The sequence below is a fragment of the Silene latifolia genome, chromosome Y (assembly GCF_048544455.1).
Source record: "Silene latifolia isolate original U9 population chromosome Y, ASM4854445v1, whole genome shotgun sequence".
Classification (NCBI taxonomy): domain Eukaryota; kingdom Viridiplantae; phylum Streptophyta; class Magnoliopsida; order Caryophyllales; family Caryophyllaceae; genus Silene; species Silene latifolia.
In genome coordinates, this window is record NC_133538.1 from 253,630,835 (window position 1) to 253,702,923 (window position 72,089).

Sequence of the window (72,089 nt, forward strand, 5' to 3'; positions counted from 1 at the left end):
GAGGACTTTCCTGTGCAAATAGGAAAGTTCTTTTTCCCTATTGACTTCGTTGTACTAGATATGCCCGAGGATGCCCACATTCCTATCATATTGGGTAGACCATTTCTGCACACTGCTAGTGCAGTTATAGATGTTGGTTCAGGGACTCTGGCCTTCAAAGTAGGGAAGCATTCTATTGTCTTTGCCCAGACAGCTAAGAAGAAAGAACCCATGTGGCCCGTCACTTGTAATACGGTTTCTGAAAGGAAATCTTATTTTGTGCTTGCTGATATGCCTGTCTCTATGCCTGTTTCTGCTATAACACCTCCGCCCCAGATTGGGAGCAAATTGGAGGAAGACTCTTCTGTTTTGGATATTGCAGGAGCTAGTTTGGGGAAGGAAGAGCCGCATGTTGCTCCAGCTGTGAGGGAGCCAATCATTCAAAGAGGCGGCCTAGGATGTCCTAGCTATGGCACTGATGAGGAGCCAGTCAAAGTGACGGAGTCCGACTTAGACTTTGATGAGCCAGAAGAGGTCATTGATTGGGGAGATGCTGAAGCTGTTGATCCATTGAGTTCTGCGGATGTTGGAGTTGAGAAGAGTGCAGCTGAGTACTGTAGAGGCTACTTCTTGTAGCCAGAAGCCGAGCAAGTGGGCCATTCCGTGGCCGTTTTTGATCAACTATTAGTTGATTAAGGCTTTTTCAAACAACATTTTATTGCTTTTTAAGACTATTTATCGTTTTTTGTGTGCGCGAGACTTCGAGATTTTAATAAGTTTGCTTAGGTTTTATACACTTTAGACTGTTACTTTGGGTTTTGCGCAATTTTGGGCGCATTATTGTGTGCATTTGCAGGTTTATCGACCTTGATAGCTCAATTTATTGAGCTAATTGAAGAAATCGAAAGTTCAAGGGTTTTTCGATCGATCGGCGCGTATGGTCGATCGACCGAGCTGCGACTTACAGGAGCTTCTATTCCTGTTCACCCTGGTCGATCGACTGGGTGATGTGGTCGATCGACCGCCCTACACTGCTGTACCTGTTTTCGATCATTCCCCTGCTGTGTTTGGTCGATTGGCGGAGTTGAGGGAGTCTTTTCTCCACTTTATTCTCCGACTCATTTCTGTTTTCTTCCGTTTCTTTATTTTACACATAATGTTGCGTTTAATAAATTGTTTTCTCAGAATCACGCGCGGTATTTTCTGTCTTTTCAGGTACCTATGGTAGCACTGTTGGCTACTGAAACCTCCTAGCTCACGCTGGTTTGGGGAGGTTTTCTTTTGCTGCGCTTAAAGTCTTTTGAGTTTCCGAGTCCTTACCTCATGTTTTGTTTAGATAATTTAACGCAAGTTCCCGTTTTCCTTTTATTTAATTACATGATTTTGCACAATGGGGACATTGTGTGATTTGGTTTGGGGAAGGGTTTTGCGTTGCATTTCATCTGCTTGCATTCACGTTTACATTTTTATCTTGCATTATTGTTTATTTTCTCTTATATATACAAAAAATTCAAAAAATTGAAAAATTTCAAAAATTGCACGTTTATTTTAGCATATAGGTTGAATTGGAACGGTAGGATTTCAATGATGACATTGCATTTTCAGCTTTTTTATGCCTAAGTCGTGCTTAATTGACATGTTATTAGTAGAATCATATGCATAGTCTATGAGTTTTCGTTAATTACTTGCTGGACTTGAGACTTGACTTTGATTTTTGGCAAACTACTTTCATTTTCTGAGATTTAGAGCCTATAACAGGTGTCATTCATGACCGGTTTATCTAAGATTGTGAGTTGTACTCCTTATGAGGCATGTTACATTAATGGGCATAAATATGAACTTAATCTGCTTAATACCTGTATGCGTTCGGTTTGTAGTTTGTTGACACATGTGGAAGAGGTTTCCTTTATTCATTTTGCCCATAAGCTTCACACTGCCAAAAATAGCCTTTTTGTCCCGTTAACTACATCCTACATTTAGCCTGCCCTTGTCAAGCTAGTAGTTTATGTTCTTGGGATTGTTACTTCATTTTGTGGTTGCATATGCTCTTTTGAGATGTTGATGGAAGGAAAGAAAAAAAAAAAAGAAGGAAAGAAAGAAAAAAAAAATAGAATTGAAAAAGCAAAAAAAAAGAAAAAATGCGTGTTGTACTGTATAATCCGGTCGGTCCACTGCCCATCTTGGTCGATCGACTAAAGCCCGAGAAAATAAAAGAAAAACCAAAATCACATAGTTGGAGTTTTGATCAGTTGGTGATTTTATTCCCATGCTTTATTATCATCATTTGGGGAATTATAATTTCATTGGAGATTGTGAGAATTGTGCTTGCTATTAGCACCGCTTTGATTGAAATAAGTTGGATGTTGTTATAATTTGGTTCCCTTAGTTACTAGCTTGGTTTTTAACTCTGTTTTTATCCAAATTTATCTTAGCCTCTTCTTACCCATTACCTCACATTTCCATATTTACCTCGGCATGTGTCATGGTCATCTGTTTGGTTAGAATGCATATGTACGGTTGTAGTGATTATTTTCATATTAGATTGGAGGCATGTTCTTATAGGTCGTAGTTAGGTGAGAGTCATTACAATATTACTTCTTTCTATCTTTTACATATACTCACCCGTATTCATTGAGTGATTCGAGCGACCCGTGAGACTTCATAATGATAAGTCTCTACAGTTGACGGTTCAGCAGTTTTTAACGACTTCATAACTCGTTTGCATGATTCATATTGCTAGTTGATTGTTAGTTGTTACATTAAATTGGTTTAGGCTATTCGGTTGGTATTTCGCTCTGAGATTGAACTCGTTCCACTAGGTATTAGGATCGAGTCTTGTTCTTGCTTGGGGACAAGCAAGGGTTTGGTTTGGGGAAGTTTGATGCGTGTCTTTTATATGATGTTTTACACCCTATTTTACACGCATTTCAGAGCTCAATTATGTAGTTTATGCTACTATTTGCCCCATTTCGTCTACTTTTGTATTTTTATGTAGTATTGCATATTTATGCGGAAATGAGCAGAAATCAAGCTAAATCCGTCCTCGAGTACTTTGCATTGCATTTGACGTGAAGTATTTACTCAAGAAACGAACTTGGTGCGCATTTCGAGGCCTGAAAGATAATTTTATGAAGAATTAGAAGCCAACTACCAGCTACTCTGGTCGATCGACTAACCTCTATAGTCGATCGACCAGAGCACGAAGATCAGAGGCTACTGTTCAGCACAGACCAGTCGATCGACTGCCTTGCATGGTCGATTGACCATCATACGAGCTGATACGCAAATTAAAGAAATAGAAAGAGAATTACAAAGCCCATTGTATGTTAGGTTTAGGAATAAGTGTTACGTTATATTCCTATTTAACGTAACTTGATGTTTTCATAAGAGGCATCGAGTTTCATTCAGTTTTTAGTTTATCATTAATAATTAGGGTTCTTAAGATTATAGTTCTTTCATTAATAAAGTTCTTTTTGCAATTGGTTTTGATCTCTCCTTTACAATTCCTTTATACGGTACTCTTTTGTTCCTATATTCAGTTTCATTCCTTTAATTCGCTGATAGTTTAGGATTGCTAGGTTAGATCTCCCGAAGCTAAATTATTGTTTTATGTTAATTGTTCATTTAATTAATTTAAGTATGAATTCGAATATTTTAATTGTTAAGTTTATTGTTATTATTATTTCCAGTATGAGTAGCTAAAGCCCTTGTGCTAGGATGTAGGGAATCTGTAGTATAGGCGGCAATAGAATAGGGAGACCTGAAATCGCGCCATGGTCGATCGACTGGGTTCCCTGATCGATCGACTGGCCACGTGAGATTAGCTTCATTTTAATTAATTTAATTGCTATGTTTGACGAATCGAGTGCACGCGACCAGTTGAATGTTTAGGAATTAACCGACCCGTTAAGATCGAAAGATAGGGAAGGGAGATAGCCTACCTAATTAAGACGACTAGATTAGTAAGATCGAAAGATGAGTTAGTTTAGACCTTTTAAATCACTTTTCAGGACGAAAGTTAGTATTAGTGACATTAGGGACCTGTAGCGAGATCGAAAGATGATACCTGTAAGAAAGGACCGCGAGGACTTCTTATTTTCCCGTCTCACGTGTTTGGTTTAGACCTACCTAGTATACTGCCGCCGAAACTATAGTGAACCGACCATCTTAGCACCCTTTTAATTTTTGTTTTCATCCGTTTATTTAGTTTACTTTCTTTTATTGCCTTTAGTTATAGACCAAATCAAATCAAACCCCCACTCACTTGTTACTTTAGAGACTAAAATCAGACAACTATTAATTGCATCGCCTCCTTGTGCTTCGACCCTGACTGCCACTAGCTATAGTAGTAGTTTGGATTATAAATATTATTTTTGGTGCATACAACAATGGGCATCACTAAGTACATGTCAAGATACAGCTCACCCATGATAGAGGCACATGTGAGTCTCCCACATTGGAAAAAGAGTATAGAGTTGTCTATCATATAAACCAAGGAGTTACTACACCCATTGCCAATTGGTTTTGGGATGGAACCTCCTTGGACTTATAAGTGGGACTCTCTCTCGCCTCCATGCGAGTGCGGCCCAGGCCCGATAACGGAACTTATCAGTATGAGCAGAACTCTGCAAAAGAATAAAAATTTAAATGTACACTTGCCGGATGACTTCAATAAAAATTAGCAGCAACCCCTTGCTATTTTAAGCCTTCGTCATTTTTAATACACACTAGTCGTTGTGCCGCGCCCTCTCGGGTGCGGAACCGCAATTTGATTAACCGCTGACATGTTATTGATTGGATTCCTGTTTAGTTAATGTGCGCCTGGCATTAGAATAGCATGCTAATTACTTTCCGAAGTTGGCCCCTACCATTTAGCAGACACATCGAAAACCTTACGCTGCTATCTTGGGCAGGCAAAATCCTATAGTATAGCCTTGGGGCCAGAACGTACAAGTTAACAGCTGGGTCAGTAATCGGGGAGTCTCCGAACTCATTATGGGACATCGAAATAGAATTGAAAAACGCGTCTCACCTGGCTAGAAACATCTATAACCATAGTGGTTAATGTACAATAAGATGGACGCGTAAAACAGACATTAGTATAGTAATTCCTATAGTCGATGTCTACGCCACGCTTTGTCATGCTTAGTCTCATACACACAAACGACCACAGAATTAAAAAGAAAGGCTATACACCTATCACATACGGCGTAGTATTTATTAGAACATATATTAACGGCTATCTCACACAAAAGAAGGGTTATTTCTAAAACTATCACAAGTAATTTGAACTTGATCGACAAAAGTAGTTGAATGCGCACAAACTTCTATCATCATCGGCTCATCGCTATCATCATCATCACCAACATAAGAGATATCCATCATCATTAGCACCTGCAACAACATAATCGTGTGAGATGTAATGGGCATTCGATGTATCTGTTGTTTTCACATAAGTTTCTTGTACAGTACAAAGAAACCAAACTTGAAACCTTTAAATTAAACAACACGTGATTATTGACCGGGCGATTGGTCGAAAAATAAGTCACCCAAATTAACAGGATAAGAAAGAAAAGACATACCCGAACAAAAAATGGTCGTGATTATTGCTCGGATGCGAAAATGGTAGAGGAAAGTTGCAACAAATCACAAATAAACAGGATATCGTGGGACGGTATACGAAGCTCAGATCTCTATTTCCTCTCTTTTTTGTTTCGGACGATCATGGGTGGGTATACAAGTCTAGGGTTCTTTTTTCTCTTTTTTTTTCCAAATAATCATCCATGTGTAAAATGCACCAAATATTGATCATATACTTCACCTTTAACAAATATTGATCATACTTCATTTGGCAAGCTATAATAATAATAACTTCACTATTCCCAAATTAAAATGCACCAAATAAAGCGGAGGGTTAAATCTCCGTCTCTAATCACCCTACAATGCATGATCAAACCTACTGTGACTTTAAATCCACTGCAAATCAAATGAAAGGCAAAAAACAAATAAATTATGAATATGAAGATGTTAAGAGATGAAGATGGAGCTGCAATGTTTTACATGTCATTGCCATTACTGATTATAAAAGCTCCTACCCACCATCAACGTTTAACAAGCCTAACAAGCCAGTGTTGAACTCAACTCCTCTCAAATCAAGCACTTCCGAAAAGCGGAATCAAGCTTCCAACATTTAATGTTGGACAATAAGACTTGATATAAAATGCTCTTAATTTACAAGGTTCTTTCACAAGAATATCCAAAGAAGGATATTTACGTTTATTTCGCCATCAAAATAAAAACGAAAATTGTCTTTCACCTCGATAGAAATCGAGTAGAACATGGTAATTATTATACTACATGTAAGAGAAGCGCATAAAAGAAAGATATTTACGTAAGATATTTTAAACACGACATTAGAATAAACATAAATCGAAAACCCATGCCCAACAAGGGAGACCTGTTTTCAGAGAAAACTAAAGTACACGGTGCGAACAGGAATAGAAGACAAGATAGCAATGCAAAAGCCAGACTACAACATGAGACGTTTTAAAAGTTACTCCTTGAGTGTCTTCAAAATAGTTTGAGTACAGGGCGCATAAGGAGATTAGGACAACAATGTATGCGCATACAACCATGTGCATTAGTAAGCATTTGGCCTTCATGTCTGGCTTCATTGGGAACCCGAGATTAGTTTGTAGCCGAGTTGAAGGACTCGGAAACAAGTCGAGTTAATATTTGTTGACACACTTACCGGTAGAAGAAATACCGATAAGAGCATAGACAGATCAAAACTAAAAGAAAACTATTATAGCAATCAATTGATATAGCATTCTAATTATGGCATCAAATAAACCAAGTCCGGACTCCGGAGTACTCACCAAGCATATCATTTGTTGCCTCGTTAAGGTTAAATAACCAGATTACTGATGTCCCAATCTTGTGCATTACGAATTGGGTCTTCCAGTCCTACATATTTCTGTCATTCACCTTCGACAAAACCTCCTAAATTTTAATCTATTTTGCCTCCAGACTCCAGTTTCTTTGATATTTTTTTAGGATTATTTAAATAATAGTGGGGGTTTCAAAACAATCATCCCAGATAAAATAGGAAGATAAGGGCCATTTATTGTATCTACCTCTAAGATCATACTAACCATTAAAGGTCCAATAACAACTTGACTTACTAAAGAAAATAACACAACAAAACCAATGCTCATGCAAAATATAGAAATATGGTGTGTATACTAACTACTAAGCACTCACTTGTGTAAAACCTGTCAGCAGGGGCGGATGCAGCCCGTATTTCCTAGGGCTATAGCCTAGATAAAATGTCAAATAAAAATAAGTGAACTAAGTTCACATAGCTACAATGTAAGCACAGTTCATTGATGTATTGTCTACCAGCCAAACGATTGGGGTTCAATCCCTACTGGAAGCATTTTGTTTTTCTAATTGCTTATTTAATTTTCTTTTTTTTTGTAAAGCATGCTTTTTTTTCCTAATCTTTACAAGATTGTCTTATCATGCTATATTTTAATGGTATTAATCATATATGATTAATTAAAATAGTAAATATCGGTCGACGTCTCAATAGAAAGGTATGTCACGAGTTGATTTTTTTTTTAACCAAAACGTTTTAGTAGTCTATGATATTAGCCCTAGATACATTTCATTCCTCACTCCGCCCCTGCCTATCAGGCAAGTACTCTAGCAGCCTTGAAACCTCAAATAGAACATTGAGGTTTGATACTCTTTCGTGGGCTGAACCGTGAACATAGGATGCAGAGACCAACAATAACCTTTCTTAACATTACACATGTTCCATAAACAACTTATCGGCATTATGCAAGATTACAAGGTATGAAGACATTTCTCATAGTAATGACTATATGCACTCGAAGTGCATATTTTCAAATAAGGCGTACCTGGTTAGCAGTGCACACAAGCACTTCCTGCACAACCCATGAAAACTAAGTATTAATTGCTGCGCTAAGTGATATCGTAAAACACTACTAAGTGCTAACTGAAAAGCTAAAGGTGGGTAAGAAGGGAGGGAGGGATAGCGCAATTTAGTTTCTGGTTATTTAAGATCTCAAAAAAAATTAAGACGCTCAAGAGTAACTTTAGTTTGTGCACTTTTAAGGTTGAACAAACAGTTCTTCAAACCCACACAAAAATGGGGTATTTAAAATTAATTCCTTTAAAAGCTTGATACTATTTGAACACATAGGTGTTTGAGCACATAATCTATAGTGAAGGCAACAAAAAACTCACCAGATGACCTACTTCCAATTTGAACATCTTTATTCCTAATGCACCATGAAGAATAAGAATTTAACTAAAATAATGCTAGAAGAGAATCCATAAGATAAACTTAAGAGTGAAGCAAATAGAATATATAACTCTTACTAAAGACTCACTGACAGGGTGCTTCTTGCATTGTAAATATTGAAAGAGGCCCATATAATTTCCAACTTAATTTATCTTCAAATCACAAATGTGTTTCACCCTCCACAATTTCGTCAAAAAAAAGGTGCAATCCAATTTATACAAGAAATCATCCACAATGCAACAAGGATGCCCATACAAGAACATTATGTAAATTAAAGAGGATATTGTAAGTGAAAATTAGAAAGTGAGGCGACCTCAGCTCGAGGCCACCACCGGCTTTTGTTCATGGGTCGCTGGATATAGAAGTTGAGCCGAGAAACGGCTCCAGACCACAAACGAGGGACCCAAATCAAGTAAGTCGTATCCTACAACGCTAAAACTTTAAGCACGTCCTAATATATTTATCCTCATAAATTGTGGGTGTGCTACAACTGTTAACCCGTGCAAAGTAATGGACCAACTCAAAATGAGCGTTTAAAAAAGCTAGAGCATCCCTTTCCTGTACGTCATGGCAATCAACAAGCACGATCGGGAAAACGAGTAGTAATTACTTAAAAAAGGGACGACAACCAATTGGGTATTATTCCAACCACGGTCTTAATAATTTAATCTGATCTGAAAGATGAAAAAGAACGACAGGCGGTCGAGAACAAATCTCAATGGTTAACAAGAAACTATCTTTCGCACACTAAAACATGTTTCAAGGAAAGAATGTTGGGACCCCTATATAATTCAAGTATCCATCAATATTGTCATTACAATCAAGACCTATTATTCCCTCACTCTATTCCATTTAGTATCGTCTTCTCGCCGATGAACATAACCATTTCCTTGAGAACAACAAGCTAATTCAGAAGCTGCTGCATTACCTGACTGGCGGTTTATTGGTCTAATTGTTATGGGCCCTTGAGATTCAACCCAAATATTTTTAAACAAACATCAATAATACAAGGACCTAGAAACTTGTATGTGACAATCTTATATGTAAGACCAATCAATTAACCCAATAACTATCATATTTCAGGGGTAGATTAGGCCACAAGGGCGATTGAAGCTTTCAAGCGAGGTCCAGAACATCACTTGATAACTTAGCTAACATTCCATTAAGCTTTCATTTCATTTAATACACACCAGTATTCCAATTTTCATCTTTCAAGTGTCAAAATATTCAGCAGCATAAAATATGTAGTGCTCAGCACCATAAATTCCAAACCAAAAGGAGATTCGAAATGTCAGAGGTCGGCAAAAATAAACCCTAGCAATATGCACCGTAAGCAAAGAAAGTGTCAAAAATAATACCCCTCATTAACGACACTCTGCGCCACGTGACCCCATATACACATTATAATGTCAGGGAAAGAGAAGCAAGACGGTTTTAAAAAAATTCAGACACAATCAGTACCCAACAAATAAACCAGTGGAGAGCTCACCGTCAACTGCCGAACAAACACCGTCTGCCGAACAAACTCATTAATGTTGTATCATTATAACCTGCCTGCACCCCACTCCTGCAATTTATGGTACAATCGGAAGTTAGAGAGCTGTACTACAACAAAGAAATTTAAAGGTAGCTAAAAAGGCAAACGAAAGCTGCCGAACAGCCGAAGAATGCATCACATATGTGACACCCTCAATTATTGCGGAAAAGTAAACACGTAATTCTACAGAAAAACTGACAGGATATGTTTGTAATAGGTTCAATTGGGTAAAAACCTGTAATTTTTAAAACATGAACCTGTTATAAAGATATCCAAAAGGGAAGGTGTCAAACACGCAAGGTCCAAAATAAATCTCATGAATGAAACATCGCTAAAGTCGCGAAACAAAGTTATACAAACCAAATATGAGAAAGGGAGACATATGTCCCTAAAATGTATGTGACATAAAAAGGGTTTAAGGGTCACAATGAAATAAAACCAGTCTAGGTCCCAAGGTTACTTTGCTCGCTAGCTCGTCCATGTACCCCATATATGCATCACCTACCTGTCATTCGCATTTTATACAAATACGAAAGCCACAGTCAGTGGGGAGTAACTCCGAGTTCTCCCAGCCACGAAATGTCATAATTAATATAACATGTAAACATAAGAATATGAATATGAATGACACATAGCCTTAGCATATAGATGCTAGACAATCGTGCTTATCATGTGAACAACAATATAACAACACATAGTCCTAGCATGTGAATACTAGACCGACTCATACTACACTATCATGTGAATCACATAACATCCAGGAATCCAAACTCTATCAACCATAGCCGGCTTGCATCTCACCTTCTATGATTCATAGAATCACCATACAAGAAAGGGCAATATATCAAAGACATGCATAAGTTCTTAGCACCGTCAATAGTCACTTTGTAACTCGAGTCTATACCACGAGGTAGGGAAGGTAATCGAACCGGTATCTTGGCTCAGCGGTTAATATTAATAAAACATGGCCAAGACACAACACAACCCTAGCCTAAAATCTCTTGAGACCTAGACATGCGGATACACACCACCGCACCCAAGACCCACAATTTTTCTAAAACAAAGTGAGTACCCTAAGGAGTCCACCAAAGGGTTGGCTAGTACTTAAGTTGACCACTTACTATCAAAATAAGTAACGAGGTCATGCCCCAACTTGGATATAAATCCACTAGTCGGGAACACAAAGGCTATCAAGCAGTGAACATATACTCGTCAAAGACTATAAAGACCTATCTATGATGAAGGCCGAAATACTCACCTAGGACCTAGTCCCAGCTAGTCCCAGCTTGAATACTTTAGCCCACACCACACAAGACAAGTAAGACACCCACTTAACCATAAGAGGACAAAAAGTCCAACTTACCAACCTAAATGCTAACATTCTATCATGTGAAAGGCTATATAAATGTCTATTCAGCAAACAATCCAACAATATCCTCAATAAGTATTCAATACTAATTTCCAATTCTAACAATATTAACCATGATAAAGGCTTCAGGGAATCTAGGGCCGTTTCTACAATATAAGAAGCTACTTAAATTAACTAACTACACATGTGAAATAAAAATATAATAAATGGCCTAAAACAAGAAAAAGGCCGATTATCCAATTCATATAAAATTTCATCCAAAGCATCCAACAACCAACATGTGAAATGATAATTACAAATATCAAGGCATAACATAAAACATCCAATCTCACCCCAAAGACAAACCCTCGACCCGAGTCCCGCGACGGGTCATCGGTCAAATCGAGGTCGATGGTTTAAACCTAGGTTGACCAAACTCGTTCGGTCAATCGGCCCACTCAGTCTTGGCCTACTTTGGCCCAAATTACAAAATTTATCGCAATATTATTCTCCTGCTATTTCCAATTTTTATCATGTGAAAAACGAAAGTAAAACATTATCAATCACCTAAACACTTACCAAACAACAAGCACAACATTAACTACTAATGTGACATTAATTCGTCGAGTAACTCGGAATAGTTACCTTACGCTAGCAAAGAGACAAGTAATAACTTGAGAAAGCTTCTAAAACCCAAAATTACTCTTCCTCTTCAACCACATATGAGCCACCTAAAATAATTATGTGAAAGGACGATATTAACGAATTATCGTTATATAAAATATGAGACGGAAATTAATTATTTAAATAAATTAATTTAGCGCCAAACATTGCATAGCCATGACTAGCCCTATTAAAATGCCATACCACACCTATATGGCCCAATAATATATAATATGGCCCAATTTGACACGTTACTAAATAATGATACGAGTACATGAGCGTATTTGAGACGGTTCATTTAAATAATTAAATAATGGGATTTAATAAGTATAAACCATAGAGGGAAAGTATTTAAATGAACGAGTTTAACGAATTGCGTTTTATAAAGACACGAGACGGAAATTAAACATATAACTAATCTTAGACTATTATCTTGAATTTTAGAGACTTGTAGTATTGATGGATTTTACGTGAGATTTTAATATGGTAAAATCCAGGCTTCAAATGAGACTAAACTCTTACAAGAAACAAACGCCACATTAACCTTAATCTCACTCATATATTTCCCAGTTAGTGAGTCAATTCAGACCCTTCACACAAACTACTTTTATCAGCAATACCCGACTAGGCGCCAAAAGAAGCTATGACCACAACTCAAGGAGCCACTTGGGCAGCCCCTTTCACGACCCCAAACAACTAGCCATGACCAAGGCCGCGACTGGCCAGCCATGGTCCCGTGCCCAGCCAGCCCCTGCCGAGGTCAGGCAGGCCCTTGCAAAACAGGTCGCCACTGACCGACCGGCCTGCAACATGACTCCAAAACAATTCCAAAACAGTCCCAATATGATCTGAAAGTGATCGAACTAAGCTATCTAAAACAGTCCCAAAACAATCCTAGAAAGGCATACAACCTGTCTCCCAAAACTGTCCTAAAGTACCTGCACACAGTGACTCAAAACAGTCCCAAAATGTTGTATACAACCGTCCCCAAAGTAGTCCCATTTCCGTCTTAAACCAGCTCAATATCGGCACTCAAATCCTCCATGAAACCCATCTCATTATCAAAGTAGCATTACACCATGAAACTTTAATTACCTCTTTACAACCAACCAAAAAAAACCATTGTGAAGACTATTAGATGTTAATATCACTAATTACTTGATTTGCAATCTTTATACGCACCAAACTCACGGCTAACTAAAAGCATTATATACGCTGATTTGAACCAAGGATTATTAAATTGATAGAAAACCCCATCTCACAAAATAGACTTTTACAGTATTAGTAATATACATATAATATAATACCAAAGTTCATAAATTTCGTCAAACATCTCGACAAACACGAAAAGAAACTAGCACATAAGCAAACAACCTCGAACGATAGTAATAATATTAGGATCGGTAGAATCGTGTTACCTTAAACGCCCCTTATTCTTCGAATAAATGGTCCACAAGGCACGAGCCTCACCCCGGGTCTTCGAATCCTTCATAAAAGGGCAAGAAAACGGAATAAAGAAGCTAAAAGACGACACTTTTATAAGACGGCGAAAGACGAAACCACTACAAAAAGGAGACTTTCTTACCTTAAAAGGAGGAGGAAGGAAAGGGGAAGAGAATGGTACAAAAATTATCGAATTTGGTTGAAAAACGAAGGCGGGATCTCGGTTTTAAGGTCGGGATAAAAATGAGGATTGGTCCATTGTTGTTGCTGCTTTGCTGCGTGTGAAAGCAAAGAAAGGGAAGTGAAAAAGGGGGGGTGGGGACGTAGATAATAATAATAATTAATAATGATAATAATAATAATAATAATATTAATATTAATAATATTAATAATAAGAATATAAGAATTATTTAAAAGGGTAGAGTGTAAGAGGGTAGGTGAGTGTGTTGTCGATATACGATAGGTCGAGAAAGGATTAGTCCCACAAGTAGAAATGTGACGGTCTATAGCTAGACGGAAGTTAAGACGGAAATTATTATTATTATTGTCACTATTATTACCGTTCGACTAAAATACGTATTTTTATACAAATCACGTTTTAAAATATTCTTTTCATAAAATTCATGCTTAAAATGAATTAATTAAATTAAATAATTTAAAAATATAAAATAAGGTAATTGATCGGTTAAATAAATTATAAATGTCAAAATGAGAATTTTGCGGGTGTTACAATCACCCCACCTTTTAAAAAGTTTCGTCCTCGAAACTTGAAAATAGAATGAAAAGTTATAAAAGATAAAACTGGAATTCTGGAATCGGTAACCAAAACATTTAAAAGGTTACCAGTTGTAAGAATTACAATTCTTTCAAAAGTTTCAAATGAAATTTTCCGACAGAACCAGATCGAAAGGTAAATCATTGGTAAAAAAAAAAATACTTTCAAAAGCATTAACGAAGAGTTTTCAAAAGTATAAGTCTCATTCATGGAACGAAATTGCTCTTGTCGTGCACACAAGAACGCTAACTTTCCAAGTCAAAGACAGATTTAAAACAAAAATCATTCGCCGACAAGCGTAGAACAAGTTATCAAACGTTTCCAATAACTAGTTCTAACATCCGATCAACGTTAAAATCAAAATAAGAGAAAGGTAATCTACTCAAATTTTCTTTTGCAAAAAGCCAAAATAGAAATAAAGGTTTCACTTTTAAACCAAAATGGGAGTTAAATTCCGGAAATATAATATTAAACTTTGACAAAGAAGTCATAAATAGATCAAGGTTAATAGAAATTGGATAAAATTTAAAGAAATTTCGGGTCTAGTAATTAAAATTACGATAAATGAGTTTATATTCAAGGAAGGAATAGGGAACTTAATCAAATTTTCATTTTCAAGTCTTCAAAAATAGGTTAGGTTTGCAGAAGTGACATAAACTTTTAAGAATGAATCGAAACTGGTAGCTTGAAAGTTTAGAAGTTGTACAAAAAGGAAAGTAACTTAGATAGCATAAAAACAAAGTATGTTAAGAGAGCTCAAACTTAAGCCACAAGAGAGCTATAATGACTTTCATAGGGTAAAAATTGAAGTCAAAATTACAAGGATGTCAAAGATAGAGTTTCACAAGATACGAGTGTCAAACTTAAAGGAGGAGCAAGATGAAGCGAGGAAATGAGGTATGAACGGTAAAGCTTATGATCAAGGAGAAAGGAAATTTAGACCACAAGGAAACGCCAGATACTCAAATCTCAAACAACAATGTCATCACTCCACTAAGGAAACAAAGGGTAATAACCAGGTCAGGAAATGATAGGAAATTTAAAAAGGGATATATGAACATGTCAAGATGTGAGACTAAAAGAGTCGAATTTTCCAACCAAGGTCAACATTCCTCACAAGAAAAAGTACTATCAAATGGCGTTAAGGGAGGATAAGCAAGGAACAAAAGACAAGTTAGGAGTACAAGCGTAGCTTTTAAAGTAAAACAGAAGGGAGTTTAGAAGGAGGATAAGCACCAAGAGATTAAGAATAAGGCGAGATACAAAAAGAACGAGAAATATCTTCAAGGAAGTAGAAGCATTCTTCAAAGGTTGAACAAATCTTCAATCCTCAGCAATAGGCACTAAATCTTGATCGTTTTAAAATATAAGTGTCCTTTCAATGGAACGGAGATACTCTTGGCGATCACTCAAGAACATCAATATTCCAATTCAAAGACATAAAAATACATTTTTACACCAACAAATGATAAAACTAATTATCAGACGTCTCCAATAACAAGCTTTAACACTAATTGACGTTAAAAACCAGTGAAAAACATTAAAATATTTTCAAAACCTTTAGTTGAAATTTTTTTTTATAATAAGGGTAATAACTCCATTAGCTATAAATACTCACGGTCATTGATCCAAGAACGCAACAATTATTAAATGACAATCCACAAACAGGTTAGTACCTAACAAAGAGCAAACACAAAGAGACTACAACATAAGATCCTAAATCTACCCATCTTACCCATCTCTCAAGTTTATTATTTTAAGGTCAAGTTATTTATATAGGGGTGCACAAACGTGCGTCGGGAGCAAATATGCTCTGATACCAACTGTGACACCCTCAATTATTGCGGAAAAGTAAACACGTAATTCTACAGAAAAACTGACAGGATATGTTTGTAATAGGTTCAATTGGGTAAAAACCTGTAATTTTTAAAACCTGAACCTGTTATAAAGATATCCAAAAGGGAAGGTGTCAAACACGCAAGGTCCAAAATAAATCTCATGAATGAAACATCGCTAAAGTCGCGAAACAAAGTTATACAAACCAAATATGAGAAAGGGAGGCATATGTCCCTAAAATGTATGTGACATAAAAAGGGTTTAAGGGTCACAATGAAATAAAACCAGTCTAGGTCCCAAGGTTACTTTGCTCGCTAGCTCGTCCATGTACCCCATATATGCATCACCTATTGTCATTCACATTTTATACAAATACGAAAGCCACGATCGTGGTGGGGAGTAACTCCGAGTTCTCCCAGCCACGAAATGTCATAATTAATATAACATGTAAACATAAGAATATGAATATGAATGACACATAGCCTTAGCATATAGATGCTAGACAATCGTGCTTATCATGTGAACAACAATATAACAACACATAGTCCTAGCATGTGAATACTAGACCGACTCATACTACACTATCATGTGAATCACATAACATCCAGGAATCCAAACTCTATCAACCATAGCCGGCTTGCATCTCACCTTCTATGATTCATAGAATCACCATACAAGAAAGGGCAATATATCAAAGACAGGCATAAGTTCTTAGCACCGTCAATAGTCACTTTGTAACTCGAGTCTATACCACGAGGTAGGGAAGGTAATCGAACCGGTATCTTGGCTCAGCGGTTAATATTAATAAAACATGGCCAAGACACAACACAACCCTAGCCTAAAAAATCTGCAGACCTAGACATGCGGATACACACCACCGCACCCAAGACCCACAATTTTTCTAAAACAAAGTGAGTACCCTAAGGAGTCCACCAAAGGGTTGGCTAGTACTTAAGCTGACCACTTACTATCAAAATAAGTAACGAGGTCATGCCCCAACTTGGATATAAATCCACTAGTCAGGAGCACAAAGGCTATCAAGCAGTGAACATATACTCGTCAAAGACTATAAAGACCTATCTATGATGAAGGCCGAAATACTCACCTAGGAGCTAGTCCCAGCTAGTCCCAGCTTGAATACTTTAGCCCACACCACACAAGACAAGTAAGACACCCACTTAACCATAAGAGGACAAAAAGTCCAACTTACCAACCTAAATGCTAACATTCTATCATGTGAAAGGCTATATAAATGTCTATTCAGCAAACAATCCAACAATATCCTCAATAAGTATTCAATACTAATTTCCAATTCTAACAATATTAACCATGTTAAAGGCTTCAGGGAATCTAGGGCCGTTTCTACAATATAAGAAGCTACTTAAATTAAATAACTACACATGTGAAATAAAAATATAATAAATGGCCTAAAACAAGAAAAAGGCCGATTATCCAATTCATATAAAATTTCATCCAAAGCATCCAACAACCAACATGTGAAATGATAATTACAAATATCAAGGCATAACATAAAACATCCAATCTCACCTCAAAGACAAACCCTCGACCCGAGTCCCGCGACGGGTCATCGGTCAAATCGAGGCTGACTGGTTTAAACCTAGCTTGACCAAACTCGTTCGGTCAATCTGGCCCAGCTCAGAGTCTTGGCCTACTTTGGCCCAAATTACAAAATTTATCGCAATATTATTCTCCTGCTATTTCCAATTTTTATCATGTGAAAAACGAAAGTAAAACATTATCAATCACCTAAACACTTACCAAACAACAAGCACAACATTAACTACTAATGTGACATTAATTCGTCGAGTAACTCGGAATAGTTACCTTACGCTAGCAAAGAGACAAGTAATAACTTGAGAAAGCTTCTAAAACCCAAAATTACTCTTCCTCTTCAACCACATATGAGCCACCTAAAATAATTATGTGAAAGGACGATATTAACGAATTATCGTTATATAAAATATGAGACGGAAATTAATTATTTAAATAAATTAATTTAGCGCCAAACATTGCATAGCCATGACTAGCCCTATTAAAATGCCATACCACACCTATATGGCCCAATAATATATAATATGGCCCAATTTGACACGTTACTAAATAATGATACGAGTACATGAGCGTATTTGAGACGGTTCATTTAAATAATTAAATAATGGGATTTAATAAGTATAAACCATAGAGGGAAAGTATTTAAATGAACGAGTTTAACGAATTGCGTTTTATAAAGACACGAGACGGAAATTAAACATATAACTAATCTTAGACTATTATCTTGAATTTTAGAGACTTGTAGTATAGATGGATTTTACGTGAGATTTTAATATGGTAAAATCCAGGCTTCAAATGAGACTAAACTCTTACAAGAAACAAACGCCACATTAACCTTAATCTCACTCATATATTTCCCAGTTAGTGAGTCAATTCAGACCCTTCACACAAACTACTTTTATCAGCAATACCCGACTAGGCGCCAAAAGAAGCTATGACCACAACTCAAGGAGCCACTTGGGCAGCCCCTTTCACGACCCCAAACAACTAGCCATGACCAAGGCCGCGACTGGCCAGCCATGGTCTCGTGCCCAGCCAGCCCCTGCCGAGGTCAGGCAGGCCCTTGCAAAACAGGTCGCCACTGACCGACCGGCCTGCAACATGACTCCAAAACAATTCCAAAACAGTCCCAATATGATCTGAAAGTGATCGAACTAAGCTATCTAAAACAGTCCCAAAACAATCCTAGAAAGGCATACAACCCGTCCCCCAAAACTGTCCTAAAGTACCTGCACACAGTGACTCAAAACAGTCCCAAAATGTTGTATACAACCGTCCCCAAAGTAGTCCCATTTCCGTCTTAAACCAGCTCAATATCGGCACTCAAATCCTCCATGAAACCCATCTCATTATCAAAGTAGCATTACACCATGAAACTTTAATTACCTCTTTACAACCAACCAAAAAAAACCATTGTGAAGACTATTAGATGTTAATATCACTAATTACTTGATTGCAATCTTTATACTCACCAAACTCACGGCTAACTAAAAGCATTATTGATGTGACCATAATTGGCGCATATTTAGCCCCCGAATTACCATTATTTCCATGCTTTTTAGTGCCTATTTGGGTCATTTCTTATCTTTAGTTCATTGTTTTGCATATTCTTTGAGATTTTGATCCCTTGGTAGGAAAGGTGTAAGAATCTTGCATTTTCATGGCAAAACGAGGCTAAATTTATTGTATTCAATGACCAAGCATCAAGAAGAGACAAGACTAGAAGGCCTTTGTACATATCATAGTAGAAGAGCAATGTTGAGAAAGGATCCTTGCGTCCCCAAGGAAATCCCCAAGGAATTTATGAAGAAAAGGGAAGAAAAAGAAGAAGAATTGACGCTGACCAACAATCCGAACGGATTGCAGACAATCCGTCCGTCCAACCTCAACAATCCGAGCGTCCCTCCTTGGAATCCGCTCGGATTCCCCCTCAACAATCCGAGCGTCCCTCTCCTGAATCCGCTCGGATTGCCCAGCCCAAATCCGGCCGTCCCGACTCTAATCCGCACGGATTTCAGTACAGCACGGATTTCATTCTTCAAGCTACGAAAAGAGAAGCCCTTCTCTCAGAAAATACCGGGTCCTCCTTGCTCAACTTAAAAAGTGTAATTACTAGTTTAGCCCTTAGTTAACCCTAATGCATCCTCCCTAATTTTCACTATAAATACCCCATTAACCTAATTAGAGGAGTATGTTCTTCTTATCAATAATTAGTGTAGTTAATATCAATCAAATCTCTCTTCAATATTGTAATCAAGTATTAATCAAGTTTTAATCCAAGTTTTAGTTCTTTAATCTCTCTCTTGTTCTTCCTTTATTTTGGGTAATTGAAGATTATTTGGGTTATTATTGGGAGATTGACAACCTCTCAATCTAGGATTCAAGTACTTCTATTATTCTTGCTTTATTATTGGAATCATTAGTAGGTATAATCTCTTAATCCCTTTTTAATTATTGTTAATTACTTTCATTTATTCATCATGTTTCATATTGTTGGTATGATTGACAACCTTGCTAGCATGATCAACATGATAATGAGTGAGTAGTCTCTTAGCTAGGGTTTAATGGGTGATTAGGGGAAACCAACATGGGGAATGATTCATGCTTAAATCAATATGCTTTCATATCTTATTTGCTTGCTTGTTTTGATCTTAATACATGCACATGTTATATTTGATGAAATGCAAAGCCTATGAATCCTTGCATTTACTATCATCTTCTATCTTTTCAATGAGACTTGTAAGACATAACCCAACTCGAGTCTTGTTAGACCATGCATGTGTTGAGTAGGAAAGATTAAGTCGACTTGTAGGTGTTGTACAATCTAATCGATTCGGCTCCGGGACCCAAACTTTCCTAGGATTGTAAGATATAACCCAACTCAATCCATCACAACAATAACTGCTTGCTTATAATTTGAGAACATGTTTGTATGATCATATCCCATGATTTCCCTATGAACTCATGACACCCTAGTGCTTTTAATCAATTGTTTACACCCCTTATTTTATCTTGCTAGTTTATTTTCATTGCTATTTTAGCTTAGTGACCTTCTACATCAACCCAATTTGTGACACCCCCTAGACACTACTAGTTACAATAGAATTCTCATTTCAATACCCGTCCCTTGGGATCCGACCTTTACTTGCCTCTTTACTAATTGTAGAGTTGTTTGTGAAGTATAAATTGTGTTTTGTATCGACCATTGACCAACGACCACATATACTTAATTGTGAACACGAAATGGCCTCGACCAAAAATGGCGCCGTTGCCGGGGACGGTGTTTAATTGATTTAAGATTTCTTTTATTGTTATTAGTTGTGTCTCTTTCACCTTGGGGAAGTAAAACTCCTCAAGGTTTGCTCTAATTGTTTTCAAGTTGTTTGATATTTTGCGAGAATGGATTTCATAGATTGTTTTGTAGAGGACCACTTGAGTATCCCTTACTTCAAGGATCCCATGCAAGCATTAGAGGCCTTAGAAGCAAGTAAGGCTAAGAGCATGTATTGGGAGTTGGAGGTGGATCTCTTTGAGGCCGCTCTAGCTAACAAGGAACTCACCCATGCACAATCCGAGTTAGTGCATAATATTCTAGTGGAAGCATGTCAACCCATAGAGGATGAGCAATCCATCCTAGAGGATATTCTACAAACTCAAGAGCAAGAGGAACCCATCATAGAATTCGAATATGATGAGGTTCATGAAAGTGAAGATGAGTATGTCATGAGAATGGAATGTTTAATGGAGATGGAGTAAATTCTCAATGAAACTCCAAAGGAGGAAAGTGAGGTACAAACTCCTACTTTAAAACCCCTTCCCCCAAATTTGAAATATGCTTATCTTGATGAATCAAAGACCAAACCCGTGATTGTTAATGATAGACTTGATGATGACCAATTGGGAAAATTACTTAATGTGTTGAAACAACATGAGAAGGCTATAGGTTATAGTCTAGATGACCTTAAGGGGATAAGTCCCAACTTTTGCATGCATAGGATTCATCTAGAGGACGACCATAGACCTACCATTCAACCCCAAAGAAGATTAAACCCCCACATGCAAGAAGTTGTCAAAGGAGAAGTCATGAAATTACTTGATGCGGGAATCATATATCCCATATCGGATTCTTTGTGGGTTAGCCTCGTCCAAGTGGTACCTAAGAAAGGAGGTACTACGGTAGTGACAAATGAAAAGAATGAATTAATACCCACAAGGATGATCACCGGTTGGCGTATGTGCATTGACTACCGTAAATTAAACTCCGCAACAAGGAAAGATCACTTCCCCTTACCATTCATTGACCAAATGCTTGAGAGGTTAGCCTCTAACAAATTCTTTTGTTACCTTGACGGGTATTCAGGATTCTTCCAAATCCCTATACACCCGGATGACCAACATAAAACCACCTTCACATGCCCTTATGGCACTTTTGCATATAGGAGGATGCCTTTTGGATTATGTAATGCCGCCGCTACTTTCCAAAGATGCATGATGAGTGTCTTCTCCGATTATCTAGAGACCATAATGGAAGTTTTTATGGATGATTTTAGTGTTTATGGAAAGGACTTTGACTCATGTTTGCATAATCTTTCCCTTGTATTGCAAAAATGTGAAGATGTTAGTCTTGTTTTAAATTGGGAAAAGTGTCATTTCATGGTCAATGAAGGAATTGTTTTGGGTCACTTGATTTCGGAAAAGGGTATCGAGGTCGATAAAGCTAAAGTTGAGGTGATAGAGAAACTCCCACCTCCCGTGAATGTTAGAGGGGTGAGAAGTTTTCTCGGTCACGCGGGTATTTATCGTCGTTTCATAAAAGATTTTTCGAAAATAGCAAAACCCCTCACTCAACTTTTGCTTAAAGATGCCCAATTCCAATTCTCGACGAGTGTGTTGAAGCTTTTAATAGAATCAAAGAAGCATTAATCTCGGCACAATCATCCAACCCCCAAATTGGGAGTTACCTTTCGAGATTATGTGTGACGCTAGCAACTACGCCGTTGGAGCGGTTCTTGGCCAACGGGTAGGGAGAGCTCTTCATGCCATCTATTACATAAGCAAAACCCTCGACCCTTCTCAAGTAAATTACGATACAACCGAAAAGGAGCTTCTTGCCATTGTTTATGCTTTGGATAAATTCCGTTCCTACTTGCTTGGATCCAAGGTGATTGTATTTTCGGATCACCGTGCTCTCCGACATCTCTTGATAAAGAAGGAGGCAAAACCAAGATTGTTGAGATGGATTTTGCTTCTTCAAGAATTTGACTTGGAGATAAGAGACAAGAAAGGAGCCGAGAATGTAGTAGCGGATCACTTGTCAAGAATCCGGTTTCATGATGAAAATGGAGAAACCCCAATCAATGACTCATTCCCCGACGATATTTTGATGGCTATTCAAACTCAACTTGAAAGGCACATCACCCCATGGTTTGCCGATTATGCCAATTATATTGTTGGAAAGGTGCTCCCTCCAAACTTGAACCACAACCAAAGGAAGAGATTCCTATTCGAAGTGAAGAGGTACTTTTCGGATGACCCAAACCTCTACAAGGAGTGTAGCGATGGGCTCTACCGGAGATGCATCCCTCAATGGGAAATCCAAGGAATCTTGGAAGGATGTCATTCATCACCCTACGGTGGGAACCATGGAGCAAGAAGAACCGTTGCAAAAATTCTCCAATCAGGCTTCTATTGGCCCACAATGTTTCAAGATACAAGAGAATTCATCATTCATTGTGATGCTTGTCAAAGAACGGGAAATATATCTTGGAGAAACGAAATGCCACAAAGGGGCATTCTAGAGGTGGAGATTTTCGATGTTTGGGGAATTGACTACCAAGGACCCTTTGTGACATCCAATGGGAACAAGTACATCCTTGTGGCCGTAGATTATGTTTCAAAGTGCGTAGAGGCAATTGCCACCCCAAATGATGATGCGAAAACGGTGACCAAGCTTTTCAAGAAGATAATTTTCCCACGATTTGGAGTTCCTAGAGCTATCATTAGTGATGGAGGAACCCATTTCCATGAGAAAAAGCTTGCATCCCTTTTGACCAAATATGGTGTTCAACATCGAACCGGCTTGGGATATCATCCTCAAACAAGCGGTCAAGTGGAAATTTCAAATAGAGAGATCAAACAAATTCTTGAAAAAGTTGTGAATAAGACTCGAAAAGATTGGAGCACAAAGCTTGATGATGCTCTTTGGGCTTATAGGACGGCCTATAAGACTCCCATTGGTGCCTCCCCCTACAAGCTTGTATATGGAAAGGCATGTCATTTGCCAATCGAATTGGAATACAAAGCCTATTGGGCAATCCGAGCACTCAATCTTGATCTCAAATTAAGCGGTCAAAAGAGGATGATCCAAATCCAAGAGTTGGAGGAATTCCGACTACAATCTTATGAGAATGCAAAGATTTACAAAGAAAAAACCAAATTGCTTCATGATAAGAGAATTCGACAAAAGGCCTTGCACAAGGGAGACAAAGTCCTTCTATTCAACTCCCGCTACCGACTCTTTCCGGGAAAATTGAACTCTAGATGGATGGGTCCCTATGTGATAACCGAAGTTGGAAAATATGGAGATTTCGAACTCAAGGCAGAAGATGGAAGCCAGTTCAAGGTAAATGGTCAAAGGTTGAAGCCATACTATGAAGGAGCATTTGTTGGAGAGGTCGAGGCTACCTACCTCGAGCCTCCTCCCCCTTGAAAGGACCATCTAAGGGAGAGTTTGGTGGAGTCCTCCCTAAACCACCATTTGTAAATATACTAACCCTCTAACTTGTATTTATTAATTGCTTTTATTTTAATAAATGTCATAAACTCTTTTCATGAGCGTAAGTGAGGGAGGGTTACTAACAAGTTTTTGAATAAAGGAAGGAGCAAATTCCTAAGTGTGGGGATGCATTGAAAGAAAGAAGAAAAAGTCAAAGCTCGCAGCCAGAATCCGAGCGGATTCCCTGGAATCCGGCCGTCTTGGCCGAATCCGGACGTCTAGGAGAAAAACCGCACGTCCGGTGTGTCGAAAAATTGAAGGTTTTCGGGTTTTGTTTGAAAATCCGAGCGTCCTATGAAGAAGACGCCGTCTGGTTGAATCCGCCGGATTTGTGGAAAGACGCTCGTCTCTTCACCTGTGCATTTCAAGAAAAATCTCTGTACTGAAATCCGCCCGTTTTCTGAAAGAGACGCCCGTCCCACCATGAAAGAATCCGAGCGTCTTATTCTCGGGACGCCCGTCTTGTGGCAACAAAAATTTTGGAATTTCACTATGTGGCAGAATCCGGGCGTATTGCCCAGAATCCGCCCGTCTCGTGAAGGAGGAATCCGAGCGTCTTCCCTCCGAATCCGCTCGTCTCTCCCCACTATTTCTCGACCCGACTTTTTCCAATTAAAACGCACCCCACCACCCATATAATGCCACATCACTACTCCTTCCACTTACCCTATAAAACTCACCTCCTTATGACTCCCATACATATCCAAATCACTCTCTTCACCCACAAAATTAAAAATCCCCAATTTTCTAGGGTTTCCAATTCTCAATCAACAAGGAACATCCTTAGCAAATCTTCAAATCAAAAGAACCCAACAAAAGAAGCAAGAATGGCACCAAGGAGATCCTCCTTTAGAAGTGCAAGAAGACCAAGGATGGTGGGAAGTTCCTCTACCTCACATCTCAACACCATTAGAAGGGAACATGTAGAGATTGTAGACCTCACAAGGCTCGACGATTTCTCGAATGTGGAATTCCTTGATGATGTGCAGCGATTGGTCTTCCATCGACTCTTAAGTAAGAATATTCTTCCCACTAAATTTCTTTGTCATGATACCTTAAGAAAGCTTGGAATCTTTCACCAAGTAGAAGCACTCTTTGAGGTTTTTGGTCTTTCGACTCTCTTTCGCATGTATGAACCAACCTATCGGTCCCTTGTGCTAGAATTCTTAAGCTTTTTGAGAATCACAACCTTGAACAAGACTATTTGCATAGAGTTTAGGTTGGAGAATGTCTCTCGAATGATGACCCTTGTCGAGTTTGCCAATGTGTTCGGACTTGATGTTTCGCCTACCCGAACATCAAAGCCCAAAAAGTATAATGTTGCACCATTGTGGAGGGCCATGACGGGCCGGGATTTCATTCTTACCAAAGAGTGTCTTGCTTTTCACATCCAAAACCCAATCTTGAGGCTTACATATAGATTTCTTTCGGGTACTCTTTTCGCCCGCCGTGATCCGGCCATTGTCAACCAATTGGACCTTGTATTTATGGAATCGTACCTCAACATTCAAGGGAGAGATGGGTATCAATTCAATGCACCTCTAGTTATGCTAGAGAAATGGGCAAAGTTTCGAAATGGGAATGATGATGGAATGAAGCACATAGTGAATGGTGGACTCATAACTAGACTTGCAAAGCACTTTAACCCAAGGTTCAATGAAAACAATGAGTACACTCCACTTGCATGGGAACACGAGAATTAATGAAGATCTCCTTATCGTCCAACACCATTGGATAACCCTTGAGGGGGTTGATAAGAGGATAAAGTGGTTGACAAAAGGAAGCGATCCACTCTATCTCCCAATGCATGATCTACCACGGGTCTCCCCAAGAAGAGGAAGCTTGTCCCCAATGCCCTCCTACCTCATCCCAAGTCAAAAAGGGCAAACTCCACCTCCACAAAATCCACCACCACAACAAGAACAACAAACTCAAAATGAGAAGATAAAAGTGCCTCCTTACCCCTTTCCCTACCAACCATATAACCATCCAAATCCCTTCATCCTCCCCCGTGACGACTTTGTCACGGAAATTTTGCAAGATTTACACTACCGTCAATATGAGACCTCCGTGGACACTTATTATGCTCTTTACCCCCAATACTATGAGATGGCTCAAAAGGACGGATTAGTGAGGAAGGAGCTTTCCCCTCATGGGCTCAAATGGAATTGCTCTTTCCTAACTCGGAGAAGGCTAATGAAGGGGCGAACGGTCGCAAAGGGGAAGAGAGTGGGGATTCTTGTGGAGGTGATACGGTGAAGCTTGAGAGTGAAGATGAATTCATGGATCCAAGTTTAAGTGATGCTTCATAGGATATTTGGGATACCGATATTGAAGGAGATGATGCCGATATCTAGGAGACTACTTCATAGCTAGGTGGAGCGGGCAAGAGGCACCCACCTTAGTTCAAGTGAAGTTTTCTCATCTCTCCTCTTTATCTTTATTTTTCATGAAAAGAGCTTTGTATCTTGTTTCTTTATACTTTATTTCATCTTGATCATTTGTTGGTTTAGTCCTAGCAACATCAAAGGACTCACACCTCGGTACCATTGAGGTGTTCTTTATTGTTCCCATTTGTAAAATCCAAAATGACAATCTAGTTTCATGCATAGCATAGTGTGTGCATGAACTATACCCATCCTTGACATTAGCAATAGTGTCTTATTTGGTTTAGGGAAGTTAATGCATACACAAAGGGAGGTAATCTAAATTATCCTCTCCGTCATAACAAAAACCATGCATCATGTAGTATAGCTTAGTGTAGAATTGCATTTAGTATAGAAATCATGCATCATCTTTGCATAATTTCCATCATTTTGGCCATTGAGGACAATGCCCATATTAGTGTGGGGATGGGAATTCTAACACTTAACTTTTATTCAAAAAAACCCATAAAAATTGAAAAATTTCAAAAATCATAAAAACTGAAAAAATTGAAAAACCAAAAACAAGTTCATTTCCTTTGTATATATTGTCTTGTATATATTGTGTTTGTTTATCCTTGTTCACTTTGATTGACTACGCCACATCCGAGACATGAGGATATTGAAGACCGTATGGTATGATCTTTCCAATCTCCTTTTTCCTCTTTATGTTAATGACTATGTGGCTTTATTTTGATTGATGCGGTAAAACAATGTGAACTTAGGATTGCATTTAGTTTATATGGCATATTAGTTGGTAGAATCATTTGCATTAGGATGTGTATATGTTAGTTGCATCATGGCATGTAGTTTGCATGTTAGAAAAATTTTGTGAAACCGTCTATTTGGGAAGCTTGACAAGTGTACATAGGCCCTAGTAGATGCTTTTTATTCTTAAGACTTTGCTTGTTAGAATGCTTGTAAAACACCCTAGGATGTGTCATGCTAGTATCCTTTGACCCATGGTTTAAGGCCTAGTCAAGAGTACCTTGTGGTGTGATAACTCCTTGGCTACCGTTTATTCCAAGGTGACCCTTGAAACCATGCATACATCTATCATTCATCCATGTTCTACCACATTTTTGTCATCAAAGGGAATGGGCACAAAAAGAAATCAATTTGAGTTCAATGAAATGAAAAGTGAAAGAAAGTTTGCAAAAATGCATCAAATGAAAAGAGGAGCAAAAATAGAACTCCTAAAGCTTCAAATACAAGGCACCCTCGTTACTAATTGGGGTGACTTTGAAAATGTCCAAAAGAAAATGCAAAAAGTTGAAAAATTGTCAAGTGTTGAAATGCCAAAAATCAAAAAGAAATGGCAAGAAAGTGTTCTCAAATATCAAATGCCACAACAAATTGGGAGGAAAAACAAAAACAAAAGCAAACTCCCAAAGTGAAACTCAAATATCTATCGATCCCTTTATCCATCATATCCATTTTTGTGCATGGTAGAGAGGGGACGACCCTTCTTCTTGTCTAGGCAAGAGGGGGAATTCGCGATCCTCCAAAGTGTTTCTAACACCATAGGGAGTCTATTCTTGACAAAAGCATTTAACGATTGAGGACAAAGGTACCCTAGCTTGACACAACTTGGAGGTGATTTATTGGTATCCTTCTAGGCTTAGTAGTTTGAACAAATTGCATCTATGAAGGATTGTGTACCCTTGAATTGCTTCCCTTGTAGATAATTTCCGCCACTTAGATGAGGAAAGTGGCTATTCTTTTTGTAGATGCATCCATTACTTGATTTTGTGTGCTTAATGTTTGGATGTGTCGCCATTTTGGCAAGACCCACCTTGCCTTGCAAGAAGGCATCCTACCTCATGGTTGTCTTGTTGTGAGTTGAAGGGGCGGAGTGAGACCCGCTAATTGTCTCATATCGGCTATTATTATTAGGATAGGTTAGTTTTGGTCCTAGTCTTTGTCACCTCTTTACTCGGGACGAGCAAAGGTTCGGTTTGGGGATATTTGATGTGACCATAATTGGCGCATATTTAGCCCCCGAATTACCATTATTTCCATGCTTTTTAGTGCCTATTTGGGTAATTTCTTATCTTTAGTTCTTTGTTTTGCATATTCTTTGAGATTTTGATCCCTTGGTAGGAAAGGAGTAAGAATCTTGCATTTTCATGGCAAAACGAGGCTAAATTGATTGTATTCAATGACCAAGCATCAAGAAGAGACAAGACTAGAAGGCCTTTGTACATATCATAGTAGAAGAGCAATGTTGAGAAAGGATCCTTGCGTCCCCAAGGAAATCCCCAAGGAATTTATGAAGAAAAGGGAAGAAAAAGAAGAAGAATTGACGCTGACCAACAATCCGAACGGATTGCAGACAATCCGTCCGTCCAGCCTCAACAATCCGAGCGTCCCTCTCCTGAATCCGCTCGGATTGCCCAGCCCAAATCCGGCCGTCCCGACTCTAATCCGCACGGATTTTCAAGACAAAGACGGATTTCATTCTTCAAGCTACGAAAAGAGAAGCCCTTCTCTCAGAAAATACCGGGTCCTCCTTGCTCAACTTAAAAAGTGTAATTACTAGTTTAGCCCTTAGTTAACCCTAATGCATCCTCCCTAATTTTCACTATAAATACCCCATTAAGCTAATTAGAGGAGTATGTTCTTCTTATCAATAATTAGTGTAGTTAATATCAATCAAATCTCTCTTCAATATTGTAATCAAGTATTAATCAAGTTTTAATCCAAGTTTTAGTTCTTTAATCTCTCTCTTGTTCTTCCTTTATTTTGGGTAATTGAAGATTATTTGGGTTATTATTGGGAGATTGACAACCTCTCAATCTAGGATTCAAGTACTTCTATTATTCTTGCTTTATTATTGGAATCATTAGTAGGTATAATCTCTTAATCCCTTTTTAATTATTGTTAATTACTTTCATTTATTCATCATGTTTCATATTGTTGGTATGATTGACAACCTTGCTAGCATGATCAACATGATAATGAGTGAGTAGTCTCTTGACACGTCTGTCGCGTACCTGTCAAAAATAAACCTAACGGTCTCAACTAAAAATGTAGTAGAGGCAGTCGAGTATCGAATCCTCAGGGAGGTAATGCAACTACAGCTATCTATTTCTAATCCTATGGTAACAATTGGGGTTGATTGAATTTTTGGTTCTAACTACGGAGTTGAAGGAAGAGAAATAAAGAGAAGGACAGATAAGCAGGAAAATGGGTTAAAACTATCAATAAGAGGGGGACATGTCGGGAACTCGGTTCACTACGGTAGTACAACAACTTAGCAGTAAATGACTCAGACGAACTAATGCGAGACGGATATTAGAAGGTCCTTTCGGTCCACTTCCCACCCTAAAATACCACTAACTTAACTTTCGTCCTCATTAGGGTAGTCTACTGTTTATAGCAGGCCTATTTAGTCCAATCTTTCGATCCAGGATTAATTATAGCCAGATTAATGGGTGACATAGAAGCGTGCACTCAACTAGGTCGAGAATTACAGTTATATTGCTATAGTGACAGAGTCTCTTATGTCAATTCGTCTAATTCATTCACTGCGTCGTCATTATTCTACCGCAGATCCCCTAATCCCAACATGGAAGGGTTTAGCTACTCATATTATTAATGGAACTAGCAGCAAACAAGATTCCAGCAGAAGACATAACGAAATAACAATAAAATGCAATAATATAAATTAGGGCAGAAAGAATGATAACAATAACAAGAAAACAATGCAACAAAAGGTTAATTATTATTAAGAGAAGAAGGGAGATTACAATCTAAGCGATTCCGGCGTAAAGAACAACCGAGTCCGAGTGAAATAAACCCAAAATGCAAGCAAAGAGAAGGAGAAAAAGTAACGTAGGAAAGTAGAGTAATTCTAATGTGAAAGATAGTAAAAGAGATAGTCCAAGGAATAGTAAGAATGAATGCCTAATAACCTAGTAAAACATAGGTTAAATAGCCAAAACCTCTAAGTGTTTATGCGGAAATAAAACATGGACTGATTAAGCCCACGAAGTCGAAATCCTCTCGATCGAGTAGACAACACCACTCGATCGACCAATGTCTCAACAGAAGGCCCTCGATCGACCAACAGGTCACTCGATCGAGGCCTGGATCATGTGCATCTTACTCGATCGAGTAAGGAATAGCTCGATCGAGCCTTGGGGAGCTTAGGGACCACTCGATCGACCACCAAACAGCTCGATAGACCACTTGGATCTTCAATTCAGCTAACGTCTTCACCCAAGTGCCTCGTAATGCGTGCAACGACGCTTCCAGGTGCAACATCTCACTCTGGGACAATCCCGTCTCCTCTAAATGCATGCAAAAAGGACGAAAAGGAGCATGGTTCCACCACTTTCGCGATCATTCCTATAAAAAGGATAAAATACACCAAAGTAGCCAATTCGGGGCAAAATACTATAAAAATAGTAGATAAATGCATAGAAATACGTCTTTGAAATAGGCCAAAAAGACTATACATTAGGCACGTATCAAATCTCCCAAACCAAACCTTTACTCGCCCTCGAGTAAACTCAAAACAAAACTAATGGAACGGAAATGATAACTCAGAGCTAGCTTAACTTGTTTACTTGAACCAATTTAATGCAACAGAAATCAATAGTTAAAGCTAGGCAGTCAATACGCAAACGAATTATAAGCTGTTCATAAATAAAGCTGACCTATCGACCTTGCAAGACCAACAAAACTGGACTCTCACGTGGTCACTCTTCTCTCATGAAGCAAAGGGCAAATGTAATATGTAAAAGAGAGAAGAAAAGACAGTCACTCGCCTAACTGCGACCTACATAGCATGCATGCAACAAAAATGAAAGACAATTCAAGTGCTAATGCACACACTCCAACCAAATAATGTCCGTCACAGCCGAGGATTTGCAATTAATATGGGAATAGTGAGGTTCAGGTGAGAAAAGGCAAAACAAGTTATGGAAATGTGGAGGTAAAAGCGTCAAGCTAGTTCCTAACAGGACCATAATAAACCATCCAGGATCTCAAACTGGTGAAAGACTAACACAGTGCCCTTCACTTGGCACAAAACTCACTAGACTCGAAAGCACAATCTCCTCAAAAAAATATAGAATAAGAGTGGAGGAGCTAGACGGTCACAAAGTTCCCTTTTTAAACACCGTCGAGACAACTAATGGAACAACCAACCCTCTTTGTCGATTGTACATCTTCGAACATCTTCTCAACTCGACAAGAGGGTCCAACTTTTTCACAACTTTTTTCCTCTTTTTTTTTCTTCTTTTTGTACGTGAATCTCATCATGTTTTTTTCATTTTTTTTTTTTTTTTTTTTCTTCTTTTCTTTCACGTTTTCGTTTTTTTTTTTTTTTTTCAGTACCTTTTTTTTTTTTTTTTTTCTTCCTCCTTCCTTAATACAAACACCAACTCCAAACGGGGATTACGGACCAAACTGCAACGGAAAACATACCACAAAAGGACAGACTAACTAGCTTGACTAGGCAGGCTCAGTTTGGAATGTGGCTAATGGGTCAAAAAGGCAAGTTTTGGTCAATGTGGAGCTAAATGAGTGAAAGATGTAAAGAAGGGGGAATTTGCAAGACCCTCCCTGCATGTGACACCAACCGCAGACCCGAATATGTGCATTTGACGAGAAATTGAATGTCATAAATGTGCAAATGAGACGAACATGCTATGCAAGGAGTACTACTCTCAAAATTCCTAATGAACTGGTCATGAATGGCACCAGTTATAGCTCTAAAACTCAGAATTTTTAAGTAGTTTGCCAGTTTATTAGGTCGAGTCTAAACAGATCGGCTATTATTTGAAGTAAATTCGTAGACTATGCGTATTGACAAAGCTAAAAACCATCAATAAAGTACAAGGCTCAAGTGGTATGACAAGTTAAGTGCAATTTCATCACGGAAATCTACCGTTCCGACTCAACCTATATGCAAAATTAAACGTGAATATTTTTGAGTTTTTTGAAATTTTCTAATTTTTTGGATTTTTGATTTTTGAAAATAAACAACAAATGCAAACTGAAAAATTAAACGTGAATGCAAAACAAATGCGGATGCGGACTCGAAAAGGATGCAATACCCTCCCCAAACCAAAACGGACAACGCCCTCGTTGTCCTCCAAAGATACACCCGTGAGAAAAATGGGGGATGGGAGTATACAACCAATAAAAGAAAATTAAAGGAGACGAAATAAAAAGAGTAAGAGAATATACAAAACACGCACTTCCCAAACCAGCCGAAAAGCGGGAAGTGAGTAGACCGAGAGCTACTCGTCGTCGGCACCGCCGTCTCTCAGGTACTCCCACTCAACAAAAACGGTCTCCCCAAACCAGCAACAAACAAGGGGGAGACTCAGTCGTCATCTCCAGGCTGATCCTCCGGACCGGGTACGAACGGAGGGTCACTCTGCTCCTCTCTGGCAGCTCGCTGTGCCGCCTGCTCTGCCCGTAACCGCACCTCTCGTGCTACCGCTGTCTCCTCCGGCTCCTCCTCTGAGTCAGAAGAAAGTGGAGGGTACCGTCCGGCCGGGTATCGGTAGAAGGAAGGATGCGGCCACCCCCGGAATCGGTCGCCGGGCTCGGATATGGAACTCGTAGAGCGGGAATACTGCCAAAGCCATATCCGTCTCATCTCGTAATGTACCTGCACATATCCGAAAGCACGGCATCACGACGCCCTTGGTCCATGACCTCGGGCGCCTCTAAAACAGGAGGGCAGACAAAATTGGCCGGAAAAACCGAACCAGAAGGAGGGTCAAGTGGGGGTGGAGTATGAGTCTGAGTGGGTGTAAGCTGAGGCGTGGGTGTAGGTCCAGCCTGGGCCTGAGTCGGAGCCTGAGAGCTAGAGGATGCTCCGGCCTCCCGCTTCCTCTTCCTAGAAGAAGAAGGAGGGGTGAAGGTAAGGTGGTAGGTAGGTGGAGGTGGCCTCGCTCCCTCGGCCGCGTAGGGAGCGGTAAAAGTGGCGGAAGGGTAGAGCACGGCAAGGTAACGGACGTGGAACCACTAATCTTCCACGTCCTCGCACTCCCCTTCGCCTTTGGGAACCAGGCGAAGTCGGCCATGGCACCAGGTCAAGGTAAAAGCATCCCTATCGGGTGCGGCAAGTGAAGGGTCGGTGGGGTAAAGGTGGCGGGCAATCTTAGTCACTAGCCCGCCACGGACAACGGCGGTCTTGACCGAGTCCCAATTCCGTTCAATCTTTGAGCTACCGGATAGGCAATGTTGAGAACAAACGGTACCGTAGTCAATGTTGAGGTACCCGCGAGAATCGCTAGCTCGGTGTTGGTCACGTTATTGGACTCAGGGCGCCCAAAAATGGTCTCTCCTAACAGACGCAAGTAGTAACGGGGCGAGTAAGTGAATGTGAGCTCCCTTCCGTGAGTGGAAGGGAGTGTGAGAAAGAGCGACCCAGTGGTGAAGGAGGTCTCGAGGTGGGGCGGTGGGACCGTCACTAACTAGGCCTAAAACTTGGCCAAACTTGGCCAAGGTCCAGTGGTGCGACTCATTGCGGAGTCGAAAGGAAATGCGAGAACCGGAGTGGTCGCATCATAAGACTCGGTGTCGAAGGAATAGGAGCTAAAGAATTCGTACGTAAGGGTGCGAATAGTAGCCTCATGCATGGTAATCAGACCCGACATACCCGTCCCGTTCAACAAACTACAGACCTCCTCATAAATGCCTAAGGTCTCTAGGTCGATCTGCGCAAGGAAACGGGTGGGGGAGAGAGGGCAACGAAGTAAAGCAATTAACCGCTTCCGGTGAGCGTCGAAGTGAAACGACGTGGGCATCTTCGGTAGGGGTGTGAGAGCGCCCTCTCCCGTAGCAATGACCTCGGAGGGGCTGGAAGTGATGGCTAAGCGGCTAGCCTGCTGATGTGGCCTCGGTGGAAAGCATACCGGCTGCGGGAGACGAGGAGTGCGTCCGCATGATCCAGCAAGGAGAAACGCCGGTAGGGGAGTGGTGGTGGTGTAGCTGGACCGAGCTCCCGCCGAGCTAGCCGCGGAGTAAACTGTCCCAAAGTGAGACAAGTAGAATCAGTGCTGCGGTGGTGACTAAGGCGGAGCCGATGGCAACAAGCAGGGACCACCGACTCGCTCACGGACGAGCCGGGAGGACGTACTAGTAGAAGGCAAAGAACTCGCGTCCATCCTGCAAAGTATCAAAGGGCACGAATAAAGAAAGATGCCGCTAACCGTGGCTAAAACAACCGCTAACCAACATGTGACAGCAAAAAGGATGGCCATATTGGTCGAAACAATCGACGTCAAACAATCAAAACCAAACAATTCCTCAAAAATTTGGAAAAGCGGCAAGTGAGTGGTGATAATATGATAAAGCGGATCGCAAAAGGGCTAATACTGACATGAAAACCAGAAATGGTGGCATGTATGACTACTGGGCGATCGAGAATAACCACTCACAGCGAGATTCCTAATAATTCAAGACATATAAAGGCGATAGGGGACGGTAGAAGCGATTAACAACGACTATAAATGAGTATGGATGAAGTTAAGCAAGCAAGGCAACATAAAACCGACGAGAGTCGACACATTCGACTTACGGGGACCCTAGTCGCGGAAATCGCGCGAAATTCGAATTTAATATGTAAAAACAGGGAGGAATTGCGAAAATATCATCAACAAGCTAATCAAGGGCAATTAAACACAATTAAATCGAATAAATTCGACTAGACAAGGAATTTTCGAACCCTAATTCAATCACCTCAAAGAAATTTGAATTAAATGAAGAAAAAATGCAAAGAGTGTGAAAGAAAACACTTACTTGATGATGATTAACCTACAAAGCAATTAAACTTCAAAAGAAACAATCAACCAAGGCGGATTTTCGATTGAAAAACCGCAAACCCTAATCCCTCTTAAAATCCGCAAAAACGAGCACAAAAGAGGGTGAATATAAGGGGCTATTGAAGAATTAAGTGCTAGTGATAGAATGTAGGTGGTGGATTTGATGATTTTGGGCAAAAATTGGGGATTTGGGGATAAATCAATCGCACATTAGAGAGGGGTTAGACGGAAATTATGAGTGAAATGAAATAAAATTAGGGAAATAAAGAGTTTTAAGAAAGAAAACTCCCGTTGTCCCTGCTCATCTCACTCGATCGAGTGGTTTTAATCACTTGATCGAGGACTTTTGCTGTCCCTTTTGCTCGATCGAGTAACAGTCCTCTCGATCGATCAATTCCTCTGTGGCCTTCCTCGATCGAGTAACCAGCGAGCTCGATCGAACCATTTTTCACTCGATCGAGTACAAAAAGTACTCGATCGAGGACTTCCTTGTGTAGACTTCTTCGAATTTTCGTCTTTATTTCCTCGAAATGCGTGACATTTCCCAAACCTGCATAAAACACGTCCAAACACATCCCAAAATACCAAATATGCAGAAACACAGTCTATAGTCTCAGTCTATGCTAAAAAAAATGTCTAAACTAATTGTCCTAATTAAAAGCGTAATAAATAAATTCAAAAGAAATTCAAACGAATATCTATTACACTTTGTTACACGGGGCATTTCCCCGTTTAATTCCCATCGCCTCTCATTAGCCCCTTGGTGGGCTTCGATTTGGAGGACGTCACTTCGGCGATGCGGACCGTCCTCTTTGATTTCCATGAGCTTGAATTCTGTTTTGCGGCAGTAGGAGGAATGTAGTTCCCATCTATGTAGGTGCGAATGTCTTCGTCCTCGCCCCTCTGTCATCTTCCTTGGCATCCTTTGCTCCGATTCGATTGATAATGGTTGTACCACATCCTTTGACAACTCCTTTCTTGCCTTCATCTGCACTGCGGTAAGGGAAAGCAGACGATTTTCCTCCTTTTTGCTCTCGGTATGAGGCGGAGGGTTAGCAATAATGACAATATTCTCCAAATTTTCATCCGGAGTGTCAATAATAGGGTCAATGAAGAAAGGGCATTGCAAGGTGAGCTTGCATGGGAGCCCTCCGGAACTTGGGTGATGGAAAGTCGGCTCCTCGTCCCCACGGAAGGTCAAAGTCTTCCCCGACATCTATCACTTGCACGGGCGGTGGACAAAAATGGTCTCCCTAAAATGATAGGGGTGTGGACATCTTCGGGGATATCTAAGACGACAAAATCGACGGGAATAAAGAACTTCCCGATCCGACAGTACGTCTTCCGCTACACTTAGTGGCCGTGATAAACTACGGTCGGCCATCGGACGGATCATGTTGGTGCAACTCGGTTTTGTCACACCAAGTCTCTTAGCTAGAGACAATGGTAAAACACTTACGCTAGCGCCTAAATCGCATAGCGCATTATCAATCAATTGCATTCCTATGTGACAAGGGATCGAAAAACTACCCGGGTCTGATTGCTTAAGAGGTAGCTTATTTTGAGATAGGGTTGACCCCATCTCAGTCAAAGCTACAGTCTCATTATCATTAATGGTCCTCTTACGTGCTAAAATCTCTTTCATAAATTTTAAATAAGAGGGTACCTTGGTCAGCAATTCAGTGAACGGCACGGAAACTTCCAAACTCTTCAAAAGCTCAACAAATTTGCCAAACTGTTGATTAATCTTGGTATTCTGCAGCCGCCTCGGGAAGGGAACAGTAATTGGAATCTCGAGTTCCTTATTTCTCGCTTCCAAAATGTCTTCCGGAGCAAGTTCAGTATCCTTTGGACGCTTCTTACCTCTCGAACGAGGCCTTTCTGGTAATTCCTCGCTTAAACGAGCACTAGCAGGCTCTCGAATAAGCTTCCCATCATCAATATCACTCGATCGAGCAATGTGTTCACTCGATCGAGCACCTTCTTCAGCAACTTCAGTCGATCGAGCAACATTCCCACTCGATCGACCATCTTCGACTTCAGTTCACTCGATCGAGCGGAAAGACTACTCGATCGACCAGATTCTTCACCATTTCCACTCGATCGAACACACCGATTTGATCGATCGAGTAATCGCTTCGTCGTGAGCCCCTTTTTCTTAACGAAACTTGTTCATCATCGATTCTGACTATTTCGTGTCGATTTCTTCATTTCGGTCCTTCATAAGAAAGACCGCTTCTCAACTCTATCAAATGTACCGTCTCGTTTGGGTTCTTCTCATTTTGAGTCGGTAAATGACCCGGCTTCCTCGAGGATTGATTCGCGGCGAGTTGGGCAACTTGAGTCTCAAGTGCCTTTATGGACGCGTCTCGGCGTTGATCACTTGTGCTTTTTTGTTGATCACTCGCATGAAGCGCGCCGTAATGGCTTGCATCATAGACTTTAACTCGCCCATTTCACTCACCCCATTTGAAGATGAACCGTGGTTAGGAGGGTTAAAGGACGGAGGCTTCTGATAGCCTTGTTGCTTCTGATGTGGAGGGATGTATGGTTGCACCGATTTGGAGGGGCGGTGGGATTGAGTACGTTGTTCGGTTACTCCACCTCAAATTGGGGTGGATATTCGGCTCGTAATGAGTGTTGTTTTGTCTGTAGTGTTGAAAGGCAGCACATTGCTCATAAGGACTAGGACAATAATCGGCGACATGTCCATCTACCCCGCACCTGCAAATGCACGAAAGGACCGTCTGTCATGGCATTAACCTGGTACATCCCTGGCTTGAGAGCTCCCCCTAGTTCATACTTGTCGAACCTAGCAAAGAAGGTCTTCTAATACGGCCCCGAAGAAGATTCAACGGCTCTCCTTTGGTTTCCCTTGAATTCCCGTATTCACCACGTGAGTGGCTAAATCATCTATGATTTTCCATCCCTTCGTCGGCCCCAAGTTGTCAGAAAATCGACCGTTGGCTGCCGCATCTAGTATAGCCCTACGATCATCATATAAACCATTGTAAAAATGGTTGCACAGACTCCATTTTTCGAAACCGTGGTGCGGTATGGTCCACACTAGTTTCTTAAAACGAAGCCATGCCTCGTGGAAGTTCTCGTCGGGCCCTTGTTTGAAACTTGTTATCTGAGCTCTGATGGCGATGGTTCTCGAAGCGAGAGAAATACTTCTTATAAAACGCTAATGCTAGCGTATTCCAATCCGTTATGCCGTGAGCAGCTCGGTCCAAATCCTGTACCACTCCTTGCGGCATCGCGGAGTGAGAAGATGAACATAGTTTCTTTGATCCGATCGATCGGTCTGTCACGCCCGGTGGGGGGGTATGGAGCGGCGAGTAATCAATGAAGGTCTCCATATCTTTGAGTGCATCTTCCTTCGCAGCTCCCGAACTGATTTTTCTCGACCATGCTAATGTAAGAAGGCTTCGGTTCGAACTTCCTAGCATCTCCTGGTAATTCGAACCCTTTATAGAGATTGTCAGCCGTGGGCTCGGAGTGACTAGCAATGGTTGCTTCCTCAGCCATTTCGGGAAATTCTGGGAAAGTGATAGACTCAAGTGATGAATTGGAAAGCGGAGAAGACGGTGGATTGTCTTGAAAAGCTCGTTCTCGTAAAAGTTACCACGAGAACTAGGCTCTTCCTCTGCCTGTTGCTCTTGAAATAGTCTCCTTTTTACGCGCAGAGATCTCTCAATCTCGGGATCAAAAGGTAGTAGTGGCCCACCTTGCGACCTGCGCATAAGACGAAACTACAGACAAGATATGAGAATAGTCTAAGGAACTATGTTCCTTAAACTAAAAGAAGAATTAAAAATAAACAGCTAGTAAATTAAACAATTGCCTCCCCGGCAACGGCGCCAAAATTTGACACGTCTGTCGCGTACCTGTCAAAAATAAACCTAACGGTCTCAACTAAAAATGTAGTAGAGGCAGTCGAGTATCGAATCCTCGGGGAGGTAATGCAACTCTGACTATCTATTTCTAATCCTATGGTAACAATTGGGGTTGATTGAATTTTTGGTTCTAACTACGGAGTTGAAGGAAGAGAAATAAAGAGAAGGACAGATAAGCAGGAAAATGGGTTAAAACTATCAATAAGAGGGGGACATGTCGGGAACTCGGTTCACTACGGTAGTACAACAACTTAGCAGTAAATGACTCAGACGAACTAATGCGAGACGGATATTAGAAGGTCCTTTCGGTCCACTTCCCACCCTAAAATACCACTAACTTAACTTTCGTCCTCATTAGGGTAGTCTACTGTTTATAGCAGGCCTATTTAGTCCAATCTTTCGATCCAGGATTAATTATAGCCAGATTAATGGGTGACATAGAAGCGTGCACTCAACTAGGTCGAGAATTACAGTTATATTGCTATAGTGACAGAGTCTCTTATGTCAATTCGTCTAATTCATTCACTGCGTCGTCATTATTCTACCGCAGATCCCCTAATCCCAACATGGAAGGGTTTAGCTACTCATATTATTAATGGAACTAGCAGCAAACAAGATTCCGGAGAAGACATAACGAAATAACAATAAAATGCAATAATATAAATTAGGCGAGAAAGAATGATAACAATAACAAGAAAACAATGCAACAAAAGGTTAATTATTATTAAGAGAAGAAGGGAGATTATAATCTAAGCGATTAGGCGTAAAGAACAACCGAGTCCGAGTGAAATAAACCCAAAATGCAAGCAACAGTAGAAGGAGAAAAAGTAACGTAGGAAAGTAGCGATAATTCTAATGTGAAAGATAGTAAAAGAGATAGTCCAAGGAATAGTAAGAATGAATGCCTAATAACCTAGTAAAACATAGGTTAAATAGCCAAAACCCCTAAGTGTTTATGCGGAAATAAAACATGGGTGATTAAGCCCACGAAGTCGAAATCCTCTCGATCGAGTAGACAACACCACTCGATCGACCAATGTCTCAACAGAAGGCCCTCGATCGACCAACAGGTCACTCAATCGAGGCCTGGATCATGTGCATCTTACTCGATCGAGTAAGGAATAGCTCGATCGAGCCTTGGGGAGCTTAGGGACCACTCGATCGACCACCAAACAGCTCGATAGACCACTTGGATCTTCAATTCAGCTCACGTCTTCACCCAAGTGCCTCGTAATGCGTGCAACGACGCTTCCAGGTGCAACATCTCACTCTGGGACAATCCCGTCTCCTCTAAATGCATGCAAAAAGGACGAAAAGGAGCATGGTTCCACCACTTTCGCGATCATTCCTATAAAAAGGATAAAATACACCAAAGTAGCCAATTCGGGGCAAAATACTATAAAAATAGTAGATAAATGCATAGAAATACGTGCTGAAATAGGCCAAAAAGACTATACATTAGGCACGTATCATCTCTTAGCTAGGGTTTAATGGGTGATTAGGGGAAACCAACATGGGGAATGATTCATGCTTAAATCAATATGCTTTCATATCTTATTTGCTTGCTTGTTTTGATCTTAATACATGCACATGTTATATTTGATGAAATGCTAAGCCTATGAATCCTTGCATTTACTATCATCTTCTATCTTTTCAATGAGACTTGTAAGACATAACCCAACTCGAGTCTTGTTAGACCATGCATGTGTTGAGTAGGAAAGATTAAGTCGACTTGTAGGTGTTGTACAATCTAATCGATTCGGCTCCGGGACCCAAACTTTCCTAGGATTGTAAGATATAACCCAACTCAATCCATCACAACAATAATTGCTTGCTTATAATTTGAGAACATGTTTGTATGATCATATCCCATGATTTCCCTATGAACCCATGACACCCTAGTGCTTTTAATCAATTGTTTACACCCCTTATTTTATCTTGCTAGTTTATTTTCATTGCTATTTTAGCTTAGTGACCTTCTACATCAACCCAATTTGTGACACCCCCTAGACACTACTAGTTACAATAGAATTCTCATTTCAATACCCGTCCCTTGGGATCCGACCTTTACTTGCCTCTTTACTAATTGTAGAGTTGTTTGTGAAGTATAAATTGTGTTTTGTATCGACCATTGACCAACGACCACATATACTTAATTGTGAACACGAAATGGCCTCGATCAATTATATACGCTGATTTGAACCAAGGATTATTAAATTGATAGAAAACCCCATCTCACAAAATAGACTTTTACAGTATTAGTAATATACATATAATATAATACCAAAGTTCATAAATTTCGTCAAACATCTCGACAAACACGAAAAGAAACTAGCACATAAGCAAACAACCTCGAACGATAGTAATAATATTAGGATCGGTAGAATCGTGTTACCTTAAACGCCCCTTATTCTTCGAATAAATGGTCCACAAGGCACGAGCCTCACCCCGGGTCTTCGAATCCTTCATAAAAGGGCAAGAAAACGGAATAAAGAAGCTAAAAGACGACACTTTTATAAGACGGCGAAAGACGAAACCACTACAAAAAGGAGACTTTCTTACCTTAAAAGGAGGAGGAAGGAAAGGGGAAGAGAATGGTACAAAAATTATCGAATTTGGTTGAAAAACGAAGGCGGGATCTCGGTTTTAAGGTCGGGATAAAAATGAGGATTGGTCCATTGTTGTTGCTGCTTTGCTGCGTGTGAAAGCAAAGAAAGGGAAGTGAAAAAGGGGGGTGGGGACGTAGATAATAATAATAATTAATAATGATAATAATAATAATAATAATATTAATAATATTAATAATAAGAATATAAGAATTATTTAAAAGGGTAGAGTGTAAGAGGGTAGGTGAGTGTGTTGTCGATATACGATAGGTCGAGAAAGGATTAGTCCCACAAGTAGAAATGTGACGGTCTATAGCTAGACGGAAGTTAAGACGGAAATTATTATTATTATTGTCACTATTATTACCGTTCGACTAAAATACGTATTTTTATACAAATCACGTTTTAAAATATTCTTTTCATAAAATTCATGCTTAAAATGAATTAATTAAATTAAATAATTTAAAAATATAAAATAAGGTAATTGATCGGTTAAATAAATTATAAATGTCAAAATGAGAATTTTGCGGGTGTTACAACATAAATTCCAACTCCAGGGCCCTCAACCCCTCACCCACAACACCCCTATCGCTCGTGAACATGTTCTGTGGCGCTACTCTGGGGATACATGTCCTGGCTCACCTCAAGATTGTAGCACTGCCCGCACTCCTATATCCTGCAAAATAGATAATGTCATTGCAGCAATGAGAAATTAACACAACATGAGTCGTCAATGAGAAATTAAATTGAAAAATGGACAGAGATTTGATGGAGCGGAGGAGTCATTTGAGAGGAGGGTATACATAATAACTCGTCAACAATGCATGAATCGTCAACTAAAAACGCAAACAAATTAACAAAGAGCCTAAATAACGAATTATAAACAGGAGAGAATAGGTTTGAGTAAATAAAATTTGGTAAGGTCAATTGTGAAATGGTGTGGGAGTGAAAGAGAGAAAAGGGATGAAACCAATTAAAATAGGCAGGTGAAATTTTCGAATCGCTTGAAATATCAAACAAAACAATGTGGCAAAACATTGAATAAATCAAAAGTATGAAATAAGCACCTGGAGAAACACGCAAACAAATCCAGAATCATCTCTTCGCAGCCAGCCTGCCCCCACTCCTGCAATTCAGGGTACAATTAGAGTTAAGACAATCTAATATCATAAACAAACTTGAAATAGGCCAAATTAAGGGACGCAGACAGTAATCTGAAAATAAACTCAAAGCTTAAGGGTCAAGCCCAACTAAGATGGTCAACCAACAGCCTGAAGACAGCATCAGGTAAGCCAACGTTTAGCCTCAAGATTCTACAAGTAAGTTCCTACTCATAAACAAATGAAGACAAACGCTGAGTAGGAGGGAAAACCTTAAAACGCTGTCTAGATCAAATTAAGGCCCCTCCCTGGCTGCACCATTCTCCACTATCTAGCACCTCCAAATTTAGGTTGATTAGTCGAAAACATCTACCTGTAAATAAAAATGAGTTTAGGATATTGGCACAAAATTCACACACCCAGACCTCTCGCCAACGGCAACCCCGTAATCTACAACCACAAATACTTATAATACCGCCCCAGGAAAGGAAAACGTCAATTGGAATGTCACAGCCTATCATGTCCAACAAAACTATCCAGTGTCAATTAGGCCAGCAAGCGAGACCAATACCTATGCTTTGGCGCCGAGCCGCCAATCCGGCTGACAAACATAAAGCACCGCAGGTAACAACTTAACAGTCCTTTCTGCCACGCCAAAAATGCAATGCTTAGCATGTTAAAGATCGAACAGAGAAACTGAGTCCAAAACAGAATATAAAAGGGACGTCGAGGAGTGTAACACAAATTAACCAGAAACCAGCACCGAAATATGCTTTATCAAAACCCTAAATAAGCAAGCTAAAACAGATGAACACCCTAAATAAGCTTGACAAATTAAGAACCAATAAAAGCACATGCTTAAAGACTAAACCCAACACCATCACCAACTTTTAATAGTGTGAACTAACACTGAAATCACGAAAGTTGATCATCGGCTAGACACCGAACGGTACCCCCAGAGATTCTAGATGCTAAAAAAAATGCAAGAGCTAAATTCCAGCCCCAAGGACTTCACCAATGGCACAAGAATATCTACAAGTAACCTAAGACCACCAACAGAAAGCAGTGATATAAGCAAATTAGAACAAAAAAATTATGCTAAACTAATACAGATATTCAAACATTCATCGCATTATGTTCGGTGTTCTGATGCAGATATACAAACATACAACTTTGCTTTTCCTGGATTGTGGTAGGCCACCATTATGTTCGGTGTTCTTATGTCTGGAATACTTGACAATAAAAGTTACAAATAAGGTTAAGACCCACTTTATTAAACACAAAATCCCATTTAATTCAAGAAAAAGAAAACCTCAAACTATCAGTCAACAGAAGATTGCAAATCACCAGACTTAAGCTACTACCCTAAAAATATACAAGGATAACATCAATCACAATAGTCGTAATACACAATAAGCATCGTAAAAATATCAACTAAGCCGTTGCTGGAACTGCTAATAACCTTTAAAAGGAGGTCAAATTAACTGGAGCCTTGGTCTATGATCAAAAGCCCAATCTCAGGTAGTAGCATCCTAAGAACTCAAAGCGCATAGAAAGAAATAATTAGAAAATGATTTTCGACCACGTAAACAAATTACCAAATGTAAAAATCAACATTTTGCAAGAGCAAGTCAAAACGAACAAGAGGTTTGACAAGATTGATGCCGATAAGAGTGTTAGTGATGCCAAGGTTGCCAACCTTGAAGTCCAACTTGGCCAAATTGCCCAAGAACTTGCCAAGAGAAATCAAAGGAATTCCACTTCTATCCCCTCCACTACATTTCCTCCTAGAGAGAATGCTAGTGCTATGACATTGAGGAAGGGGAGAACTTTAGAATCCCCTGCGAAGAAGAAGAGAAGGGGCAAGTCACAAGAAAAAGTTGTTGAGATTGAGGAGCAAATTGAAGAAGAGCTTGTGGTGGAACAAGAGAAAGGATCATCTTCAAAAGCTAATGAGGAAAAAGAAAGGAGTCCTTTGAGTATTGACAAAGGAAAGGAAGGAAGCACCAACACAAAGGATAAACTCAAAGAGATTGAAAAAGAATATGAACCGGAGGTACCATTTCCAAGTGCCCTCACAAGTCCCAAGAAGTTTGATAAAGACTCCGATCTTTATGAGACTTTTAGGAAATGTGAGGTCAACATCCCTCTTTTTACTATCATTAACATCGTTCCTAGGTATGCAAAGTTCCTCAAAGAACTTTGCACCCCTAAACGGAAGCCAAGGAAAGGAGTTGAAAGAGTCACGGTTAGTAGGCATGTCTCGGCAATTTTCAAACAAAATCTTCCCAAAAAGTGCGATGATTCGGGCATGCTAACTATACCGTGCTCAATTGGAGGCAAAGCTTTTGCTAGAGCTATGCTAGACTCGGGGTCCTCTATTAATGTCATGCCTTATTCCATTTATGAGACCTTAGAATTGCCTCCCTTGTCTAAGACCAATGTTGTGATCCAATTGGCGGATCGTTCTACAATTCACCCTAAAAGTCTTGTAGAAGATGTGTTGGTAGAGGTTGATAAGTTCATATTTCCGGCCGATTTTTTTTTTTTTGGACATGGAACCGGACTCTAAGGCGACGCCCCTGTTGCTAGGGAGGCCTTTTATGAGAACCTCCAAAACCAAATTTGACATGTATGATGGAACTTTGACCATGGAATTTGAAGGGAAAGTTTTGAAATATAATGTGTATGAGACGATGAAAAAGACCAATGATTTGAGTTGTTGCTACTTTCTTGATAAAATTGAACATTTGGCAAATCTAGTTTACCAAATTAGTCATAGGGACCCACTTGAGGTGGCCCTCACTAACAATGTCGAGAAGGAAGGGTTGCGGTTTTTGTTGTCTCATGATGTACAGGAAAATATAGAGGCATTGGAAAAGGAAGAACCACTAGAAGAATCAAAGGAAGAAAAAGAAATGAAAGAAATTGAGGAAGAAATGTCGAGCATAGGCGCAGCCTGCGCAAGGCAAATGCGCAGCCTGCGCAGACTCCCAGCGCAGCCTGCGCACTTCTCAGCTCATCCAAGTCATGTTTTTCTTCCTATTCTTATGACAACCCATCCAAATTCCTTCCCCTAGAGGCCACCCTTGAAAGACCACTTCCATCCATCATTAAGACACCTACCCCCAATCTAAAACCACTCCCCGGCCACTTGAAGTACGTCTTTCTTGGGGCAAACAACACTCTACCCCTCATAATTTCAAACCAACTTAAGGGTGATCAAGAAAGGAGATTGGTGGATATTTTGCACAAGTACAAGGAATCTTTTGGGTGGAACATTGAGGATCTAAAAGGGATAAGCCCAAGCGTTTGCATACACAAGATCCATTTGGAAGGGGAAGCAAAGCCGGTTCGGCAACCACAAAGATGATTGAACCCACCAATGATGGAGGGGGTGAAGGAAGAGATCATCAAACTACTTCAAATGGGAATCATCTACCCCATTAGTGATTCTCAATGGGTAAGTCCCACTCAATGTGTACCTAAAAAGGGTGGTGTGACGGTAATAGAGGGCAAAGAAGGAGCTTTAATTCCCACCCGAATTCAAACCGGGTGGAGAGTTTGCATTTATTATCGCCGCCTAAATGCCATGACTTTCAAAGATCATTTTCCTCTACCCTTTCTAGACCAAATGCTAGAGAGGTTAGGGGGGAAAGAATTCTATTGATTCTTGGACGGATATTCCGGATACTTTCAAATTCCCATACGTCCGGAGGATCAATCCAAGACAACATTCACATGCCCTTTCGGAGCATATGCATACCGAAGGATGCCCTTCGGTTTATGTAATGCTCCGGGTACATTTCAACGTTGCATGGTGAGTCTTTTCTCGGATCTTGTATAAAGAGTCTTAGAGGTCTTCATGGAGGACTTCACCGTCCATGGAGATAGTTTTGAAGCTTGTTTGGACCACCTAACTATGGTCCTATCCCGATGCACGGAGTCACACCTTGTGTTGAATTCCGAAAAATGTCACTTTATGGTTAAAAGCGGCATCGTGTTAGGTCACATAGTCTCAAAGAGAGGGATTGAGGTGGATATGGCTAAGGTTGAAGTGATAAAAACCTTGCCATATCCTACTAATACTCGGGAGATAAGGTCGTTTCTAGGACACGCGGGATTCTACCGTCGATTTATTAAGGACTTTTCCAAGATTGCTTACCCCTTGTACAAGCTTTTGCACAAGGATGTGGAGTTTGTTTTTGATGATGCTTGTAGGTTGGCATTCGATTCATTGAAGGAAAAGCTTGTGACAGCCCCGATAATTCAAGCTCCAAAATGGGACATCCCGTTTGAAATCATGACCGATGCTAGTGATTATGCCATTGGCGCGGTTTTAGGCCAAAGGGACGGGAAGATTGCTCATGTGATACAATATGCTTCTTCACTCTTGAATGATGCTCAACGAAACTACACCGTCACGGAAAAGGAATTCTTAGCGGTGGTGTATGCCCTTGAAAAATTACGGGCTTATCTCTTGGGTGCAAAGGTCATCATCTATATCGATCACAAGTCTATAAGGCAACTTGTAGACAAGAAGGACACCAAAGCAAGGCTAATGAGATGGGTGCTTTTGTTGAGCGAGTTTGACATCGAGATCAAGGACAAGCAAGGGAGTGCTAATGTGGTAGCCGACCATTTGAGTAGGCTTCACATCAATAAGGATATCGTGAAGACCATGGGAGTAGTTGACGGTAGCTTACCACATGAATCTCTATATTCCATGAAGGCCGTTGAGCTTTGGTATGCCAACCTTGTCAATTACATGGTAACCAAGAATTTTCCCACCTCCCTCTCCTCAAGTCAAAGAAATAAGATCAAGTCCGATTCAAGATTCTATATATGGGATGACCCATATCTATGGAAAATGTGTCAAGATGAAGTCATCCGACGTTGTGTATCGGATGTAGAAATCCCATCCATCCTCAAACATTGCCATGAGTACGCTTGTGGGGTCACTTTGGGCCTCATAGAACGGCACGTAAGATCCTTGAGTGCGGGTTCTATTGGCCCAAATTATTCAAAGATGCTCACGTTTTCGTCAATACTTGTGACAAATGCCAACGGGTTGGCAACATATCACGACGAAATGAAATGCCCCAACAACCGGTGCTTTATTTGGAGGTTTTCGATGTGTGGGGGATAGACTTCATGGGTCCATTCCCCAAGTCGGATGGGTATCTCTATATCCTATTAGCAGTGGACTATGTTTCAAAATGGGTCGAGGCTATACCAACTAGGAATGATGACGCAAGGACGGTCTCAAGCTTTGTTCACAACAATATCTTCTCAAGGTTCGGCTATCCTAGGGCGTTGATAAGTGACCGGGGGACTCATTTTTGCAATAGGATTTTGGAGGGATTGTTAAGGAGGTACGGGGTCATGCACAAAGTCTCCACCGCCTACCACCCACAATCCAATGGGCAAGCGGAAGTATCCAATCGGGAGATCAAGAATATCTCACAAAAAACAGTGAACCCGGATAGGAAAGATTGGAGTCAAAGGTTGAATGACGCTCTTTGGGCGTACCGCACCGCTTACAAGACACCAATTGGTATGTCCCCGTATCGACTCGTTTATGGGAAGGCATGTCATCTTCCTTTGGAAGTGGCGCATAGAGCCTATTGAGCCATCAAATCCTTCAACCAAAGCATAGATGATGCGGGCCTCCATCGGAAGCTTCAACTTCAAGAAATTGTAGAAATCCGTCTTGACTCTTATGATAATGCCGCCATATACAAAGAGAAAGCAAGAATATGGCATGATCGAATGATAAGTCGGCGGGTTTTCAAGGAAGGTACCAACGTTCTTGTTTTTCAAAACCGGTTAAAGTTGTTCTCCGGGAAGCTAAGATCAAGATGGGTTGGACCATTCATTGTGAGCAAAGTCCACTCTCATGGAGCAGTCGAATTTGAGAACCCGGGCACGGGAAAGACAATTAAGGTGAATGGGCAACGACTTAAAGAGTATCATGAAGGCATGGAAGCACAAATCGTTGAACAAGTCACTTTGGAAGACCCCATTTACCAAGCATGATCATGAGAAGCACTAAGTCGAGCCATCGACGTTAAAAATACGGCACAAATTTGTAAATATTCTATCCCAGTTTAATTGCTTTCCTAGCGTAATTTATTTCCGCAATTTATTTCCGCAATTTATTTACTTGCATGTTAATTTCGTTTAAATTAATTAAATTTGCATTTGACATGTAAAAAGGCACTTGAGGTTTGTTAAATGATATAGTGATTTTCAAGAACCCTCTTGGAAGGCATGCCCAAACAGGAGATGAGAGTCGGGTTTAATAGGCAAAGTGAGTGGAGGAAGCTTTGAAGAAGGGATCAAGGGAAATAGGAGCAAAAATGAATTAAAATTTTGATTTCACAATTAAAAGAACAAGCACCAAACTGCGAAGCTATGCGCAGCCTGCGCATAAGGCTTGCGCAGGTGCGCACGATTGCGCAGGCAAGACTGAATTTTCGCAGCCTGCGCAGGACTTTAATTTCGGTTCTTTATCCTTCTAAATCCCGATTTTCCCCTCATTCTTCATACATTCTTCATCGACAAAAACCCCACATCTCATTCATTTAAAACCTCATCAAATCCTCTATTATCATTAACAAACCTCCATTTCTTCACCAATTTCTTCACCAAATTCATCTTTGCCATCAAAAACACCTTCAAACATCCCATTTTCTGACAAAAATCCCCCAATCTCCCAAGAACCCTAATTTTTTTCGGGTTAATTTGAAGATATTTCAAGTGGATTTCTGGGTTATAAAGGGATTTTTATGCAACATTCTTCTTTATTCAAGCAAGATTGAGGATTTTCGGGAAGGTATAACAACTTTCTTCACTATCTTTGTCTTAAATTTATTCAATTCAATTTCCTTTTAGTAGTTGAGTTGAATTCTTGCTTGTAATTGCTTATTTGGGGATTGTTGGAAATCATTTTCTGTTAAGGAAGGCAAAATTCAACAAAATTACCTTAACTACACAAGATTGTGCTAGTGCACACAAGGTGTTTGTTGAATTGCCCCTTAGAAAAAAATTTAGATTTTTGGTTGTTTTAAGTGGTTGTTTCTGAAATCCTTGAAAGAAAGAGAGATGGTTTTTGGACTAGGAAAGGGGAAGTCTAAAAAAAGGGCGAATCTTCAACCCAACCTCAACCTGATGCACCGCCTAAACCTTTTAGAGGGGATGAAGGGTTACCCTCACAAACCAAGACTTACTTTAAGTTCCTTGAGAGAAAACCCCTACCAATTTCAAAATTCCTTCACCCGGGGACCTTGAGGGACATGGGTATCTTTGACCAAACCCTTACCTTCCTCACTAAGGTAGGATTAGAGAGGTACATGAACCTCCAGCCACACACATACCCCGCCTACACCTTAGAGTTCCTTTCCACCATCCAAATCATGGGCGAAAAAGAGAGTGCAAGGGTGAGTTTTAGGTTGAACAAAACATGGAACACTCTAACCTTTGAAAGGGTGAGGGAAATTTTGAGGATTACTAAGCCACCTTCCTCCATCAACCCACCGGGATTGGCCTTGAATGGTACTTGGTGTGTACTCACGAGGAAAACGCACATGACAAACAATGACAAGATCTCCTCCATCACAAACCCCCCCATCCGGATTCTTACACGTATGATTTCGCGCTTCTTCTTTATGATGGGGGAACCTACAAAACTAAATGAGGGGGTCCGTGAGTGCATTTGGGCGATGTTGCCCGAGGGGGAGAGGGTGCCGGATTGGGCAAAGCTTTTTATGGTTGGTGCATCAAAGCAAAGAGAAAAGAAAGGGAGCATTAATTATGGAGGTTTGGTCACTCTTTTTGTGGCTAGCTTGGTTGGTGCTATTCCGGATGAGCAACCTCGAGTGTGGGGAAATAACCTTTATAATGAAGCGGGGTTGGCGGAGACCCATATGATTCATCCTTTGGACACGGTTCCATGGAGTTGTCATTGGTTGGGGGAAGGGGGTGTCCAATATATGAATCTACCAATGAATGGCCCCCTTCCAAGTGGACCAAGAGCCCGGGACTTCTTTTGCCCCGCCGAGGGCAACCTCCCCAACCCACCCCCACAAAGAATGCGGAAGAGAAGAGCGGTTGAATCTTCCCATGGCCCCCAACGAGAGGAAGAGAGAGAGGTTGAGATCATTGAGGGGGGATTCCATGAGACCCCACACATTCCTTCGTCCTACCAACCGCCTCAAGACACTCCTATGTTTGAGGCCGGGGGTTCCTCAAGTCCACCTTTAGCACCATGGCAACACCAAATGTTCAAGTACTTTGAGGAGACCCGGGGGACGTTGCAAGCAATTAGTGGGAGGGTTGAGAGCTCCCATTCTTGGCAACAACAACAAGGACCAAGATTGGAGAGTTTTGATCAATTTCGAAAATCTTTTGAAGAGCATAAAAGGTTGGGAGATGTGGCCGAATTGGCCCAAAGAAGAATGCTTTAGGGGATTGCAAAGAGGCAAGATGATTCTTATTCATGGCAACAACAAAGCGCCAAGGCTTGGGCGAGAATCAAGCAATGTGGCAAGAGCAAAACAAGTGGCGTGAAAAAGTGAGCCACCAATTTGGGGTGCAAAACGAAAGGCACCACCAATACCTTGAGGATTTTTACTATGATGCTCAAGCCCATGAAGACTCCTTTGGCCTTATTCAAGGCCTTTTCGGAATGACTCTCCACCAAAATGAACCAACCTACCAACCCACCATTGATGAAACTCAAGTCAATGAGGCCTACATGAGGGCCAAGCAAGAGAAAGAAAGAAGAGAAAGAAGAAGAAACAACCGGGGGGCATATGAGGGAGGAGAAGGCTCGGGCCCCTCCAACTAAAAGTTTTGAAGAAGTTGGCACTCCTCCACATTGAGGACAATGTGAGATTTAAGTGTGGGGGAGTGAGAAATTGTAACATATGTAAATTGTCTTTCAAATCGATGCAAATAAAAAAAAAAGAAAAAAATTATTTAAAATTCCGGCTAGATGAAATCCCACAAGGGTGGGCACCTAGGCAAGATTGGAAAAGGTGGCCGAGGACGGAATGAAAACCCGAAAGGGCATTCCGGGCAAAATGAAGAATCGAGTTGCGAGCCACCGATGAGAGGAAAGGAAAAAGCTAAGGTAAAAACCCGAAAGGGCACCTTAGGCAAAATGAGGGATTTTCAAACAAAAAAATTGAAAAATTGAAAAATGAAACACCAAAAAGATGGAGGGATAAGAAGGGAGCAATAAGGAGGGTCTTGGAAAGAGGTTAGATTTAGGATTTAATTTCTTTTTGAGTCAAAGAAAATTGTTTCAAATTGGTGGTTTTTCATGTTGGCTACTAGGTTGTTGATCTTTATTGGTGTTTGGCCAACTTAGTAGCATAACTTGCATTGCTTGGAGTGATAAGGGGGTGATATAAGGGGAAGATGAATGATTTGGAGGATTGGTTGGGTCACTTTGCTATTGCCTTGGGATAAGGCAAGAGTGACCACTTCTACTTTGGTGATATAAGAAGGGTGGAGTTGCGTGATGAGTCGGCGTTGGTGGTGTGTCGTGTCTTTGTTTGAGGGAGACATAAGGCGGGGGAGTGAGTGAAGAGTTGTGTCAAATTGAGTCAAGTTCTTTTTCTTTTTAATTGGTGGTTGTGTTTTGAGGGAGATATAAGAAGGAAGAGGAAAAGGAAGAGTGGTCATTCTCTCCTACACTCTCTTGTAGACTTCATGTTGCTTGTTTCGGGTTTTGCTCGGGACTAGCAAAAGTCTAAGTGTGGGGGAGTTTGATAGTAATGTGTTGTGTCGGTCTAAGAGGGTGATTTTATCACCCTCGTGTCTTTTAATATGGGTCTTTTAGTACACTTTTCCTAGCATTTGGCAATTGGTTATGTGGTGGTAACTTGTGCACTTTACCTCGGTTGGACACTTGATCTTAATGCACGGAACCCGAGAGGCAATAGAGCACCTTTCAAAGGTCAAGACAAGGCACGAGAGGATCAATTGTAACCCGAAAACCAGTGGGAGAAGTAAGAATGAAGATTGGAAGAAATGAAGGCAATTGAAGAGGTCTAGCTCGTGGGAAATAGAAATCCAAAAATGCGAGCCTATGCGCAGCCTGCGCAAACAGGGTGCGCAGGTGCGCACAATTGCGCAGGCAAGAACAGTTCTTGTGCAGCCTGCGCAGCCTGCGCAGCTCTGCTTTACGGATTTTCTAATCTTCTTTTTGGGCTTCTTAATTGGAGATCTTTCTAGGTTTTCGTGAAGCCCTATATATACCCGAGAGTTTGAAAACCTAAAGCATTCACCTACCATCCTATCATCTCATCTAATCTCATATTGAGGGTTCTAATCTTGTAATAATTTAGAAGACTATTTTCCATTCAAGTTGTAATCTTTCTTTGTTTTTGGGTTTTATGAAGACTATGGAAGGCTAAATCCTTCCCTACTTGGTGTAATCCATTGCAAGCTTTCATCTTTATCATTGTATTGACTCCTTAATCTCTACTCTTTCATTTATTTCAATTTCTAAGTTTTAATGACATGATGAATGTTTTGTTGTGAGAAGTAATTACCCTTGCCTCTTTAATGTTCATCTATTACTTGTTTATTGCAAAGTTCCTTGCTTTTGTGATAACTTGTTCAAGCATCTCATGATTATTGATATCTTGGTTTCGAGTATCAACTTTTGTGAGTAGAAATTTATTATATCATTGGGTTTGTTGGTTTAAACATATCTTTGTGATATCCCATTTACTTTCCTCTTGGTTTGCTCTTCATGCTCTTAGTTACAATTCCTACATGGTTTAATGTTAGAATTTGTAGTCTAAGTAGGATTATCATTGTTGGCTTAGATAGTGGTAATCACTTGCTTGAGGATTGTTGTTGGGTAAATGAAATTGGAGAGAAAAGAGTCTTGCTTTGATAAAAGTTGGAACTTGTAGGATTACACCAAGTTCTCACCTCTTATAATTGTTACTTGCATACCAAGTGTTTGTTACCTTGTTTCATAGGAAAAATCACATCTCCTTCATTTTGTTACTTGTTTTTCTCCATGCCAATTCTCCATATATGTCTCTCTATTGTTGTTCATTGTTAATACCCTTAGTTTGTGCATAGTCTTGTGCTTTGTCCATTTCCATTAATCTAAATTCAAGTTTTTAGTTTTAAATCCCTTCTCTTGGGTTCGACCTTTACTTCCCTTTACTACTATTCTTAATTGCATAGTGTAGAGTCGAGTTTGGTTTATAAATTGTTAATTTGATAGGTTAATTCTACTATTTTATGACACCTAGTTTTACGTTATCACCCTCACATGGAAATTGGAAGTATATACAAGAAACAAACAAATAATGACTTGCGGTCCAAATTATGTTTGATAGTCATAGGAGTATTATTATCTTTTACAAGAAAGAGATCGATTTTAAGTCTATCATGCTTAATTTCCTCATCTACATTTATTATATCTAATCAATAACCAAACAGGGTTTGACTAAATTATCAATCCAAATTAACACCAACCTCTTCTTCATCTAATCATCGCCCTTTCTTCCTTCCAACTTATCTACTTCAACCTTAACTACTCCGTATAAAAGAGCAATATTTAAGCTAATTGCAATTCAATCCAATAAAAAGACAGCATTATCAATAACATTCTCGATAAAAAAATTCCCTTTTATGTTCTAATACCCTAGCAATGACGACATTAAATCGAAACAACAACAAAAAAACAGCGCACATCTCATAATAAGAATAAGATTAGAAGAAGCAAATACCTCCGGGGAGATCATCGATGGGGAGATCTCCTTGCTATAGTTGTTACCATTAAGGTTACAGGCATCGATGGGTTATTGAGGAGTGAGGAGCAGTGAGCTGGGAAGGAGTGGATGAGAGTGGTATGTCGTAAAGGAGTGGTTAAGAAGTAAAAGAGGAATGGAGGGCTGTGATCAAAAGGGGGAAATCAACGGCTGAGGAGGGTGCTTGGTAGTCACTATTCATCGCTACAATACCGGCAACTTCTCTCTTTTTAAAGGTTAGGGATTGACTAAAATGTTGGCTTAATAGCCAAGTCCCCAATTTCTACTCTCGACCACACCATTTCAGCCAATCAATAAACCACCACGGCCACTGCCAAGCATCTTCGTCAGGTTTACGTCAACTGATATCGCACTAGCTTGTCTCGGCATCGTAACGGAGCCCAACTGCGGTGCAACTACCATCTCCTACACGAAGAACCACTCATCATTTAATCATCTAGCCACCTTCATCCATAATTGCTCAACTCGGCCACCTTGGATGCTGCTTACATTAGTAAGGATACAATTTTAGAGTAATAAAGAACTATATAGTACAGTACTATATAGTATATACCAAAGAAAATATAGTGTAGGTAGTATACTAACTCTTAATTCCAAACTTATATTTGACTATATTTGATACTATGTATGCTAAACAATGTGAACATGATGGACTTAAAAGGGTAAAATATATTAGCAAGAATTAATTGAAGTGATGGTATTAGCGGCCAAGCATTAAGAGTGTGTAAAAATGCGTGAACTTATGTATGCTAAACAATGTAAACATGATGCATTACATACATCCAAATTTAACATACAGAGTATCAAATACTCCGTATCTAACTGTTTAGCTCACCCATCAAACTACAATTCAATATTCTCTAGAAAAAAAAAATTGAATTAAACATATAGAAGTCTCATAATCATCAAAAGAACATCCAAACTTATATAACAATGACATTAAGAAACCTAGAATTCCCATAAAACAAACCCATAAACTTTAGAAGGAGGATATTTTTGAACGGGCTAGAGAATGATTAAATTACCTTACTCATGTGATACAAAACGGCCCTCATGCCGGTAAAATGTCATTCTGCAGTTCTCGAAAACATATAAAAACACGAAAACTTACATTTAACGTAAAATTATGAATCAATAGATCATAAGGATCATGTTTCCTTTAAGGTGGAAACCAAAACAAAAAGATTAACTATCTCCTAAAATCATGAAGATAAAGATAAAAGTACTATTAATTGCTTACCTCACCAACCAAACTACAAACACATATCTACATAGTATAAAAGCCAGGTTTTTAAAGGTGTCTAATTAGCTGAAAAAATTTAGAAAATTGGTTTTGTATTGGCCCCCCATGTTTTACATCTCATTTAATTACCCCTTTTCCTCTCTAATAAATTCTTACTCCTATTCTGATTATTCAATTGTCAATTTCTTAATTACTTGGTATAAGAATCATGAATCTCCAACCCACATTAAATAATCTTCTTGACTTTAATTTCAACAAGTCACATGTTACATAAATAAAAACAAATTAAAAGAAAAATAGTTTCATGTTCAAATAAAATGATGTTTAAGAAAGAAGTACGGAGTATAGTAAATAAATATAAATTTCTTAAAGAATAATAACGTAATAAAAAAAATACCAGCTATCTAAAAATATTATGTGTATAATTGTTTTGCGGAAATAAATCTTAATAATTGGGAATACATTTATTGACTTATTTAAAAAAAAAAAATCACCATAATAATTATAATTATACTACCGAATCTTTTAAAAACTGTAGATTTGAATGTTTTCGAGAAAAAAATATTGATAAATCTTTTAAAATAAAAAAAATACGAGTAACAATTAATTTAGAAGTGAAGATTTTCGGAAAAGAAAAAGCAAAAACAAAAAATATAGTTATCCTTTAAAAGAAACATAAAAAAAACACATTAATGAATATACTAAAATATAACAATTAAGAAATAGTCAAATAAGGAGCATATTAGATCTGAAAAAATCTTGGAAATAACATATTGACAAAATTTTAAAAATAGAAAACAAATACTCCCTCCTATTCACTCATTTCTTCCTCTTTAATTTTGCACAAAAAATAAGAAAATAAGTTTTCATCATACAAAACCCTCTACCCCACATAAAATTTATTTTGGACCACACAAAGCCTTACAAAAAAGGAAAAAAAGAAGAAAATTCGACTACCATGAAAACGGAAACAGGGAGGAAATAAGTGAATAGGAGGGGGTTTGCACTTTGAAATGGACCAAGCGAATAAAAAAAACCCATATAGTATAATTTTTGGATCATACTTAAATGAATTTCTTCTACTTATACTCTTCATATAATTCCAATATTATCATTAAATTTATTAAGTTCGAATCTAAAAGGCATTAAAGATTAAAGAATATGTATATTGATGTAATTTGTCGATGAGGTGGAAAATTAGAGGAAAAATTATCTTTGTTTTTTTTTGTTAGAGTGAAGACCCAATAGAGAGCGAAATAAGAGGTGAAAAATGTGAGGGCAATGCTTGAGAATGGGTAGGATCACAAAACGAAGAAAGATGATGATGAACAAATATTGATTTAAAAGAGCTTAAAAATATAAGAGGTGACTCATGAGGAGGGCGGCGGAATATTAAGATAGGGTTAGAGAGCCACATGAAATGGGACGAGGGGGTAAAATGAGTAAGGAGGTGGCTGGGTAGGGTTAATTACTTAAAAGATATTTTTGGTTATGTATAATTTGTTTAGCTTTTAGTTCTGGTGGGTTTATCCGTTTATATGTCAAAATCAGCATTTATAGGTAGGTAATACGGACTTACAAAGCACGTAGTAGTGAATAATATGGTGTACGATAGTAGTGAATAATATGGGATATGGTAGTTTTTATGAAACAGTTTTGCCCGATAAGACGTTTTATTGTCTAAAAATACAAATTATTTACTAACATTAAATAAAAAGTTTTCTAATAAAAGTAAACCGTTTTACAGTATGATGTCATACTATTCTATAATTTGTATAAGAGGCATATTTGTCATTTTGTGAAAAGTTATTTACCTAATATTTTTTTTGATGAGAAATTTATTTACCTGATATAGAAATAGATAACGAATGAATAATATACTTAAAACAAAAATAGATAACAAATAATCCGGCCGGAGGGAATAATAGTTTTGGACTCATATTTTAGTCGTATATGCATTTAAAGAACTGAGAGTAGTAAGATTTTTTAAAGGCTTCTAATTGCTTTTAATACTAGGTAGGCTAGATACTTTTAATCAATTTAATTGATCATGAATTTAAAATTCATTTTATAAACATATACTTAAATTTTGCTTTTATCTTTACCGCTGAAAAAAAAATTATATTTTGCTTGAATATATTCTCACTGTTGTTTGTTTTGGGATGTCAATAAACAAAGTCACTCATTTATGTGCTCTTATATACAATGATAAATTAATAACGCATGTTATTAATTACGACCCATGCATTTTCTGCACGAGTTTAAAACTAGTTGGTTATAAATGCCATTTTCAAGCAGATTAATAATAATGAGACAATAATTCAATAGCAACAAATATATAGAATCAAATCATAATATATACATAAAGAATTACACCATAGATTACAATAATTGATGCGCTTACCCGTTCGCAAAATCTCCAAATGCATTTTGGATTCAATCAAATAGAAAGAGGCTTATGTCAATCAAACAGAAGAGATGTCGAAGAAGATTAAACATGTAAAGACTATGAGAGTATTTGTTTGATACAAACTTACAAAGTACAAAGCTACAACCGACAAAGGAGTTAAAAGTTAGGGTTTTGCACTTTTGCTTAGGCGGGAATTTGAAGCACTGTGTTGTGACACGTGTAATTGGTGATGTAAGGTGGTTTTTGTTTTATAAGTTTATATAGAATAGATATATAGATAGATTGTAATTTGATTAAATAAGATTCTTTTTAGTAATTAAAATGTTTTTATTACTAAAATTGATTATTATTTATGAAACAATTCAGATAAGAATAAATAGTTAATTCTAATTACAAAATATTGTGAATTATATTAGCTTGACCAATTTTATACACAAGTAATTATGAATTACTAGTAAATTTGTTATTTGTAATTTAATTAATTTATATAATGATATTTAATTGTTAAATATTCATTAAATTAACTAATAACATGTTACATGCTACATGTGATATATTGTATGACAATGTTACAATTGACAAACATAAAATGGATGTCCATTTTATGGGTGGACCGAAATTGGAGGGTTTTGGGTTAGTGGGTGTTTTATTTTAATTGTTAAATTGAGACACAATCATAACCTAATATTACTAGCCTTACACACCTATTATTTTGAGAAGAGAAAAAGAGAAAGTGGAAGCCATGCATTGGCTTTGGGACACCTCCCCACCCGGCTCCCTCTTCCTCTTTTATGAGAAAAAATTTCTCATTTTTCTCTTATGCAAAATTAACATTCTCACATGATTCTCTCATCTCTCTAAAATTGTTTTAGACAAAAATTTGTTCATTCTAATATTACATAAAAATATTACTAGTGTAGTAAAATAATAATATTAGAACTTATTTTGAGGAATACTACTAGTATAATCTAGTTAATTATATTAGTAGTTTTAAGGGTTTGTTTTGGGTGCAACAAGAGGAGAATCTCTACACTTGAGATTTGGTTTGGAGGATCATCCATAATCTTTTAGCTCAAGAACAAGTAAGAAAGTTGTCCTTATTTGTGCCCAAAGTTTTGAACCATTTACAATGTAAGGAAACTCGATTTTCTTTCTTATTTTGTTATGCATGCAACTAGATCTAGCATCAGTAAATTAATGAGTTAATTGATACACTATTAGAAGAGTCTAATAAGGGTTTTTGAAACTTTCACCTCGATAATCGTGTAAGGTCCCGTCCACCTTCAGTGTAGTTTCCTGGGAAAGAGCTTGTATCGTGAGTTCAAGAGTAGTACTTTGTCTCCCTTGTGTAGAGCTTTTTACTTGATCCTCTTGCCCTGAAGCAACTTGGTCCTCTCTTTGTATATCTTTGCATTATCATAGGAATGGAATCGAAATTCTTCCAACTCTTGAATTTGGAGAATCCTCTTCTCTTCGCTTAGCTTAAGGTCAAGATTGAATTCCTTGATTGCCCAATATGCTTTGTACTCTAGTTCAAGCGGGAGATGACATACTTTTCCATAGACAAACTTATATGGTGACGTCCCAATAAGAGTCTTATAGGTCATTTGATAGGCCCAAAGTGTATCAACTAGCTTCATACTCCAATCTTTGCGGTTCTTGTTCACCACTTTCTCCAATATTTGCTTCATTTCCCAGTTGGCGAATTCAACCTGTCCACTTATTTGGGGATGATATCACAAACCCGTCCTATGTTGGACTCCATACTTAGTCAAAAGAGCGGATAGTTTCTTATCATGAAAGTGGGTTCCTCCATCACTTATCAAAGCTCTTGGCACTCCGAATCGCTGGAATCTCATTTTCTTCAAAAGATTGGTGACCACTTTTGCATAATCGGTTGGTGAGGCAATTGCCTCAACCCATTTTAAAACATAATCAACGGCTAAACGTATATACTTGTTATCATAAGAAGAGATGAATGAACCTTGGAAATCTATTCCCAAAACATCAAAGACTTCCGCTTCTAGTATACCACTTTGGGGCATTTCATTCCTCCAAGAGATGTTTCCCGTCCTTTGCCAATTATGACAACGGAGCATATAACCGCTAGCATCTTCAAACATGGTGGGCCAATAGAATCCCAATGGTAAGACTTTTGCCACCGTTCTTGATGCCCTCCATATGGTAAGGAATGGCAACCATTTAGGACTCCTTCCACTTCCCATTGTGGGACATACTTTCTTATAATCCATCACTACATGCATGTTGGGTCATCCCAAAAGTACCTCTTAACTTCAAAGAGGAATCTCTTTGTTTGATTGTGATTCAAATACGGGGGAATCACTCCTCCCAGTGTGTAGTTTGCAAAATCGGCAAACCATGGTGTTGTTTGTAAATCGAGTTGAGTATGGATTGCCATCAAAATTCGGAGGAAGTACTCCTTCTCATTGGGCTCGAACCCTAGTCTTGATAGGTAATCTGCCACCACATTATCCGCTCCCTTCTTGTCACAGATTTCCAAATCGAATTCTTGTAACAATAGGATCCATCTTAGCATATAGGGCTTGGCTTCTTTCTTTGACAAAAGATGCTTTAAAGCACGATTATCCGAGAAGACTATCACTTTGGATCCAATCAAGTAAGACCGAAACTTGTCTAATGCATATACTATGGCAAGAAGCTCTTTCCGTTGTGTCATAGTTAACTTGAGTGGCATCTAGAGTCTTGCTTATATAGTATATAGCATGTAGAGCCTTCCCATCCTATTGGCCTAAGACCCCACCAATGGCATAGTTGCAAGAATTACACATCACTGCAAATGGTAGATCCCAATTGGTGGTTGAATAATTGGTGTCGACATCAAAGTTTCCTTGATCCTATTAAATGCTCCAACAGACTCATTTGAAAAATGGAACGGGGCATCCTTAAGTAAAAGTTGAGTGAGGGTTTTAGATTAGGAGCTTGTACCCCACTTTTACAAGGATGAATGATACCTTCCACTTTCATTGCTTACTCATAAGTGAGTTAAGGATTCTTTTAACTTATGCACACAAACTTTGTAAATGGTGAGAATGATCTTAAGAAACCAATTAGTTTCTCAAGACAAAAAGACACTGCTTAAAAGCACAAAAAACGAAAGAATTTAATTCAACAAAAAATATATGGTCCCCGGCAATGGCGTCATTTTAATAGTCGTTAAGTTGTCACTAAATCCTATTAAACAATATTTATCACCCAACAAACAACTTAGCAAGTAGTAAGTAGGGGTAGAACCCAAAGGACAGTTAACTATCAAATTAAGTGAATTGCAACGTTTAGTAAGGTGCTTGTAATAGTGTCAAGGGTGTCACAATTGATTGGTATGAGTTGAGTGGAACAACTATAACTAACACAATTGAAATAAAATGTAAACTTAATAAAAACAAGAGCAAGTAAGTGAAATAAGGGTGAAATAAATATGAGAAAAACACTATGGTGTCATGGGTTCATAAGGGTGATTAAATGGTAAATCCAATGGTTATGAGTTTGGTTTGGTCATGGTCATGGTATAGTAGAGGCGGAACTTTTGGTCTTGCGGCTCATAGGTCGAGTCGGGTTAGCTTCCGCATACACCCGGTCATTACACTAACTTAGTGCATGGTCTAGCAATCCTCGAGGCTTCCAATCTTACGGGCTTTGTTGAATAGATCGAGAATAGGTTGTCAATCAAGCATTTCATCAAACATAACATATGCACTAGGGTAGAACATACAACAACAATTTAATCAACTAAATTAAATCATGAAGTATGGATCTACCCTTTAATCATTCCCACTAATCCCCCATTAACCCTAACTAGGAGACTACTCACTCATTATCATGTTGATCATGCAATTAATGTTTTCAAGCATGATAGCAATAGTAAACATGATGAACAAACTAAGTAAATAACAAGGATTAAAAAGAAATAAAGAAGAGATTAAGGAATTATACCAAACTTGAGGAGATGAACAATAATAATGATGAATAAAATAGAAGAAACCCTTTGATTAATGCAGAATTGCAACCTTCTTTAATTACAACCCAAGAATTCTTTAATAATAAATCTAGATCTAAGAATTATTGTGGAAAGATTAAGCTAATTGACAGATTAAGATGATAATTAAAGTAGTTGTTCGTAATTATCCCTCTAATAATGGCTATGAACCCTAATGGAATGAGGGATATTAATACTAATCACAAGGTTACAAGGATAATTAAGTAAATATACTTATAATCCAAAGGCGAAGAAACAGTGCCCCGCCCGGGTTGTTGCTCAACCCGCCGGGGTTAGTAGTTGATTATGGGAACTCTACCTGAGAACCTGTCAGGGTTGGGTGTAAACTCCCATTTACCAAGGAGCCTTAACAAGACATTCCCGAGTAAATAAGGGTGCTACCATCTCCATTGCCCGAGGTAGTACATATCAAAAGAACCATAATGAAACATTTTATTAAATCATTACAACTTACAGCAGAAATAAAAGTATACAACTCATTTACTCAAACAAAAGTACAACTGGTGGAAAACTACGAGCATCTACAACCATTAAACTCAATGTCACTACGATCCCTCTAAAACCTCCCAACAGCCAACCAATGAACATAAATCACTTGAAAGTCTTACTGCTCACCATTTGCCAGCAATATCAAATGGAGCACCGTTGACACAGACAAGACAGAAAACAACCAAACAAACACCACATATGGTCGGTAACATAATACAATGCGAGTAGAAACAATAATGCAATAGTCATCACAAATATACACCACGATCCATCTCGTTCACCAACTTCAATCCCCATAGTAACCAATGGCTCTCGTCACAACGAGTAGCTGGGTTCCCATCGCAACAGGTAACCCACCCATGCCGATGCCAAACCGCAACGTGGACATCAAATCCCCGCTCATCGCAACGAGTGAACCCAAGCTAGTTAACATGCACATCCCCCTTGTGACGGGAGTCACAACAGGCGAAACAAGGGGGTGAAACCATCTCTCGACAGGGCTCACAATATCTACCTCATCACCTCCAACGTCCACAATCATAATAATCACAATAATCAAACACAATAATATGACACAATGACAACAACCACAACAATGCAGACATTTATAAACTGTACTTAGTAGAGAAACCCTACCTTTCGTGAACTTCATATTAATAGCAACAATCTCGTCAATGCTTAGTAAGTATTAACATCATCACCTACAACATTGATTATGCCATATTATTACACTATTAGAATCGAATTAATCGATTAGTAAGTATTCACAAACTTACCACAAGGACAGCTAGACTTTGACGATGAGAAAGGTCTGACTCCATGAATCCACGCCAATGCTACGCCCTTCCTGAAACGAGATTCGTTGTGCGAGTTGATAGGATGGTGAGGGCTAAAGGGATAGGGAGAGAGAGTAGTTTTAGGTTTTAGAATGAAAGAAATAATTTTATGAAATGTTTTAAGTCGCAGCCTTAACAAAACATTATATCACGTTGCCACTAGCCCACTCGGTCGAGTATGGAGCATACTTGGCCGAGTACTTTGCACTCAGTCGAGTGCCACAGACACTCGGCCGAGTAACCCTTACTTGGTTGAGTATTCATTCTCCAATGCACTATAACTCCCCCTCCCCTCCCCCCCCCCCAACTAACATCCACCAAGGATCCCACGAGGTCACAGGTCGGTCAATGGCCCCTAATAGGACGGGTATTTCAGTCTTCCCTCCTTAAAAAGAATTTCGTCCCCATAGTTCGTCCCACATGCTAAACAAGGTTACAGAAATACACCCAAGGGACACATGGTATTAAATATGAATCACAAGACCGCAACAATAATTATAAAGTATGATCATGCTCAATCCATCCATATCACAATTCCAATACCACCCACTAACATCGTGCCAAATTCGTAACCATCATATGAACACCAATACGACTATGTCACCAAACATCACATGCCACATACGAATACGACACACTATGTCACCAAACATTACATGAACATTACATGCTACATATCCCAATTACCTTCTTCAACTAAAATAATTAGCAAAACTCTTTGCAGTTACCAGACTTACGTTTGTCGCGATATTATCTACCCCCGTTAAAAGAACTTCGTCCCCGAAGTTCACTCCAAAACAGATTGGGAAAAGGGAAAACATGTTGAACCACACATAATTACGATATTAATGTGAATCGATGTAAACTATAATTAGTGTATGTAATCAAATGGCAGGTAACAACTCGAAACATCTAATATAGTACCCACGTCACCACCACATATATATCCATACTAATTCATATTCTACTTCTGGAATGATTCCCAATCACATCATTAAAGCATCACATGCATAATGCTAACACCGCCACATAACATACCCATTGTCGAACGTGAAGATTTAAACTGGTCAAAATATTACATACACTTATAATGAGATAATGAACACAACTATAGAGTCCATCCTTGGGGTACTCGGCCGAGTATCATCGGACACTCGGCCGAGTTCTGTTTACTCGGTTGAATGACCCTTGTACTCGGTTGAGTACTCAGAGAGCATACTATGATTTTTAACACTTTGCCAAAACAAAATTCCGAGCAACCTATACAAGTGAATACCAAGCTATCGAGTAACCACAGAATTTGTGTCTCAACCATAACGTATTCGACGACACTCAATGGAAAGGTAAAATCTTGGCCTTATGGCCAGCTTACAACACACAAATAAAAAGTTCACAAGATAAACATTTAAATCAAATCTGAGATAAGTTCAACAACAAATAAAGAAAAGAATCATCAACTGTGAAGCATCAAGCTCATGGCTCCGCATCCACATCCTCATCCATCTCATCCTTATCCACTGTGCCTGTTGTCCCAGCTCCATCACCTGCCCCAGCACAAGAACCACCACCACCAACCCACCTCCCCTACGAGTCAGGTTAGCTCCAATAGTTGGCACCCCAAGGACCTGCAAGGCATTCAAACTCATAGCTAGTCGGGGCTCCCCATGTAGCTCTATCCACTCCATAGCTATGGAATACTCCACTGTCATCCCCTACTCCTCTCCACCACACAGGTTGAGCATAAGTAGTTCCCAAGTTCTAGAGGTGCACCATCTCATGCATGTTCCTCAAAACCAAAGCATTGACAACCTCTTCGTGAGCTCGCTCACCTGCATCCTAGAGTCATGGACAATCGGGTAAGCCGGGTACTGCTACTGGTAATTGGGAACAAAAGGTGTCTCAGTCTTGACCTCCCTAGTCTACATAGCTCCCCGAGTCTCACGTGGAGGCGGAGTCACTCTCTTCTGGCAGGGAGTCAACACTGGCTCGGGCACGTCCTCGAGAATGTGATCAGGAATGAGGTAACTCTGGTGTGGAAGCTCGAGATCCCCACCAACCTGGTCAAACACCTTAAAGTGATCATGCATCGGAAGGTTTGCCTTATCCGGTAACCTCATCAATTTAGTCTCCCTCACGCTCCATGCTTGTGTCCCGGCATCAAGAAATCTCAACCACTTGGTATAAAGCAAATAGTCCTTGTTGATGGTAGGGGCTCCCTCAAACAAGGACTGGAGGTCAGCAGTGAGTTCAAAGTTGGTTAGCCTATAAGGTAAGTAGGTTACTATGGCACCACAACTAAGGGGACGGTGTTTAGGCTGGGCCATATGAGCTAGGCTAGCACACACTAAGGCTGGAGTATTGTAGTTGAAGCGCTCTCCTCGGGTCGGGTTTAGGTAGGACACCAACAACATCACTTCATGTGAGTTCCAATTACTCACATCGCTCCTCCCGTACAAGATGTGGTCATCATCCTCAGAAAGATACGAAGGGAGACATGTTGCACATCATTAATGAGCATAACACTCACACTAGGTATGGGTCGGTCCGTGAACAAAGGAAGGAAACGGGCAGCCCCACTGTCCGTTCCCACATCCCCCAAATACCCTTCTTCCCCTTTCTCCAACCCCAAGTGCTCAGCTAACTCATTCAGGGTCAAGTCAAGGTTGGTGTTCATGAGATAGAAACTAACTCTTTTCCCAACCGCATAATACTTGTAGGAACTCAAAATTTCCAAGGTCAGAAAAGCATTAGACTTCTTACGAAGGCGATAAAAACCCTTCATGCCCAACACCTCAAACATGTGTCGGACGTCCACCTCAATTCCCACTTCTAGCAAAATACTCGAGTCTACAAACTGGGTGGGTTTCAAGGTACGTTCTATCAAAGCAACAAAAGCCTTACGTTGATCGAAGTCTGCGAATATCACTGAGGGATACTCGTCAACTTGAGGAACGGTTGGTCCTTGGCTTGATTGGCCTTGGTCGGCCAAGGTGGCGGAACGGGTCTTCTTGTTTGTAATTCTCTGGGCTCTCGCCTTACTGCAAAAGTATGGTTTCAACAAGAATTTTCCAGTTTCATAAATACCAAAACAATTTTCAGAATTTTCCAAGTTCCATAAGATGAAGTTTAAGACGGATTTTTCAGTCAAAATACTCAAAGAAACACTAAGTAGTGTAGCATTAACAACAATTGAAGTTCTATAGCCTTCTAAGATGAATTAGACTGACAAAAATCAAAATTTTGGGGCAAAACCCTAGAAAATTTCGGTGCATCATTCGCAAATTTTGGGGTTCAAAACAATCTTTTCCGTGTTCAAAGCTATGATTAAAGCAAGCATAACTAATTTAACAACCTATAACATATGATTCCATCGATTTTTTTACAAATTTTCAGTTTTAGCAAGCTTATTTTAATTTTAACTAGTGTGATACCCGTGCGTTACACAGATTCTAAAATAATTGACTAAATGTAAAATGCGCAAGGACGTTTTAGCCTTTATTTTATAAATGAGACTGCAGATCAATATTAATGCTAACCATATTTGATTAACAATAATTTATTACTTAGATAGTAGTTATTTCTAAACTAATCGACATTTCTTAGATAACATATTTTTCCTTTAGATAAAAGTTTCGAGAGGTTTAATTCATAAAACAAAACAAAAAATGACAATGCATTTGTATTTTAATTCGTTTAATATTGCATGTAATACGTATAACATGTACATGTCCTCTCTCTTTTGATCTTTGTATTTAGAGTATGATAAATGACTATTATAGATGCAACACATCCTTAATTAAGGCTCTTAGATCCCTTCTTTTTAACACCCCCCCCCCACCCCAAACCATGTTTTTGATGTCTCTATTATTATCAATGTCTTGATTTACTCTGATCTTTTTGTCCTTAATCATTTCATGGTTTTGGTCAACTCAGTGTTAAACCCCTTGGACTTGTAGTGACTTTCTTCTATTCATTTTCATTGCTCTTGTTGATCTGTTGTCAACACTCTTAAGACCTGTCCTCAAACACCTGTTAACTCAGTCTATTAGGTCCTAAGTCCCCTCATGATTCCCATGGCACAAAATGAATGTAACCGCCTCTTTTTGTGCTACTACTCTTTTGGTGTGTATTAGTTGGATTGCCCGAGATCATTTATAGCAATGGTTAAACGATGGACTTTCAAGTGTACCGCTTTTTAGCCCTTTTGAGTGTACTACTTTCCATTGAGATTGAACTTCTTTCTGGGCAATCTTGTGGGTTGTTAAAAATTTAAATATTTATGAAAAGGTAGTGTAAACTTGAAAGTATTTATGTCAAAATTTCCTTAAAAATATCGTTTGATAATATTTTTAAGATGTTTTTATAATTGATCAAACTGAATAAAAAAATCCAACTGACTTTACAATTTGAACACATAAACGCATGTTAACATATAAAGAAATGTAATTAAGAAAACATTTATCAATAAACGGGGAGAGAAAAATCCATCCGAGTGGTCATGAAGGCCCAATTTTAATCGAAACCTAATGAAATTTTGTTAAATTAGAAGAAAGCAATTCACAGTAATAAAAAGGCAATACAACTTGAGGTAAATAACTCATTTGGTTTTTGCATACGGTTGGGTAATAAAATAATAATTATACATATTAATGTGGGATATGTGAAAAGATGTTAAAGATGATGATTAGCCTATATTTGTCTTACTTCTATTTATCTATTTTCATACCAAATGATTATTTTGAGAGATCCCATCAATAGCATTATATTCTCTATCTATTTACGTTCTTTTGACTTATTTCATGTTTTTATTGCGTAGAATAGTCGAACATGAACTAATATGAGATATATGATATGGCCTACGTTATTATTTTCCTAAACTATAAAACCGATACGATACATAATATATTGATACATAATATATTGTGTAACTATTTGTGCAAATATTACTATTAAAAAATATTGGTTGAACTGAATTTTTCGATTGGATATGTTTTCTTTTATATATATTATGTATCGCTACGTTATATTTGTGTGAATTTCATTTTAGAGTTGAAAAATTTTCTATTTCCATTAGCACACCGAGCTTTCGCCAAATATGTTTTCTATTTCCATGTGCTAGGACTCCTTTCAATTGTTTTTTTTTATCTACATATTAATCATTTTATTAACATAAACTTGTTTTTGATAATCCCTATATTTCGAGAACTTTATGAGAGTGTTAAAATTTATTTATTTCTTGTTTTACTTTCTACTCAATAATTTATTTTTCTACTTCCTACTAATTAAAATCCACCAATATTTTCAAACTTAGGATTTATCAATAACATTGATAATTCATTGAGTCATTATAAAATCGGTCAAATTTTGACTTGACATAACCCATCCCATTCTCCAAGCATGTAAATATTGACTCGTGACTCGATTCACCCGAACTCAAAGCAACCCGTTAATTTACGGTAAAGACCCAACCTTATCAAGTGACCCGGTGGGTTAAAAATAAATTTGGTTGAATCTAACTATAACTATATAAGCTTAATGTCTACTTTATTGTATGTGAAATGTAAAATAATAATTAAAAAATATATAAATTTTAATACTTTAAATTACTATCATGATTAAAATTATTCTTGATATACAACTTTCAAACAGAGTAATATTTAGTAATAAAATAATTATTAAGAAAAGTTAATTTTTATTATTAGGCAATACAATGGTGGCGAATGAATATCGTTGAAACATTAAATATAATTTTATTTGTTTAAAATAATTTGATTTTGATTTTGAAAATGAGAAAAAAAAACGGGGATTATATACTTTTTCGGACCTGTATTATAACGATGACATAAACATTCAAGATATGAGTATAAATCAACCAATGGTAGAATGTTACTTAAGAACCGAACATTAAAGAATTCTATGTACTCCAAATTTTTGTAGAATTAGAATAATACTCCTTGTAATTATGAAAATGTTTGTAATAACTTTTAGAAGAATACTCTAGGTAATGTAATTATCAAATTTCTAAAATGATTAAAATAACCCAACCCGAATGTTTATTGTTAAAACTGACTACTATCCTTAAATAATGTGATAATAACCTATCCGAATATGACCCGAGCCTGAAATAACCCGATCCAGTGGCGGAGCCAGGAATTAACCTCAGCGTGGACAAAAAATCTCGGGGTTGGGGGGGGGGGGGGGGAGGTTAATGGTTTAAGGGAAACTCGAAAAAAGTTGGAAAATTTTAACTAAAGCATTGAAATTTCTGACCGCCCTCACCCCCGCTAGCCCCCTAACTCCACCACTTACGCGACCCGAAGCTGACCCAGTTGGCTCCTTAGCGAGGTTTATCTCCGTCCCAATCATTTTTTTTTTACATTTGAGTAAAATATTACTCATAGAAATTAAAAGGATAAATAAATGATAGGACGTGATGAATGTCAAAACTTTATTTTTCTAAGCTAACTTATCATGTACCATTGAAGCAAACATCCTAAGAAAAACCATTAGTTTAATACGGTGTATATTACTCCGTGTGTAGTAGAGGTGGATATCCCAAGAAATTTATGCAAATTTTGATGATCGATTGATATAGGAAAATACACAAATATAGTAAAATTTGAACCGAGAGTCGGGAAATTATTATGATGGAATAAAATAGGCATGATTGCTCTCATAATGATAAAATACGCAATGAATGGATCGTGTAATGATCAATTTCAGTTCGTCATAGGAAGCAATCAGGTCGTTTAACAATAATTCTAGAATGATAGATTTGCTATGGAATTCATTTGCATTCTCGAGAGTAATTAGTACTAAACAAAATTAAGTCACTCAGATTGATTGTAAAGACTTGATGTAATACTCCGTATTTATAAGTCTTGGGGTACTCTATCGAGTAGCCCTTACTCTGTCGAGTAAGGGTAGGTTGCGAGATAAAATAGTTTCTGACCTGTTGGGTACTCGATCGAGTAGCTGGGGTACTCGATCGAGTAGGAGGGTACTCGATCGAGTACCTTGGGTACTCGATCGAGTGTCCGGTTTTTACGGGGAGTTTTCTCGGGTTTTGTTAATTATGCGATTAAGGTATTTAAACATATTCGTCATTGTTTTAATTCACTTTTACAAAACCTAAAACCTGTTTAAGAGAGAAAGCAACGATTCATCTTCCTAATCGCATCCTTAGCAATTCCGGAGTTGGGCGGTCAGTTCTTGTGGTTATCCATATCGTTGAGTTCCCTGCGTCGAGGGAGGAGAATTCGTAGAGGAGCCGTTTTGATACAGCTGTAGATACCGTCTGCGTGTTGTGCTTTCCAGGTAGGATTTCCTACTCAGTATTAGTCCCATAATGGGATATTGGTGATGTCTTGTAGTTAGTTGTTTGATATGATGATTGTGATTGTGATTGTGATTGTGATTGTGATTGTGATTGGTTTCTATGGCTCTCGAGATCGTTCTCGGTGAGTGGGGTCACTTGCGGGAGTGATCTCACGCCCTAGTTTCGCCCTTCGTGGAACCCGCCACGGAAGGGGATGTGCACATTAATGGGACGGGGTTATCGCTCGTATGATGAGCGGGGCTTAGGTGGGAACGGCTGCGGTCCCCCAGCGAGGCTGGTCGGTGGACGGTCACAAGTATTGAGACGATGGGAGTTGGTGGTGTGTGTGTGTGTGTGTGATTCCAAATTGTCTGTTTATCTTATTGTTGATATTTGTATTGAATTGTGTGATTAATCGACCCCGTTTAAATGTTTTAAAAGCGTGGTGATCCATTTGGGGTGGTGAGCGAGTTATTGAGCGGTGTGATATCACGCGTATGGGATAGCTAGGATGAGTCATCACGTGGCAGTTAGAAGTCTTCATTTTTGTGTCGACGAAGTCTAGTAGCTTTGATAGTTTTAGTCGAGACCGCTTGAGAACCTTGTAATTCCTTTTATTAGTTTTGGTTTGAACATGTAATCACTTAATCTATAATTACTTTAAAAGTACGTTTCTTTATTGTCTTATGATATTCGATTACCTCGCAACCGAGATGGTAGTATCCTTATACACGAGTGGTCCTGGTAAGGCACTTGGAGTATGGGGGTGTTACAAATGGTATCGAGCGACGATTTTGGAACTGTAACAAATGAACATAATGAACATAGGGAGTCTAATAAAATGAACCTGGTGTATGTGTAATGGGAGCC

The 72,089-nt window shown here is 39.0% G+C and overlaps 2 protein-coding genes and 1 long non-coding RNA gene across 3 annotated transcripts; all 3 read right to left on the reverse strand.

The window, feature by feature from the left end:
• Positions 1–5,112: 5,112 nt before the first annotated feature.
• Positions 5,113–43,399, reverse strand: LOC141627398 (uncharacterized). The gene is made up of 5 exons (XR_012536970.1): positions 43,353–43,399; positions 43,048–43,106; positions 42,623–42,656; positions 9,801–9,878; positions 5,113–5,373 (listed from the first exon to the last, which is right to left on the reverse strand). It is a non-coding gene; the product is annotated as an uncharacterized LOC141627398 (long non-coding RNA).
• Positions 43,400–59,898: 16,499 nt separating this feature from the next.
• Positions 59,899–60,231, reverse strand: LOC141630464 (uncharacterized). Its single transcript, XM_074443279.1, has one exon. It carries the CDS (start codon positions 60,229–60,231, stop codon positions 59,899–59,901), a length of 333 nt encoding a protein of 110 aa, XP_074299380.1.
• A 45-nt stretch (positions 60,232–60,276) lies between these two features.
• On the reverse strand, positions 60,277–60,765 carry LOC141630465 (uncharacterized). The gene has a single exon (XM_074443280.1). It carries the CDS (start codon positions 60,763–60,765, stop codon positions 60,277–60,279), a length of 489 nt encoding a protein of 162 aa, XP_074299381.1.
• Positions 60,766–72,089: the final 11,324 nt, after the last annotated feature.

Coding starts and splice junctions, on each gene's coding strand:
- LOC141630464 (XM_074443279.1), bottom strand. CDS start 60,231: ATGAAGCAAATATTGGAGAAAGTGGTGAACAAGAACCGCAAAGATTGG.
- LOC141630465 (XM_074443280.1), bottom strand. CDS start 60,765: ATGGGAAGTGGAAGGAGTCCTAAATGGTTGCCATTCCTTACCATATGG.